The sequence below is a fragment of the Salvelinus fontinalis genome, chromosome 26 (assembly GCF_029448725.1).
Source record: "Salvelinus fontinalis isolate EN_2023a chromosome 26, ASM2944872v1, whole genome shotgun sequence".
Classification (NCBI taxonomy): domain Eukaryota; kingdom Metazoa; phylum Chordata; class Actinopteri; order Salmoniformes; family Salmonidae; genus Salvelinus; species Salvelinus fontinalis.
In genome coordinates, this window is record NC_074690.1 from 17,922,420 (window position 1) to 17,994,508 (window position 72,089).

At 42.1% G+C, this 72,089-nt stretch overlaps 2 protein-coding genes and 1 long non-coding RNA gene across 8 annotated transcripts in view; 1 reads left to right on the forward strand and 2 right to left on the reverse strand.

The window, feature by feature from the left end:
• Positions 1–9,365: 9,365 nt before the first annotated feature.
• LOC129823789 (polyamine-transporting ATPase 13A3-like) lies at positions 9,366–46,164 on the reverse strand. Of its 3 annotated transcripts, XM_055882760.1 has the most exons (33): positions 45,831–46,164; positions 35,973–36,049; positions 35,381–35,557; positions 33,615–33,794; positions 33,290–33,360; positions 33,040–33,123; positions 32,494–32,563; positions 31,834–31,968; positions 30,968–31,040; positions 30,338–30,469; positions 29,923–30,090; positions 29,127–29,284; positions 28,545–28,733; positions 28,244–28,305; positions 27,351–27,501; positions 24,584–24,706; positions 24,459–24,476; positions 24,163–24,316; positions 23,870–23,990; positions 23,541–23,665; positions 23,008–23,174; positions 22,611–22,751; positions 22,180–22,259; positions 21,914–21,956; positions 21,238–21,347; positions 20,776–20,872; positions 20,548–20,620; positions 20,161–20,338; positions 19,368–19,549; positions 18,920–19,008; positions 18,706–18,786; positions 18,298–18,399; positions 9,366–14,219 (listed from the first exon to the last, which is right to left on the reverse strand). In XM_055882760.1, the coding sequence occupies exons 2-33, from the start codon at positions 36,021–36,023 to the stop codon at positions 14,040–14,042; spliced, it is 3,765 nt and encodes a 1,254-aa protein (XP_055738735.1). In that variant the 5' UTR covers positions 36,024–36,049; positions 45,831–46,164; the 3' UTR covers positions 9,366–14,039. The 3 variants fall into 3 exon arrangements, with proteins under 3 accessions (XP_055738735.1, XP_055738736.1, XP_055738737.1); XM_055882761.1 differs by lacking the exon at positions 18,298–18,399; XM_055882762.1 differs by lacking the exons at positions 18,298–18,399; positions 18,706–18,786.
• A 6,294-nt stretch (positions 46,165–52,458) lies between these two features.
• Positions 52,459–56,604, reverse strand: LOC129823790 (nucleolin-like). Its single transcript, XM_055882763.1, has 13 exons — positions 56,483–56,604; positions 56,060–56,120; positions 55,776–55,832; positions 55,573–55,656; positions 55,356–55,479; positions 55,114–55,250; positions 54,888–55,014; positions 54,643–54,785; positions 54,302–54,431; positions 53,991–54,127; positions 53,739–53,865; positions 53,442–53,653; positions 52,459–52,802 (listed from the first exon to the last, which is right to left on the reverse strand). Exons 1-13 carry the CDS (start codon positions 56,498–56,500, stop codon positions 52,762–52,764), a joined length of 1,398 nt encoding a protein of 465 aa, XP_055738738.1. The 5' UTR covers positions 56,501–56,604; the 3' UTR covers positions 52,459–52,761.
• A 6,766-nt stretch (positions 56,605–63,370) lies between these two features.
• LOC129823791 (uncharacterized) overlaps positions 63,371–72,089 on the forward strand; it is a 15,731-nt gene continuing 7,012 nt past the window's right edge. The window contains exons 1-4 of one of the 4 annotated variants that reach the window (XR_008754691.1): positions 63,471–65,164; positions 65,425–65,683; positions 65,921–66,022; positions 66,433–66,544. This is a non-coding gene — a long non-coding RNA (uncharacterized LOC129823791). The other 3 variants (XR_008754692.1, XR_008754690.1, XR_008754689.1) reach the window with 3 other exon arrangements.

The window sequence follows — 72,089 nt, forward strand, 5'->3', positions numbered from 1 at the left end:
ATGATTCAACGCTGATTCTCACAGGTGCCTTTCTCTGCGAGTATCTTCTAAAGACTACATGATGTGCAGAGAATATTTAGGTGTCCAGTGGTGATGCTATTTTTCAATGTACACAATTCTTCTTTCTTTCATAAACAAGGGCTATGGGTTCTGGGACAAGACAACGGGGAGAGTGGCGGTGCAGGATAGGAGGGGAAACGGCAACGTGTTTCCCCTTATCAGCTCCATACTCAGTAAGCCTGCTGGTCTGGCTGGAGACGTGCCTTTATTGTGCACTGTGATCTATAACTGTGCTTTATGGCACACTCCAGATCAGTATCAGTGTGGGAAACACAGAAGAGAGAGAGGCACAGAGGCCCAGGACGCCATGGGAGGGGGTTAGAAAGCTATCGCGGGCCAACAGTGTCTGATAACAACCCACAACAGAAGGGCGGTTGAGTTAGACTGGCACAGATTAGGATAACCTTCTGGATATATTTAAAGAAAATATATTGCTACTTTAACTTACGCATGCTCTTAACATTATGGCACTTTGTTCACATCAATGACTGTTGATGATGATTGACATGTTGTGTCCACAACATTATATTTAAACAAAGACAGCACCCTGTGTTGTTTGCTCTTGGCCACTTGCCAGTTGTTGTTTTTTTACACTAACCTTCACATTTACCCAGTTTGAGATGGACCGCCCCACATAGTTCCAAGACAAAATGGGCAGTGGAATGGCCATTTCAATCACCAAATCCCAGGAATCAACCGTTTTACCTGAGTGGCGCAGCGGTAAAAGGCACAGCATCTCAGTGCAAGAGGCGTCACTATAGTCCCTGGTTTGATTCCAGGCTGTGTCACATCCAGCAATGATTGGGAGTCCCATAGGGCAGCATACAATTGGCCCAGTGTCGTCCAGGTTTGACCGCCATTGTAAATAAGAATTTGTTCTTAACTGAGTTAAATAAAGGTTACTTTAAAAAAATGTACTGGGCTGTGTGACACTGAGAGCAAGGACAGCCAGATGGGTATAGAGGGATCACTTAAACATCTCAGCCAGGCCTCCGCTTGTTCTCCCCACCTCCTCCCTTTGAGACCTTCTTAAAGAGGGGGGCCTCTCATAGCAACTCCTGGCAGTGGCCCGCCTGCCTTTTGTCCCCCTCCCCAACAGAAGTTTCTGCTCCAGAAGCCTTAGACAAGGCCCCCATTAATTGTGGGCCTGTGTGGAATACACACGGGACAATGAGCCCAACAGAGTGTTCGGCCCTCAGACAAGGCTGGAAACAAATGGTACAGGAATCCGGCAGAATAGAATCATCCTGGCTGATGTCACTGAATACATTTACCTACCTCAGAGCCCATTCAGCACCACGCTTTGTTTTACTTGGACAAAAAAAGGGGGAGGTATCGATAGTGGGAAGGTAGGGGGAGAGGCTCGGTGACGGGAAATCACTGATCTCCATGGTCACCATCCGTCCCAAAAATATGGTAGAATTTATTGGAGGTGGGGATGAAAAGGAGAGGCCATAAGAGTAAAGATTAAAGCTCTCTTTCCCGCCCTCTATGATAATCAGATACCAAGAGAGCAATCCTAATGCACAGGGGTGCTTTTATTTAGCCAGACACGCTCAAATGTTGAGTAACCTTTCCTGAGACCTGAAGACTTGTGTTAGATCTTAGAGCTATGCATAGGCTTTAGCTCAAAGGGCTAACAGTCCTGTGGCATGATGCAGAAGAACTGTGTTCGAACCCAGTCGGTCACACCAACCAAATAAAAAGATCGGAGATCCAACCTCGCGTTCGTCAACAACCTGGAGCATTTTCAAGTCTGCTCATCCCAGGTCAATAAACAGGAGGGATGCTTGGCTTTGGAAAATGAGTTGAAGAAGAAAAAGGGGACCATAGCAACAGGCATTTTGCAATTGGTCAGACCACAACAAGCCGCCATCTGTCATCTTCCTTAAGCTTTAAGTCTTAAAAAGCCAGCATTTAGAGAGCTTCAACTTGGAGCAAAGGCAATGAGACTGAAGTCTTATTGAACTCTAGGTCCTTCCTTTCAAATGGAATTGAGGTCCTCCTTCTCCCTCATCAAATTGAAAACGCTTCTTCGAGGATTCCGCGAGCAGCCTGCATTTAATTTTTTTAAACCCTGGCATGAAAGTGTTTCTCGACTACATTCAACTGTGGCGACTCCTTTAAAGGGCTAGTTAACATGTAGATTATATGCATTTTGGTGCATTGTCAACATTTCTAAGTGTATTTACATGTTAATATATTCAGAAATACCAGTCCTGAAAAGTGTGAGGGTAGGTTCTAGTTAACTATGATGTCTTTCTCGCTATGGAACATAGGAATTTTATTTGTTTGTGCCGTCGTCGTTCAAACGCATTCCTGCAACGCCATAGTTATCATGTAAACCGTTCCACTAACTTTTGACTGTTTAAAACTGCTTATTTGGTTTTGGACTATATGGCTGTCCTAAAAATAGTAAAAAACCCTTTCCTTGCTCAAATAGCTGACCAATCAGCCTGTTACCAACCCTTAGTAAAGTTTTGGATAAAAAGGTGATTGACCAGATACAATGCTATTTTACAAATTGATAGACGTTCAGCACACTTATGGGGAAGGACATTCAACAAGCACAGCACTTACACAAATGACTGATGATTGTCTGAGAGAAATTGATGATAAAAAGATTGTGGGAGCTGTTTTGTTAGACTTCAGTGCGGCTTTTGACATTATCGATCATAGTCTGCTACTGGAAAAACATGTGTTATAGCATTACACTCTGCTATACTGTGGATAAAGAGTTACCTGTCTAACAGAACACAGAGGGTGCTCTTTAATGGAATCCTCTCCAACACAATCCAGGTAGAATCAGGAAATCCCCAGGGCAGCTGTCTAGGCCCCTTACTTTGTATGAGGATGACTCAACACCGTACACGTCAGCTACTACAGCGACTGAAATGACTGTAACAGTTAAAAAAGAGCTGCAGTTAGTTTCAGAATGGGTGGCAAGTAATAAGTTAGTCCTAAATATTTCAACCTCAACTAAATCCTGTAATAAATAATGTGGAAATTGAGCAAGTTGAGGTGACTAAACTGCTTGGATTGTAAACTGTCAATGGTCAAAACATATTGATACAACAGTAGCTAAGATGGGGAGAAGTCTGTCCATAATAAAGCGCTGCTCTAACTTCTTAACACCACTATCAACATGCCAGGTCCTAAAGGCTCTAGTTCTGTCGCACCTGGACTAGTGTTGAGTCGTGTGGTCAGGTGCCACAAAGAGGGACTCAGGAAAATTGGAATTGGCTCAGGACAGGGCACCACGGCTGGCCCTTGAATGTACACAGAGAGAAAACATTAATAATATGCATGCAAATTACTCTTGGCTCAAAGTAGAGAAGAGATTGACTGCATCACCACTTGTCATTATGTGTTATTGTTTTTACCATCAAGGACCACTTTGGAAACAAGCGTTTTAATTAATACTTTCAAGTGATATCCTCTGGGTCCACATTGTACATTTTGTTGTATACAGTGGAAGTCGGAAGTTTACATACATTTAGGTTGGAGTCATTAAAACTCGTTTTTCAACCTCTCCACAAATTTCTTGTTAACAATCTATAGTTTTGGCAAGTCAGTCAGGACATCTACTTTGTGCATGACACAAGTAATTTTTCCAACAATTGTTTACAGACAGATTATTTTACTTATGTTACTGTATCACAATTGCAGTGGGTAAGAAGTTTAAATTCACTAAGTTGACTGTGCCTTTAAACAGCTTGGAAAATTCCAGAAAATTATGTCATGGCTTTAGAAGCTTCTGATAGGCTAATTGACATAATTTGAGTCAATTGGAGGTGTACCTGTGGATTGATTTCAAGGCCTACCTTCAAACTCAGTGCATCTTTCCTTGACATCATGGGAAAATCTAAATAAATCAGCCAAGACCTCCAAAAGTCTGGTTCATCCTTGGGAGCAATTTCCAAACCCCTGAATGTACCACGTTTATCTGTACAAACAATAGTACGCAAGTATAAACACCATGGGACCACACAGCCGTCATACCGCTCAGGAAGGAGATGCGTTCTGTCTCCTAGAGATGAATGTACTTTGGTGCGAAAAGTGCAAATCAATCACAGAACAACAGCAAAGGACCTTGTGAAGATGCTGGAGGAAACACGTACAAAAGTATCTTTATCCACAGTAAAACGAGTCCTATATGTAAATAACCTGAAAGGCTGCTCAGCAAGGAAGAAGCCACTGCTCGAAAACCGCCATAAAAAAGCCAGACTATGGTTTGCAACTGCACATGGGGACAAAGATCGTCCTTTTTGGTGAAATGTCCTCTGTTCTGATGAAACAAAAATAAAACTGTTTTGCTATAATGACCATCGTTATGTTTGGAGGAAAAAGGGGGAGGCTTGCAAGCCGAAGAACACTATCCCAACCGTGAAGCACGGGGGAGGCAGCATCATGTTGTGGGGGTGCTTTGCTGCAGGAGGGACTGGTGCACTTCACAAAATAGATGGCATCATGAGGGAGGAAAATTATGTGGATATATTAAAGCAACATCTCAAGACATCAGTCAGGAAGTTAAAGCTTGGTCGCAAATGGGTCTTCCAAATGGACAAAGTTTTGGCAAAATGGCTTAAGGACAACAAAGTCAAGGTATTTGGAGTGGCCATCACAAAGCCCTGACCTCAATCCCTTAGAAAAATTGTGGGCAGAACTGAAAAAGTGTGTGCGAGCAAGGAGGCCTACAAACCTCAGTTACACCAGCCCTGTCAGGAGGAATGGGCCAAAATTCCCCCAACTTATTGTGGGAAGCCTGTGGAAGGCTATCCGAAACGTCTGACCCAAGTTAAACAATTTAAAGGCAATGCTACCAAATACTAATTGAGTGTATGTAAACTTCTGACCCACTGGGAATGTGATGAAAGAAATAAAATCTGAAATAAATAATTCTCTCTACTATTATTCTGACATTTCACATACTTAAAATAAAGTGGTGATCCTAACTGACCTGAGTCAGGGATTGTTTACTATGATTAAATGTCAGGAATTGTGAAAAACTGAGTTTAAATGTATTTGGCTAAGGTGTACGTAAACCTCAGACTTCAACTGTATGCCTGTTACCCAAAATAAATTCATATCAATTAAATTTATGAGAGGTATTGACATGTTGAAAGCATAGAGTTGTCTGTTTAAACGACTAGCACACAGCTCAGACACCCCATGCATACCCCACAAGACATGCCACTAGAGGTTTCTTCACAGTCCCCAAGTCCAGAACAGACTTTGGGAGGCACACAGTACTACATAGAGCCATGACTACATTGAACTTTATTCCACATCAGGTAACTGATGCAAGCAGTAAAATGCAAGCAGTAAAATCAAATTAAAAAACATAAAAATGCACCTTATGGAAAAGTGGGGACTGTGAAGCAACACAAACATAGGCACAGACACATGCATACACACACACACATGATGACATACGCACTATACACACACGTACACATGGATTTTGGGTTGTAGATATGTGGTAGTGGAGTATGGGCCTGAGGGCACACACTTTGTTGGGAATTATGTAATGAGTGTATTATGTTTTTCAAATAGTTTAACTCCCTTAATTTTTCCAGACCCCAGGAAGAGTAGCAGCTGCCTTGGCAGGAACTTATGGGAATCCATAATAAATACAAATACACAAAATGGCAGCTTCTGTTGATGTCAGTACCCAGCCAGTACCCAGTCAGTACCTAGCCAGTACCCAGTCAGTACCTAGCCAGTACCTAGCCAGTACCCAGTCAGTATCCAGCCAGTACCCAGTCAGTACCTAGCCAGTACCTAGCCAGTACCCAGTCAGTATCCAGCCAGTACCCAGTCAGTACCTAGCCAGTACCTAGCCAGTACCCAGCCAGTACCCAGTCAGTACCTAGCCAGTACCCAGTCAGTACCTAGCCAGTACCTAGCCAGTACCCAGTCAGTATCCAGCCAGTACCCAGTCAGTACCTAGCCAGTACCTAGCCAGTACCCAGTCAGTATCCAGCCAGTACCCAGTCAGTACCCAGCCAGTACCCAGTCAGTATCCAGCCAGTACCCAGTCAGTACCCAGTCAGTACCCAGCCAGTACCCAGTCAGTATCCAGCCAGTACCCAGTCAGTACCCAGTCAGTACCCAGCCAGTACCCAGTCAGTATCCAGCCAGTACCCAGTCAGTACCCAGTCAGTACCCAGTCAGTACCTAGCCAGTACCCAGTCAGTATCCAGCCAATACCCAGTCAGTACCTAGCCAGTACCTAGCCAGTACCCAGCCAGTACCCAGTCAGTACCTAGCCAGTACCCAGTCAGTACCTAGCCAGTACCTAGCCAGTACCCAGTCAGTATCCAGCCAGTACCCAGTCAGTACCTAGCCAGTACCTAGCCAGTACCCAGTCAGTATCCAGCCAGTACCCAGTCAGTACCCAGCCAGTACCCAGTCAGTATCCAGCCAGTACCCAGCCAGTACCCAGTCAGTACCCAGTCAGTACCCAGCCAGTACCCAGTCAGTATCCAGCCAGTACCCAGTCAGTACCCAGTCAGTACCCAGCCAGTACCCAGTAAGTACCCAGCCAGTACCCAGTCAGTACCCAGCCAGTACCCAGTCAGTACCCAGTCAGTACCCAGTAAGTACCTAGCTACTCCAAGTCCATATCCATGAGTGTGTCTGCTGAGGGATTTATGATTGTGAAGGTCATTCTTACCAGTGAAGATGACTCACAAGACCCCTATTTTGGCCACTTACGCTATGAAAGAGACTTCTGGGACTGCCCTTTCAGCACTCGAGGACCTCTAGCTGAGCCCCCTTCACACGGGAGATCAGCCTCACTGGGGAAAAGTCTCTGCTCTTTTGGGGGAGCTGTCCTGAAGGATGCCCTTGTCCCCGGGCCTCCCTCCCTTCTTCACCTGCCGGCTTAGTGTCTCATCACTTAGCTATGCACATAATCCCTGGTTAGTGCATGTGAGCCACTAGGCCTGGGCTCTGGCCCCCGGCCTCCCGTTCTCACATGCTTGCTGGGTGGCTCCATGGTGGCCATGGCAACTCTCATCTTCTCATGACACTTGGGCCTCAGTCATGGGTCTGAATTTTCTCTGGTCCCTGAGTGTTGTTTTCTGTCAGCTTTCTGTCTCTTTCTGTCAACCTCCCCCCCAACCCCCATCTATTTGTCCGTTTCTATCTCTCACTCTTTCTGTAACTATTCACCCCCGCAGTTTACAGCTGTTCGCTGCTATGCTCAAAGCCTGCGAGAATGGTCAGGGTTGGTGAAGTTAGAAGTGATAGTTCACTCCAAAATGTCAGTTTGTCAGTGGTTTACATACCTCAAAATAGGTCTAATGTTGAGATGAGTCCATGCCGTGTGTGTATACGTCGTGATGCAATGCTAGTTGCAGCATTCGGAACATGCATTTGGTAATCCATGCTGTGATTGGGAGTCTCATAGGACGGCGCACAATTGGCCCAGCGTTGTCCAGGTTTGGCTGGGGTAGGCCGTCATTGTAAATAAGAATTTGTTTTTAACTGTCATGCCTAGTTAAATAAATCAAATAAAAATGTGCCATCCCATCCATTTAAAATGTACCGTTTTTTTGCCCACACTGAACTTTTTTTTAGCATGAGGACAATGTTGGCCACAGTACAACATCAACTACTGGTTTACTTTAATGCAACTGGTCGTCAAATGAAAACCTGATCATTTTTAAATTTTTTGAGTCAGAGGTGTAAAATGAGAGTGTAAAACATACTGCAATCATTCATTGTGGCCCCTAAGTGCAGATCAGTTTACCCAACGGCTAGCCTTAACTATTAGGAGGGGGGGGGGGGGGGACTAAAAACCATCAGCCCTTGAGCAGGGTAACCTACAGCTCTGTGTGGCCCCACACTAACAAGTGTCAGTGATACCAGTCTGTCCTCCCCCTATGTGAATGCCATGTGAGAGGCGGCCCCATCCCTGCCCTGCTGCCTGAACACAAGGCCCTCCATTGACTTCTAACCTGTCGAGGGACCTGAGGAGACAAAAGGGGCCCGTCCCTCCAACAAGGCGGTGAACAAACGCTAACACGGCTGCAACTGTCCACCCCCTGAATCACTGAATTCATTAACCAACCGCAGAACCCATTCAGGCCCATATCCCCCTGATAGCAGAAGCGGACAGAGATGGCCATAAAGGATGGTGGCAGGAGCCTTGCTAAGGGGACAAGAGGGAGGAGAAGAGGCTTTGTGTCCGTCTGCTGTCCTACAGATCATTGCAGGCCCACTACCAGACATGGGCGTCTTTGTGTCATAGGTACAATGGGGCTAACCATAAGTGAGCAGCGGGCTAGCCTTGTGGCCCGACTATCAATCACTGTGATGGCCTTATGAGCGGGCCCATAGTTCCAAGTGAGGGTATCTTACTGTGACTTTTGATACTCTTATCTTTGGAATAATGGGACCAATGTCGTCCAATACGTTGTCTCAAGTTTGCCAAAAAGCAACTTGAAGAACCTGGATGATCATCAAGACTCTTGGAAGAATGTTCTATAGACAGATGATTCAAAAGTATAACTTTTTGAACAACATGGGTCCCATTACGACTGGTGAAAACCAAACACTGCATTCCACAGTAAGAACTTCACACCAACGATCAGCATGGTGATTGTAGTGTGATGGTTTGGGATGCTTTGCTGCCTCAGAACCTGGACAACTTTCCTAAATAGAAGGAAGCATGAATTCTGGCATCGGTCAGTCATGTAACTATAGGCAGGACAATCCACAAGGCGGCCCAAGCCCACAACTTTGTGAGAACAGTGAGAAATAAAGCCTGTGTTTGTGTGTGTTCTTTTGGTCTTTCTATCCATCTTCATCTGTTACTGTCTGGAAACAAAGGAATACAGGAAAGACTTACACCAAACGTCTAATTCCTCACAAGTGAGGCAACACTAGCCAGAAAACACACTGCTCTAAAGCAAGAGATCCTCATTCCAAAACGCCACTGTTGACCAAAAAGATGATCTACAAGTGGACACATCAATTCATGACTCCTCCTCATCCCCATCATCATGAATATTCCTCAATGGCCTCTTCTTGCCCTGATCTCTGGGAGATTCCATTCCTTTCACTGGCACTGAGCAGCCAGGCACCCCTCTCTTCTCTTTCAGGGTCCCCCTCTAAACTCTAAATCCACCCATTCACAGCTATGGGCCCTGATCTCCACATGAAATGATACCCTCTTACACTCTGGGCTTTAAAGCGCCCATATGCCAGGCAGCGAGGCGGCTGGGAAAGCTCATAATTGATCAGTAAGTGTAAAACTTGTGACCGTGGTCAGCCCCCCATGAAGCCCACAGGAGTGTTTTAATATACAGATTTATTGGCAAATGGAATGGTTGAGTTAAGTCATCAGAATGGAAGAAGGCTTTTATGCAATCCTCTCTACAGAACAAACACAAGGGAAAATATCAATATTATTGTAGACATTTTCAGTAAATCACACATTCTTTGTGAGTTGTATCACAATAGAAAGAAAGGAATTAAAAGTAAACAATCGTTACAACTAATTTTATTTCTTTTTTTTTGTGGTTCTGACTAGCGGTAAGGCATTTAAAGGATAGTTTAGTGAAATTACATACTTAGATTTGTTTCCTTACCTTGAAAGTTGTGTATGGACAAGGAGAGACTGCAATCCACACTTTGGTTTTGTTAAACTAGCCACTGCCAACAAAGGCTAATATTAGCATATTCAGACCAAAAATCAATGAACATCACTCTCCCCCGTATATTGATGCCCAAATCATCTTAAAATAATTTCAAAGCAAGTCATTGAACAATACAATCTATTTAACAAATAATTTGGGCATGAAATTTTATAATGTAAGGAAACAAATATCGAACTATTTAATTTCACTGAACTATCCCTTTAATACTTCTGGTGAGACCTTTACAGAGAGATCTATTCAAAGTAATGTTTAGGTCAATATCAACAAGCTTGGATGTTCACTACCGTTCAAAAGTTTGGGGTCACTTAGAAATGTCCTTGTTTTTGAAAGAAAATCTAATTTTTGTCCATTAAAATAATATCAAATTTATCAGAAATACAGTGTAGACATTGTTAATGCTCTGTCCAGTGTCTGTGTTCTTTTGCCCATTTTAATCTTTTATTTTTACTGGCCAGTCTGAGATATGGCTTTTTCTTTGCAATTCCGCCTAGAACGCCAGCATCCCGGAGTCGCTTCTTCTCTGTTGACATTGAGACTGGTGTTTTGCGGGTACTATTTAATGAAGCTGCCAGTTGAGGACTTGTGAGGCGTCTGTTTCTCAAACTAGACACTCTAATGTACTTGTCCTCTTGCTCAGTTGTGCACCGGAGCCTTCCACTCCTCTTTCTATTCTGGTTAGAGACAGTTTGTGCTGTTCTGTGAAGGGAGTAGTACACAGCGTTGTATGAGATCTTCAGTTTCTTGGCAATTTCTCACATGGAACAGCCTTCATTTTTCAGAACAAGAATAGACTAACGAGTTTCAGGTTAAAGTTATTTGTTTCTGGCCATTTTGATCCTGTAATCGAACCCACAAATGCTGATGCTCCGAATACTCAACTAGTCTAAAGAAGGCAATTTTTATTGCTTCTTTAAATCAGAACAACAGTTTTCAGCTGTGCCATCATAATTGCAAAAGGGTTTTCTAATGATCAATTAGCCCTTTAAAATAATAAACTTGGATTAGCTAACACAATGTGCCATTGGAACACAGGAGTGATGGTTGCTGATAATGGGCCTTTGTACGCCTATGTAGATATTCTATAAATTAAAAAAAGAAGAAGCTTTTCCCAGCTACAATAGTCATTTACAACATTAACAATGTCTACACTGTATTTCGCATCAATTTTATGTTATTTTAGTGGACTTTTTTTTGTTGCTTTTCTTTCAAAAACAAGGAAAGTTCTAAGTGACCCCAAACCTTTGAACGGTAGTGTATACTAGACAATACAGGCGATACATCAGTTGTAAAACATGTACTGTACAAATTCAAAAAACAGATATTAGAATTAGCTGTTAATCTCAGAGAATATAAAATACAATCAAAATGTGATATCTTTTCAAAACAATTCCCTTTGATAAAAGCAGCATTTAGGTCAGGTGCAATGGTTTATAAATGTTACAAAAGGTATGGCATGACCTCATTCCCACCCATCACCTCACTTGGATACTCTAGGTCCGCTATTCTACAGAGATCAAAAGTTTCATATGAGGAGACGGTACAGAATGTCACCTTTTATTTGAGGGTATTCTCATACATATCCGTTTTATCGTTTAGAGATTAAAGCACTTCATGGTATTAGTTCATCTATATGAACGTTTCAAGTATTTGACACCTTTAAAATGGGAGGACTAGATACATAAAGTGCTTCATTTCTAAATGGTAAAACAGGTATATATGAAAATACCCTAAAATAAAAGATTCTGTACTGTCGCCTCATATGAAACATTTGATCTCAAATCCAAAATGCTAGAGTATAGAGCTGAATTAAAACGTTTTAGCTTCAGCGTCCAAATAAATACGTACAGGAGTGTACGTGCACACACCCAGCAGGTTTTTTTCTGGATCCAAATTGGGGATAGGTGGTGGCTGTGATGGGGGCGTGGTGAATAGTGCGGTTGCCGACTGAACATTTTAGAGGCCCTCTTGGCCGCGAAAAAAAAATGTCCTGCAATTCTACACATTTGTCATGATGTGAGAGAAACATCATTTTAAATTCAAATTTTCAGCAAATCTACACATTTTGCCATGGCTTATGCGTTGTTATGCTATCGGAGTGACTCAAACATAACAAAATCAATGGGGGCCCCATGCCATGACAAATATACTGAATGCATAATTTTCCGAATTTTTTATTCTCCCTAACGGGCTAGATTTTATTTGGGCGATTGTTAGTTCTCAAAGATCATCATATTTTTTGAATATATATCTGGTTTAAGTCATTTAAGTTTACACTGAAAATGTTTTCCCATCCCAATAATTTTGTATTAAGTCCTGCCCAAGACTTTTCTATGCAGAAAAAACCCTGCATACACATGCACAAACACACAGGTGAACTCAAGTGTTCAGTTTTTACAAGGGTCACGGGCACTCACATACTTCCACAGGAAGAATTACATTCATAAAGCGTAGCAAATTCTCAGAGAAACACAGCAATATATTATTGGTGCATTGGAATGTTATTCAATCTTGGCAAATACAGTAGTACCACTCACGCTTAAAACACACACACAGTGCTTTCAAAATGCATAATCTGGGTGTGTTGATATATATATATATTTTAAAATCCCTCCATTTCCCTCAGTACGGTCCTGTTCACACATGTTCTCTTTAACTCTTGACATTTCGTTGGAGCAGCAATCAAGGCAAGTGAGAAAGTGTTAGTGGACGATTCCATAGTTCTTAGTCTTTGTGAAGCTGAAAAATCAACCAGTGGTGAGTGCAAGGCAAGCCCTGTATTGGAAAGACATCATCTCTGGGCCTCTACACCAAGGCTCAACTAATAGCAAAAAGAGGGTTATAAGTACCCGGTATGGAGCAGCCTGTCAGTAGTCACATTGCTGGGGTTCTATGTGTGCTTTGGGGGTTTTGGGTAAGGACGGAGCAGTTATGGTCTAGTTATGGTCAAGAAGTTGACAGGATCACAGTCTGATTGCAAGCTCATGATGTGATTTCACATTATTCTTTTTGTTTATTCCTGGATATGGGGCTAGTTGTCCAGGCAATGGAAGGTTCTAGACTCAATATTGGTTATAAACCAGGTCAGTTGTCCAGGCAATGGAAGGTTCTAGACTCGATATTGGTAATAAACCAGGTCAGTTGTCCAGGCAATGGAAGGTTCTAGACTCGATATTGGTTATAAACTAGGTCAGTTGTCCAGGCAATGGAAGGTTCTAGACTCGATATTGGTTATAAACCAGGTCAGTTGTCCAGGCAATGGAAGGTTCTAGACTTGATATTGTTTATAAACTAGGGCCGGGACGATATCAGTATTGCGATACTTGTTATTATCTTGTAAAGGAAAAACGAAGCAGATTTAACTTCTTTAGGAAAACAGCCCTTATGTTGGAGTCACAATTATTTATTTTTCTAGCTATAGATCGGTTAGCTGACAATGTCATGAAAATGATGTGCACTCTTCAAATGGGGCACTTGTTGTGATTCTGGATGGCCAGATAGATACTAACAATGACAAGAAACTGCCATGTGGGGAATCGCAAGTGACTGATTTCAGCTAGTTTCATCTTCTTGATACCATGTCTTGTTTTGAGGTGTTTTGACTGATTTCATGTCAATGCTAATATGGCTCAAATTCGCTAGCTAGCTAACAACTGTTACGATGTATTTGAGAGACAAGTGCTCATTGTGCAAATGGATTTTGGTTTTCAATAAACATTGGAGAATAAATATAGTTGACATGTTGTCAACAATCTAAGCCAACCTGTCTGTTTTCCCCCATAGTTACGCACGCGTCCGTTTTGTTACTCAACAACAAACCTGCCTATTGCACACAATATTTTACTTACAGCAGGTTTTTAAAATACCTAAGAGTTTGTTCTGCTTCATGTTTTCATTTTTGCCATGGAAAAATATTGTGATACTGGTATCATCACAGCCCTACTTGTCCAGGAAAAGGAATGTTCTATACTTGATACTGGTTATAAACCTGTCAATGGTTCAGAGAATGGAAGGTTCTAGACTTGAAACTGGTTATAAACCAGTCAGTGGTCCAGGGAATGGAAGGTTCTAGACTGGATACTGTATGCCTCCCATGTGGAACAGCAGTCTAAGACACTGCATCTCAGTGCTAGTGGCATCACTAGAGACCCTGGTTCGATCCCGGGCTGTATCACAACTGGCCATGATCAAGAGTACCATATGGCGGCTTTGGCTGGTGTAGGCCATCATTGTAAATACAAATTTGCTATTAACTGACTTGCCTAGTTATATAAAAAAAAAATTGCAGCTATATGTGGGTGTGGCCATGTGTCACATGCTGACAGTGTGGAGGGGGGTGCTGGTGGTGTAGGTGACAGTAGCAGGTTTGGGGGGCCAGTCGGGGTCCTCCTGCAGCTCCTGGGCGACTTGCATGTAGCGCACTCTGGGGGTCTTCCCCTTCCGATAGAACAGCCAGGAGAGGAACGCCGTGCACCAATGCTCATTAGCAGACTAGAAATAGTACATACACAAATCAAACAAGAAAGCAGCATAGACCACAGTAGGGTGATTCCTCACCAAACTAGAAAAAAAGACTTGGTTTGGGGGATTTTCACGAAATTGACTACATAGAAAGGTCCTATGGAGGAAGGATTTGACACAGTGGGGTGTGAAATTATTGACACCCTTGATAAAGATGAGCAATAATGACTGTATGAAATACATTATTCAAATACTGAGCTATATTGTATGTTCCAAAAAAATTGGGAAATTATACAATTGCTCAGAGAAATATTATTTTTTCTCCCTAAAAGGTAGGGGGTCAAAATTATTAACACCCCTAAAGATTCTAATAAATAAAGTAGTCAAAAGTTAAGTATTTGGTCCCATATTCCTAGCATGCAATGACTATATCAAGCTTGTGACTCTACAAATGTGTAGGATGCATTTGCAGTTTGTTTCGGTAGTGTTGCAGATTATTTTGTGCTCAATAGAAATGAATGGTAAATAATGTATTGTGTCATTTTGGAGTCAAAATGACAATACAAGAATATGTTTCTAAACACTTCTACATTCATGTGGATGCATCTGAATCAATTGGGAATAATGATCAGTGAGAAAGTTAGAGGGTCAAAGATCATACCCCCAAGACACGCTAACCTCCCGTTATTGGGATTTGTGAGAGGTTTGAATGACTTATTTTATAGTCATTATTGTTCATCTTTATCAAGAGTGTCAATATTTTCAAACCCCACTGTCTATTTGACATTTGTATCTTAAAGCATGATTGAGAAATAATTAATTGAAGTTGGAATAATTATGACATTTCAGCATTACCCTGGCCTCCTTTAAGACTCCATAATGTTTCATCTGTAGGGGCTTTAAGGCAAATAATGGGTGTCATATGAAGCTTTACCACTTGCTATGTAATATGAGTAGTATTTTGTTTTTAATAACAATTCATTACATACATTCATGAATGTAAAAAAATATCAACTTTAATATTTAAAAAATATATACTGGGTGGTTCGAGCTACTTTTAGTGTTAAGATCCAATCTGTTAGCGTTGCCAACAGAGTGAATGTGAAAATGGATTCTAAATGGTCGCCCTCTGCTGGTGATTTGCAGGATGTGCAATGATGCAAGTAAAAGGAGGGCTGTGATTGGTTAGATCGCCTACTATGCCAATTTCTCTGTATAAAATGGGCCATAACTTAGAGCAGTGGTACTCCTTAGTTTTATTGAATATATATATATTGTTCCCTGGACGGCAGATAGATGGCAGTATGGCGCAGCTGTTGAACAAAAAGGCCAAAATAGAACGTAACTGCTCAGCTACAGCTCAATTACGCTTTAAGATACAAATGTCAAATATATGTCAACAATCCTTCCTCCAAAACGACCCTTCTATGGATTACATGTAGTAAAAATCCCCCAAATCATGGTCTTTTCCCCCTAGTTTCGTGAGGAATCACCCAGTATCAGCATAGACCAAAGTTGCCTTTAGTGGCGTACAATTCTACCCATGTTGCTAATCTCATGTTATTTTACACATTTTGCAATAAGGCTAAGAGAAAATGTTGCTGCTTCAAGGCTAATTTCCAGCAATTCTACACATATTGGCATGGGGCAGAGACAAAAAAATGCGCAGTTTTATAGTTAATAGCATGCTATTCTACACATTTTGCAATGAAGCTGAGAGAATTTTGCATTTTTACAGCAAATGTCCTGTAATTCTCAAAATTTTTGCTTTGGCTTATGACCTGTTCATATGCTTTCTGGGGAGGGGGATTGGAGACCCCCAGGGTTCTGGGGGGGGGGGGGGGGGTAACCTTGCGGTGGTGTGTGGTACGCCACTGGTTGCTTTTCAAATGCTACAGAAAGTATTTTTATTCCTAGTAATAATGCATGATACAGAGCATTTTGCAAGTATTCAGACCCTGACTTTTTCCACATTTTGTTACGTTACAGCCTTATTCTAAAATTGATTAAATGCCCCCCCCCCTCATCAATCTACACACAATACCCCATAATGACAAAGCAAAAACAGATTTTTAGAAGATTTATTTTAAAAAAATAAAAAAATGAAATATCACATTTACTTAAGTAGTCAGACCCTTTACTCAGTACTTTGTTGAAGCACCTTTGGCAGCGATTACAGCCTTGAGTGTTTTTGGGTATGACGCTATAAGCTTGTCACACTTGTATTTGGGGCGTTTCTCCCATTCTTCTCTGCAGATCCTCTCAAGCTGGGGTGGCAGGTAGTCTAGTGGTTAGAGCGTTTGGCCAGTAACCGAAAGGTTGCTCTGATCCCCGAGCTGAACAAGGCAGTTAAACCCACTGTTCCTAGGCCGTCATTGTAAATAAGAATTTGTTCTTAACTGACTAAATAAATAAAAAGCTCTGTCAGGTTGGATGGGGAGTGTTGCTGCACAGCTATTTTCAGGTCTCTCCAGAGATGTTCAATCAGGTTCAAATCCGGGCTCTGGCTGGGCCACTCAAGGACATTCAGAGACTTGTCACAAAGCCACTTCTGCGTTGCCTTGGCTGTGTGCTTAGGATTGTTGTCTTGTTGGAAGGTGAACCTTTGCCCCAGTCTGAGGTCCTGAGCGCTCTGGAGCAGGTTTTCATCAGGGATCTCTCTGTACTTTGCTTCGGTCATCTTTCACTTGATCCTGACAGTCCATGCCGCTGAATAACATTCCCAAAGCATGATGCTGCCACCACCACGCTTCACCGTAGGGATGGTGCCAGGTTTCTTCCAGACGTGACGCTTGGCATTCAGGCCAAAGAGTTCAATCTTGGTTTCATCAGACCAGAGAATCTTGTTTCTCGTGGTCTGAGAGTCTTTAGGTGCCTTTTGGCAAACTCCAAGTGGGCTGTTATGTGACTTTTACTGAGGAGTGGCTTCCGTCTGGCCACTCTACAATAAAGGCCTAATTGGTGGAGTGCGACAGAGATGGTTGACTTTCTGGAAGGTTCTCCAATCTTCACGGAGGAACTCTGGAGCTCTGTCAGAGAGACCATCGGGTTCTTGGTTATCTCCCTGACCAATGCCCTTCTCCCCCGATTGCTCAGTTTGGCTGAGCCGCCAGCTCTAGGAAGGGTCTTGGTGGTTCAAAACTTCTTCCATTTAAGAATGATGGAGGCCACCGTGTTCTTGGGGACCTTTAATGCTGCAGAAATGTTTTGCTACCTTTCTCCAGATCAGTGCCTTGAAACAATCCTGTCTCGGAGCTATACGGACAATTCCTTCGACCTCGTTGCTTGTTTTTTGCTCTGACAACTGTTGGACCTTATATAGACAGGTGTGTTCAAAATCATGTCCAATCAATTGAATTTACCACAGGTAAACATCTCAAGGATGATCAATGGAAACAGGAGGCACCGGAGCTCAACTTCAAGTCTCACAGCAAAGGGTCTGAATAATTATGTAAATAAGGTATTGCCGTTTTTTTTTTTTTTTTTTTTTTATAAATTAGCAAACATTTCTAAAAGCCTGTTTTCGCTTTGTCATTATGGGATATTGTGTGTAAATTGATGAGGAAAATGTTTTATTTAATCCATTTTAGAATAAAGCTGTAACGTAACAAAATGTGGAAAGAGTCAAGAGTCAATATCTTTCATACCTGATATTAAGATTATATTTTATTTCCAAAATTATCTGCCACTTAAACTCAAGGCGTGCTTGAAGATTTGCAGATATTTCTGCAAAGCAGTTTTTAAAATATTGGTCATGTCTATCACAGTCCATAAAATAATGGTTCTAGAACTGAATATTTCCATATCGGTGAATCTATCATTCTTAGTCATTTAAATCTCACTTATTTCTCAGCTTATTCAATCAGAAAAGACAAAACAAATGAATTGAATATCAAGCCCCTCAGAAGCCAGAGCAAGGATCAATGTATCAACGTTGTGCATGCATGGGGGGGTAGTGAAGGACAACTACTATGGGTCATAGGGGGGGGGGGGGGTAAAGGGAGAGACAACTACTATGGGTCATAGTGGGGGGGAAGGGAGGAACAACTACTAGATCTACAAAGTGAAAGAGAACTAAATAAATACGCAAAGCCTAAACATTCCCAACCTGAGGTGTGAGAGTAGCGGAGGTGACGGCCATGCCATCGCTGCCCCCCTGCTTGTCTCGACTGAACACCAGCTTCCATAAGATGATGTCAAGGACCAAAGTCTAAGGAAGATTTCATTGGGCAGGAGTGAAAACAAAATGGCTGCTGATCGTCCATAATTAGGGGGTGATGATCAGGTTACGAGCAAAGACAAGGATGTCACTCAGAACAACAGTCAAAAATAAAAACACACATTATATAGATTCAATGTGGTTGTTATATTTGATTATTGAGGGATTGTATCAATTGATTGGATTGGTGTCATTTAATAATCACAGATGTCTACATGCAAGATTCTCAACAAGCTGAATCCTGTAGAGACAGTTTGTAGGGTGAATACACATGAAGTTCCCTATAGCATACTGTACCTCCAATAGGAAAGACACAGCAGCGTTCACTAGGACAATGATGACCACTGTTATGCGCCATTCATGGGGAACACACACAATCTACGGGGAAAGAGCGCAATGGGATGGGGTTAGCTAGTCTCAAGACAAAAGCGTCACAAGGCAAAGCATACACTACACCACATCATGCCAGGCAACGGCAGCCATTTTGGGTCGGATATTTTGTCTCACTCACCTCCAGGAAATTGTCGATGGCAGGAACAGGATACAGCATGATCATGAAGAGGAATATGTACAGAGCCATACAGGATAGCATGAACGGCCCTATGACATTGGTTCAAACAAAATTAGGTCACCAGAAACTAGGCCATTTTGCTGCTCATATGGACAATTTAATTTAATCAGAGTTGGGGTCAATTCCATTTAAATTCCAGTCAATTCTGGAAGTACACTGAAATTCAAATTCCAATTCTCTTCAATGCTTTTCAATGAGGAACATTTGGAAATGAAAATTGAATTTGGTTTACTTTCTGAAATGACTGGAATTAAAGCCCAGATTGACAAATCAATACAGTAAGCCATAGCTTCATAGCAAATGTTAGCTCTATGTCAAACAATAACATTAGCATCTTAAATCTGCTGTTGCTGTTGATTCAAACACAGTTGACACAAGTGGAGCTTACAGTTTTTATAGCTTGGCTGTCTGAAAGGTTTTCCCTTGGAGAAGATGATGGCCACTGCCAGGTACTGGAAGGAGGAGACGTAGAAGAGTGTAGTGTTCTCATAGTTCTTGATGTTCTTGTGGTCGACATGTAACGTTATGTTGGGACCATGGGTGAGATTGGCACTGAAAACATTACAGGCACTGTTGAAGAGAAACTTGAGTTAGCATGAAGATAACTTTCTTGGACATAATTACATGGGCCAGCTATTGTACCTCAGATTGTTTCCAAGATATGCCAAGATCGCAACTGTCGTCCAGAGTAAAAGTCTAAGGGTCTATTGACCTTTGGATGGACTTCCTAGGTGGACTGGTGGAGTACCCCTTATCAATCCCTTAGACCCCCAAATAACTTTCTTGGACTTCTGGATTGGGTTGTTGGACCATCTGAGGTCGTGTCCAACCAGTCTTTTTTGGACCTTCCATATACAGTAAGTGTCTCAGATCACTTTTTGGACAATCAGATAAATATTTTGGATAATCAATAGGGGTATCCCTGATCATTTTGTTGGACCATCAGATAATATTTTGGATCATATATATGGTCCAGATTACCTTTTGGACCATCAGATAACTTTTGGGGTCATAAATAGCCAAATATGTGTCCCAGATTCCTTCCCCCACAGCCCAGGCAGGCAGTCCTTCCCCCACAGCCCAGGCAGGCAGTCCTTCCCCCACAGCCCAGGCAGGCAGTCCTTCCCCCACAGCCCAGGCATGCAGTCCTTCCCCCACAGCCCAGGCAGTGCAGTACTCACTCTGAGAGGGGCGTCCATTTCTCGTACCAGCTCTGGCCCCGGACCCAGACGAAGGCCAGGACCTGGAAGGCCAGACAGGTGAGGATCTGGGTCAGCACGGAGAACAGCAGAGGGCCTGAGATTAGACTGGACGGGGGGCGCCGCGCCACCAGAACCTTCCACGCCGGGTTCAGACTCACTTACAATAAATAATGAACAATAGGAAATCAATAAATGGCAGAACATTTTTTAAATCAATTTTAGTCATTAATTTCAGTGATACAGCACTGATACTGCAATTAGGATGTGAATATTTGAGGCCCCGTAAAGAAACTATCAATGTCTGTTTGGATACTCAACTCAAGTAATGCCGGATAAACATTCTGGAGACAGGTTTCTATTACTCACTTGTGAAGGCAATGATCAGAATGATAGCAACGTCAATGAAGAGGAACTGGAAGTCTCCCAGGTTGCTGAGGATCTAAAACATGGAGACACAACCCCTTAAAACTGATCTCAAACCAGTCATTACCATATTCGTCAGTTGATCATAGCAGCTACACTTATCTCAAACCAGCCGTTATCATGTTTGTCATTAGAGCTTAGTAGCTAAACTGATCTGGGACCAGTACTCACAGAGTAGAGGAGCGTGACACTGAGGTATTGGATGATGCTGTACAGGGCCATGAACTTGAACACACAGAAGGAGGTGATGAGAGCAGCTCGCCCCTCTCTGTGGAGAAACAACAGGCCATCATTCAGCCTGGCAACTCTGAGACTACTTTCATACAGCACTTCAAATACTTCAACAGATACATTTTATTCCACAGACAGATATTTGACTGGTACTTGTGCCAAGTAATTTATAACAACTGTATAATAAAGAGACATTTGACATTGTTGATGAAAAGGGATGCTAGTTCCTCTATAGGTTTATTCCAAGATTCCTGCCTTCGAGGGAGTTGTCCCTGGCCACTGTGCTTTTGCCTTTGCATTGCTTGCTCTTTGGGGTTTTAGGCAAGGGTATCTGTAAAGCACTGTGACAACTGATGAAGTAAAAAGGGCTTTATAAAAAACATCTGATTGATGCTACAGTACCTAATGAGGTTGGGCACACAGGAGATGTTGGCGGTGGAGGAGGTGAAGGGGGAGGCGACTGAGGCCTCCAACTCTGACAGAGAGATCCCACTGTGAGCTCTCTTTAGGGCCTGGAGATAGCAGAGGGAGGAGATCACTCAATGTGCTCCAAATAATTGCTTGGAACATTGGTTGTGGGTTTAATTCCCATGGAGGCTAGGTGAAAGGTAATAGCCTGTCTGGTAAAATACATTTTATAGCAGAGTTATAAGAGGGCGGCATTACAGGAAAGATACGTCTGTTCCTAATAGTGACGTCATGAGAATACTGTCCCCTTATGGAATCTACTGACCAATGTCATACTGCTTAAGCTGTGTACAGTTTGAACACAGCTGATCCTATGGTCTGATAGCAACACTAATCTGCCCCATTCAAGCATTCTTTACAGAAATATATGCCATTTAGCAGCTGCTCCTATCCAAAACAACTTACAGTCATGTGTGCATACATTTTACGTAAGGATGGTCCCGGGAATCGAACCCACTATCCTGGTGTTGCAAGCGCCATGCTCTATCAAATGAGCTACAAAGGACCACATTAATTGCAGTAAAGCATGCTTTTATATTATGAGATGAAAAACACTCTGTACATCTCTCCAGAACAGTATTACACATAAAAATGACAACCCCATACTTACGCCACAGTCATTGGCACCATCACCACACATCCCTACAGTATAGCTGCAAAGAAAGCAAAAAAAGAGGCGGAAATTAAAGCCAAGTGGTCAACATATTACTTCGCTGGATGACAGAAATTTAGCATAATGTAGTTTCCCAATAAGCACAAGACGTTGAAAATATGTATTTTCAACGTGATTCCAAAAGGACGTATTTTCATCCCCCCCAAAAAAATATTTTTGAACGTCTTGTGCTCGTAGGGGTTAGTGCTGAAGAGGAGACTCACTCTACACTCTGTAGGACCTCTACCAGCTGAGTCTTCTGGTCAGGAGCCATGCGGGCGAATATTGTGGCACGCAGTGCCAGCTACAGCACCACCCAGTGGACAGACAGAGCATAACACTAGCATCAAATAACGCTGTATTAGTGTGACTAAAGCTGCGTTTACACATGTAGCCCAATTCTGATCTTTTGCCCATTTATTGGCAAAAGAGCAGATCTGATTGGTCAAAAGACCAATGAGTGGAAATATCTCTGAATTCGGCTGCCTGTGTAAACACAGCCATGATGTCCGTAAGGGTTTACCATCTAGGTATTACAAACCCAGCTCAGTTAAGGGAGGCACTGAACACTGGAATGTAGCAATTTAGTACACATGTCATCCTACAGTCATTTCATTTCTATTGTCTGAACAGAGTGATGGAGTTTGGCACTGACCTTTTGGACTAGGTCAGGGAAGTGTTCGGTGATGACAGCAAAGGACCTGCCACTCATGGCAAAGTGGTAGCCCTGCTCCTGCTGCTTGTGCTGCTCACCATAAGCCACATGGCCCACATCCTCAAGGCTGATTTCCACTGACTGGGGAACAATAGAGAAAAGGGGGACATGAACGGCCATGATGGCTCATCAGTTGCAACAACATCAATGAGGAAAAGAGAAACTGTGTCCTTAGGCTACAATATACTGAATACATACTGCGTTAATTCATCCAGGGAGTACTTTTTAAATATAAAGATCTTGTTTCCAAGTGAGACTTGCTTAATAAACTCATATCCTGTCATAATAGAATAGTTTAATATTAATCCATATCTTTTAATTACGTTTTTCCCCTCACCTCAACACGGTTGTCTTTGCTGGTGGCGTGGTTCTCTGTGTAGTGCCAATTGATCGTAGCAGGCTGGATGTCTTTGGGAGGTGTGGCGTCTGCTACGATGACCCTCTCATGAGGGGTTATCATCCCACAGTCTCTGGCTACTGATATAGCGGTTAGCATATTATCGCCTACAGTCAGACAGAGAGAGATGACAACAAGATGCAAAACAAGTTAAATGACTAACATGTAAAATGTAAAATGCAAAATGTAAGATTTAAAATGTAAGACACTCTACATTTTCATTGATATCAGTGTAGGTGTGGCAGCTAGTCGTAGTTAGCTTAGTCATTCCAAATGACAGAATAGCAATTTATATGGCTTTGCAGTACTGATGGTTACTTCAGTGTAAAGTGCTGGTGGGACTATGGTATTGAATATTGGTAAGATTGGTTCATGCTACAGTAAAAAAGGCACTAGCAAACCTAAACAATCTCCCAGAATTCTGACAACATTTTGTATTGTAGATGAAGACTGTATACGATTGGCTTATTCACCTGTAACCATCACAGTGCGAATGTTTGCACGTCGCAGGTCTTTTAAAACCCCAGCAGTCTCTTCCTTTAGCTTGTTTTGCATGATTATGAGCCCAAGGAACTCCATATTGGTCTCTATGAGATCTCTGACAGGTATGGAAAACAGATTCATTTATTAAAGAATAGGAATTTAGCCCACATAATCCAGCAAATAAAAAAGTTTGACTATTTGTGAAAGGGGAAGTTCACAAATTCACACATTCAAATGTCTTGAATCTTCTAACAAGAAATAACTCAGTTCTCACTCCTGTGATTCTACTCGGCACATTGTATTAAGCACATTGTACTACCTGTTGAGGTTCTGGACCTTGTGCCAGGAGAGTTTGGCCTCCAGCTGGCGATGGGCCAAGGCTATGACTCTGAACCCTTGCCTGGTGTAAGACGCCAGGGTCTCTGTGAAGCTCTCTGGTACTAGAGTAAGAGAAAATAATAATGAATTGTGTTATAGTCTATTAACCTGCAAGCATGTTCATGTTAATGCGTAAGCCTGTCTTGACAGTGCACATACAGGTGGGGTACTGGAATAGAAGCACATGTTCTGGCAAGCTGCTGCCTGGTAAGACTGAATAAAGGTCTAACTAACTTGTGTCCTCTGCGCAGAGGCTGGCCACAACCTCTGGCGCCCCCTTGAGGTAGGCGTCCATGCGCTTCTCCCCCAGCTTCCGGACCACCACACTCATCCTCTGTAGAGCTGACGAGAATGGAAACTGGCGGACGATCCCAATCTCATAGGACAACTGAGAGACCGACAGCACAAGGTCAAACAAAATCCATTCAACCGTTCAACTTTTCACATTCATAAACAAACCCATTCACATACAAATCAATATTCAAGGAAGGAAAGAAAGATACATTTGAAAAAGCCCTCACACTACTTACCGTCAGCTCAGACAGCTCCTAAAAACACAAAAGGAGAAAAGAAGGGTTAAAGAACATAGTTAAGGTATATCTACCAGATATTGAGATGTAGCGAGGTAGGAGAGAGCATACTATGGATACTGTACCATGTTCTGTGCTAGATTGACTTCCTGGTTGACCTCTGGGAGCACCTGTTTGGGTGGCCGCACCACGGTGGGCATTATGGGATTGTGTAGGGCTGTTTCTTCCTCTGTTGGCTCCTCTAGAATCTGAACATTGCAAACATTGATGTTAAACAACATTAGTGACCCATTTGAAACCTGGCAGCCCCTTCTGACAGGCTAAACATGATTTAGACGGGTAACCCGGGGGCCAGTCTGCCATCTTGCCAAGGCAACGATGTAACATTGCTGAATGTAGAAACAGTCTGGCACCAGTCATAGGGATTTTGTGTTTATATTAGCATGTCGGGGTGGCAGATAGCCTAGTGGTTAGAGCGTTGGGACTAGTAACTGAAAGGTTGCAAGATCGAATCCCTGAGCTGAGAAGGTCAAAATCTGTCGTTCTGCCCCTGAACAAGGCAGTTAACCCACTGTTCCTAGGCCATCATTGAAAATAACAATTTGTTCTTAACTGACTTGCCTAGTTAAATAAAGGTAAAATATATATATTTTTTAAATGTAGCATCTTCCAGCTATTCTGTTACCATAGCTCTAACAGAAAGAATCCCACTGCTGCCACTATCTGTCAATGTGTTTTGTGTTGTAGTCATGACATACAAAGATATGAAGAATGTGTCAGAGCATGTTTCAGTCAGCAACAGTACATATACAAGTTTGAACATTTCCATGTCCTGTGTAATACCAGTATGTGTAACACATTGCTACAGTATTATTACAGAAATGCAGTTAGCGTGTAGCATTGTTAACATAACTAAACTGAACAAGTGTAGGAGAGATTATCATTCCAATATTGTCTTGGAGCCTCTACAACTCTTTCTCCACAACTCTTAATTGGAATCCCATTGACTTGGCTATCTACAAACTACACTGAATAACAATATAAAACACAACATGCAACAATTTCAACGATTTTACTGAGTTACAGTTCATATAAAGAAATCGGTCAATTGAAATAAATACATTAGGGCCTAATCTATGGATTTCACATGACTGGGAATTCAGATATGCATCTTGTTGGTCACAGATACTTTAAAAAAGGTAGGGGTGTGGATCAGAAAACCAGTCAGTATCTGGTGTGACCACCATTTATTTTCCTCATGCAGCTCGACACATCTCCTTCACATAGAGTTGATCAGGCTGTTGATTGTGGCCTGTGGAATGTTGTCCCACTCCTCTTCAATGGCTGTGCGAAGTTGCTGGATATTGGTGGGAACTGGATCACGCTGTCGTACACGTCGATCCAGAGAATCCCCAAACATACTCAATGGGTGACATGTCTGGTGAGTATGCAGGCCATGGATGAACTGGGACATTTTCACTTCCAGGAATTGTGTACAGATCCTTGCGACATGGGGCTGTGCATTATCAAGCTGAAATATGAGGTGATGGTGGCGGATGAAAGGCACAACAATGGGCCTCAGGATCTCAAATTGACATCGATAAAATGCAATTGTGTTCATTGTCTGTAGCTTATGCCTGCCCATACCATAACCCCACCGCCACCATGGGGCGCTCTGTTCACAACGTTGACATCAGAAAACCGCTCGCCCACACGATGCCATACACGCTGTCTGCCATCTACCCAGTACAGTTGAAACCGGGATTCATCCGTGAAAAGCACACTTCTCCAGAGTGTCAGTGGCCACTGAAGGTGAGCATTTGCCCACTGAAGTCGTTTACGACGCAGTCAGGTCAAGACCCTGTTGAAGACGACGAGCACACAGATAAGCTTCCCCGACACAGTTTCTGACAGTTTGTGCAGAAATCCTTCGATTGTGCAAACCCACAGTCTCATCACCTGTCCGGGTGGCTGGTCTCAGACTATGTTACAGGTAAAGAAGCCAGATGTGGAGGTCCTGGGCTGGCGTGGCTAAACGTGGTCTGGGGTTGAGAGGCCGGTTGGACGTACTGCCAAATTCTCTAAAACGACGTTGGAGGCGGCTTATGGTAGAGAAATTAACATTCAATTATCTGGCAAGAGGTCTGGTGGATATTCCTGCAGTCAGCATGCCAATTGCACGCTCCCTAAAAACTTGAGACATTAGTGGCGTTGTATTGTGTGACAAAACTGCACATTTTAGAGTGGCCTTTTATTGCCTCCAACACGAGGTGCACCTGTGTAATGATCATGCTGTTTAATCAGCTTCTTGAAATTTTACGTATACTCCCGTTCCCCCTCTCTGGCGCTCGTTGTCACCAGTTTACTTATTATCACGCACACCTGCCACCATCGTTACGCGCCCCTGGACTCCACTCACCTGGACTCCATCACTTCTATGATAACCTCCCCTATATCTGTCACTCCCTTTGGTTCATTCCCCAGGCAGTATTAGTTATGTTTCTCATGTTCAGACGCTACTCTTGTTTTGTATTGTTCCATGTTTTTTGTATTATTCAATTCACCCCCTGTAATTGCTTCCTGACTCCCAGTGTCTGCATTACACCACATCTGTCAGGTGGATGGATTGTCTTGGCAAAGGAGAAATGCTCACGAACAGGGATGTAAACTAATTTGTGCACAACATTTGAGAGTAATAAGCTTTTTGTGCATATGGAACATTTCTGGGATCTTTTATTTCAGCTCATGAAACCAACACTTAACATGTTGTGTTTATACTTTTCTCCAGTATATAACAGAAACTACTGTAGGTTACAATATCCACACAGGAACAGAGACAGCGTGGGATAAAAACATTGCGACCACATCAAGACAGCATTGCGACCGACTGACCCAGCCTGTAGCGTTGAACATCTTGAGGTCCAGTGGGTCTCCGGAGAGTTCTCCCTCTAGCTTGGTCAGAGAGTGGCAAGTGGCCATGCAAGACACAAACGAGGACCTGACTAGGGTCTCATTGGCTGGGTCATCCTCTGGGGGAGAGAAACTGAGAGAAAGAAGTAGATTGAAAGCTGATCTAAGACCAATTTTGTGTTTTCACCCATAGGGGGCTGCAGCTAAGTAAACACGTGTAAATTGTGGGTTTCTGATTGAATAGCTTTAAAAAGGTAACTACAACATTATGTAAATGTGTAACTATCCCTTTAAAAGGACAATCTGCAGTTTGCTACATCCATTTTTGGCCCTACAAATTAATATGTACCCATTGAGTGTTGAGGAATTTAACTTATAAATACCTCATGAGCTTATTAGTTCAACTGCCGTACCCCATCAGAACCCAAAATATAAGCTTGTTTAACTCCAATGTTTATAAAACAAAGTAAATGTAAATAAACACTGTATAGCCTCAAAACATGGTTAGAACTATAATTTTTGATATCATGGATGGTCAGCCCTTGCATCCATATCTCTGTTTATGAATTTGAAATTGATTACATTTCTCCAGTCCCACCTCTCAGTTTTTTACCAAAACAGGGGTGGCCTTTGTTATCGTTTCAACTGCTGATTGCCTCTTTAACGTAGTGGGGGTTTCAAGGGGGGACTAATGGGGTCACAGAGAAAGGACTGGGGGAAACAAAGGAGCTGTGGTATTCATCCACTGACTTCCCCATAACAATGGAGGGGTCAGAGACAGTAGATAACTGATACATGGTAGAAGAGAACATCTCTCCTTAGCCATGGTGGCCACGATGAGAAACATGGACACCTCATATCCCTCTCATTCTCACCTGCCATTTTCAACTCTCTGGATCCCCCAAAGGTCCAAACCATCTTCAGTGAGAGTACCAGTCTGTGTGAGGAGTAGGACAGTTACACAGAAATATACTGTAGCTTCATTATACAACTGTCAGCATTTGGTACCTGTGTGCTAGCTAAAGATTTCTGAATACTTTAATTTAAAATCACAGAATCATAGTTTTACAAAAACATACTACTAGATAGAGCAAAATGTTTCGCTAGTGATTATAACAGCCTGATACTTGGCATGAAGTAGCAGACGCAGACGAGCAGACGAGGTATAGTGGGTACCTTGTCGAAGCAGACGAGGTTGAGTTGGCCACAGATGTTGATCCTCTGGGGGCTGATGCAGAAGATACCCACACGTTTCAGCCGGCGCTGGGCATACACGATGCCAGCTGTCATGGCTGCAGGCAGCGCCGGGGGCACCGTGATGGTGATAATGTCCAGAGATTCAACCACTATGGTTTTGGCTGGAACCTGTTCGAAGAGAAGAACCTTCTAATAAGTTTGGCTGGAACCTGGACATGGAAAATACTCAATGAAATTGACAAACTGCAGACATAGGGACACAACACTATTGCTGGACTTAACTGTCTCCATACTGATATTTTCTATTTTACTACTAGACGGTCATATTCTTCCAAAAAAAAAAATCTAATTGGTTGGGAATGGGTCATGCATGTTTAAATAATGGTAAATTCATACATTGCCAGAGGACTATTTTCAATCATTTAATACTAAGCCAAAAACACAGGATGGATACTACACATTGATTGTGGAGTGGGTAGGTGTAATGCTCTTTGAGTACTAGCGAAAAAAAGCACTACACAAATGCAATCCGTTTTCAATGCAAAGTGCAAAGTGCAGTACCTGGTGTATGATGCTGAGAACGATGGTGTAGATGAAGCCAATACCGGCCACTCCCACCAGACAGAGCAGGAAGAGATAGGCATCCCTGTACAGCTTGAAGTCAGTGGGCTTGGGGTACAGGATGGAGCGCACCAGCTGGCCCTTCTCGGTGCTGAAACCTGACAGACAACAAATATTGGAAATAACCTAAATAGCATTTGAATTGATGAGCTACAGAGGGCCCTATTAACCCTTTAATTGAGTACATTTATCTCACATCCCGATGGAAGCTGGGAGCCCATCCTCACCATGTCTCTCTCCACTGTTGTATTCTGGGAAGGTTGGTTTAAAACTGAATGCACACAAACACTTTGAGCTAGACCTATAACAACTTTATAGCCCTGTATAGGTCAGTTAACCTAGAGTCTGAGGCCCATGCACTAATACACATATGCTATATTTAAGCAATAATGTATGGGGGGTGTGTGGTATATGACCAATATACCACAACTAAGGGCTGTTCATAAGCATGACGCAACGTGGAGTGCCTGGATACAGCCCTTAGCCCTGGTGTATTGGCCACATACCCCAGAGGTGCCTTATTGCTATTATAAACTGGTTACCAACGTAATTGGAGCAGCAAAAAATGTTTTGTCATACCTGTGATATACGGTCTGATATACCACGGCTGTCAGCAAATCAGTATTCAGGGCTCGAACCACTCAGTTTATAATAGGTAATAAATGTGTATTAGGTGTATTAAGGTCATTGAAAAACAGCTCCATAACAGAAGACTGGAAACAATAAGTGGTCTCACCAGTCCTGACCACCACGGCCTTGACCAGTTCCCCGGTGTAGAAGCGGGTCTGAATGACGTGAGTGCCACAGAACAGCGTGTGTCTCTTGTGTTCCTCTATGCTATAGAGGCCAGCCCCATCTTCTCCTGAGCCGGGTAGGCTGGTCTTGGTGACAGGCACACTCTCACCTGGAGAGGACCAATAGAACGACTCTTTAAATATTATAGATACACATAACCTGACTACACTACAATGGAACCATAGCAGCTTTTATTATAGCATATGGGGCTGTTTTCCGGACCCAGATTAAAGCTAGTCCTGAACCGAAAAAGCACTTTCAAATTAGTTTTCCCATTGAGCATGTTTTCTAGTCCAGGACAAGGCTTAATCCTGGCCCATAGTGTTCAAATTAAAGGAAGAACATTTTATAGTCACCTGTCAGCATACTCTCGTTGACGATGCAGTTTCCATGAACCAACACGGCGTCACAGGGCATGATCATTCCATTGGCCGGGATGACGATGACATCACCAGGGACGAGCTCTGTGGACATGGCCTCCTCGACATCTGTGTTCAACACAACACCACAGGGGTATACTACAAAGCAGCAGCCAGCTAACTGTGATAAACAACCAGAAATAACTATGGATTTTCTGTTTCATTAAGAAAGCTAAACTAAATAAATAAAAAAGTTATTTAAATATATTTAGGCAAGTTAGCTGGCTAACTCCTTGGTCTGGTTTGTAGTATACCCCTGTGGTCAGATGACGAACCCATAACAAGCAGCATAGTCCATAAGGAGGACTTGTTTTTCCTTCACAATCAACAATTTAAAATAAATAAATAAATACAAATATGTAATAAAAGATGTAGGATGAAATTATACCATTATCAAGTACACATTGTCAACCATTATCAAATACACATAATCAATGTAATACTTCAAAAGTGTAACCGAAACAATGGAAAGGAGGAAGCTACTAATAAAATGCAATTGTAGATGAATAATAATGAATACACTACATTCATCTCTATAGAGCCAGTCTTATCAGGCCTGTTACATACCGAGCGTCCCTCTGCACACTGAGACACGTACAATACTGTGGGTCGCCACCATGTCATGCAGCATGATGTATTGCTGTAAGCAGAGAAAAAGAGAATCCATTAAAATAAACATAAGCTAAACAACACAGAAGTAATCTATTAAAAACAAAAAAATATGTTTTAAGTGAGAATTGGTTTGAACCCGAAAAAATGAAATTCACGAGCACCACAATGCCTATTCCACCCATGCTCTACCAAGGTTTTCCAGCACCACAATGCCTATTCCACCCATGCTCTACCAAGGTTTTCCAGCACCACAATGCCTATTCCACCCATGCTCTACCAAGGTTTTCCAGCACCACAATGCCTATTCCACCCATGCTCTACCAAGGTTTTCCAGCACCACAATGCCTATTGGACCCATGCTCTACCAAGGCTTTCCAGCACACAGCTTTGACCTACTACAGTAGCTATGTTGGTATTGTACTTCAAACTATGTGTAGGCAGGTTGCTTAGGATTCAACCCTTCTCCTATATGATGGTAGGGAGATTTGAAGTTAACGCTAGCCCCCCCCCCCCACCACCACCACAATAATAACTATTCTGTCAATGCCAAGGAACGAGTAACATTTAACTTCGACAACTCAGATTGAAAGGCAACATGGCTGCCACTTCCGCTACCCCCCTCGCCCCCCCTACCTGATTCCGTTCTTGTAAAGAGTGTGTGAAAAATTATGATTTGCACTGTTTGAATTGTTTTGGTATGCATTTTTTACACTTCAGACTGGATAATGTTGACTCTTGACAGTCACCCACTGAGTAGTTATTGTTTGCATTGACTGTTGCAGATTTGTTTCTTTAGTGCTTAGTCTAGGACGATCACCCACCTTCTTGACGGTGTACAGCGAGGTAGCTATGGATATGACAGACATGAAGACTATGGCAGCGGCGTAGTAGTAATACTGTTCAATGCTCCACAGAATCACGCTGAAGAGCTGGAATATGTAGAACGGATTCAGGACCTGAGGATGAAAGAATTAATATGGGAAAAAAGTGGGAAATTATTGAGCTAGTTTCATCCTATGCAGCTTTATTGTCAAATTTATGATTGTTTTATTGTTATTTAATGGATTGTTATTATCAGATGAGTCATTGGAAAATAAGCAGCGTTTACTCTAAGGCAGTGGTTCCCAACACCGGTCCTTGGGTATCCCCAACAGTACATATTTTTTATTGTAGCCCCGGACAAGCACACCTGATTCAACTTGTCAACAAATCTTCAGGCCCTCAATGAGTTGAATCAGGTACGTTTGTCCGGGGGCTACAACACAAATATGTGTGCTGTTGGGTGTACTCGAGGACTGGAGTTGGGAACCACTGCTCTAAGGTACAGTAGTTATTCCTAGCCATGTGACCTGACCCGTAAAAACTATGGGGCCTAGTTGAAGACTATAAATAGGCTCCAGGGTTTTTCCAGATCAGCTGATCAAGAAAAACTCCAGGTCATTCTTGTTGTTGTGTGAGAGAAGATGTATCCAGTAACCTACCTCTTTTATGAGTAGCTTGAACACAGATGGCACTCTAACTGCTATCTCATTCAATTCAAAGAACAGTCTCCTGTTGAAACCGGATTAGAAACCATTAGCATTTTTGCCAGATTTCTCACACGCCAAAGGGCCAAAGTGTTCAAATACCGGTATGCACTGTATGCTTGTGCCGACTAGCCAGTCTTAGCTGTACATTCAGAGATAAATTCCAACATTCAAAAGAGGCGTTGGCCCCAATGAGATTCAAGAACAGGTGGTGTGTGTAATAGTGCCTGTAGGAACAGGGATGATTATGCCTATGTGTAAGGTAGAGGTGCAGCAGAGGAGGCTGGTGGGAGGAGCTATAGGAGGAAGGGGCTCATTGTAATGGCTGGAATGGAATAAATGGAAAGGTATTAAACACAAACATATGGAAACCACGTTTGACTCCATTCCTTTCATGCCATTTTGGCCATTACAATGAGCATGTCCTCCTATAGCTCCTCCCACTGGTCTCTTCTTATGTACTGTGTATGGAAGTAGAGAGTTGTGGGTAATGTAGGCTACCTGTAGTCCTGAAGTAGTTTGCTGAGACCAGAGCTGTGGTCAGTGTGGATGCTGGAACAAGTCACCCTGACATCCTCCAAACCTCTAGAAGAGCAGCACACACAGTCACCTCCATGGTAATACTGTATACTTACCACCTTTCATATAAGGATGATAGAGAATGTCCATGTTTTAAAAGTAGCTGGACAATTACACATGTATGGGGGTTACTGAAGTCTTACGTAATGTGATTTTGCAATAGGGCTCTTACTTAAACACTTCAAAATTCTGAAGCAGATCATTCCAGTAGTATTTTGTGCTGTGGTGGGTGAAGTAGCAAACCTGATAGAAAGAGAGATGTAGTCAGAAAACCAAGCAATGTTCAGAAATCAACAGAGGCCTTTGGATCTGTATCCATCACTTCATGCGTCTCAATAATCTTGGATACCTTCCTTCCCTTGTGTCCTTTCCTCCAGGACCAATGATCTGTAAATTTCACCCATCAGTTGTCTTGAAGCAAAGGACATGAAGGGAGAGAGCCATTCAAGACAACTGGGACAGTGTTTGTTAATGAATATCAGAGGCCATTGCCTTACCTGAACTGGCTGGATATGGATGTATTTTCCCTGATGTTCATCTTGGAGGGCACTGAAGGAGTGTATACTGTCCCCATTAGGTATGTGCAGAGGGCTTAGGAGATCGACACCGTCAAAGGGTCTCTTTCCAGGGGCTAGCATCACATGTACCTTGGCCCGGAACCACCTCCTAAACTCGTCCTGTTAGAATTGAACCAATGTCAAGTCATCCAGTTAACATTGTCCCCAGGATAAATTGCGCACAGCACATGGACTTCGAGCTTGGGGAGGATGTGAAAACCATCCATTTGATGCTGTAAGACAGTGATATTAGTGATTAAGCAGACTGACTCCTCAGTAGAGAATTGGTTATTGTAAATTACAATTTGTAATGTAGTCTCAAGCCAATGTTATCTTTACTGTTACTTAGGGCAGAGTAGTTTTTTTTGTTTTTTTTTTGGGGGGGGGGGGGGGGGGGGGGGGGGGTAGATCAGCTTTAATATTGCGGATAGATTGTAGCTTCCATCAATGTAATTGTCTGCATAATTTCCAATCTCCCATATATTTATGGGGTATAGATATACCCCAGTATCTGGAGCATCAGCATTTGTGGGTTCGATTACAGGCTCAAAATGGCCAGAAACAAATAACTTTCTTCAAAAACTCAGTCTATTCTTGTTCATCTTCAGTTTCTTAGCCATTTCTCACATGGAATAGCCTTAATTTCTCAGAACAAGAATAGACTGACGACTTTAAGAAGAAAGGTCTTTGTTTCTGGCCATGTTGAGCCTATAATCGAACCCACAAATGCTGATGCTCCAGATACTCAACTACTCTAAAGAAGGCCAGTTTTATTGCTTCTTTAAATCAGGACAACTGTTTTCAGCTGTGCAAACATAACTGCAAACGGGTTTTTAATGATCAATTAGCCTTTTAAATTTATAAACTTGGATTAGCTAACACAACGTGCCATTGGAACACAGGAGTGATGGTTGCTGATAATGGGCCTCTGTACGCATATGTAGATATTCCATAAAACATCAGCCGTTTCCAGCTACAATACAAGTAATTTACAACATTAACAATGTCTACACTGTATTTCTGATCAATTTGATGTTATTTTAATGAAAAAAAAAAGTGTTTTTCTTTCAAAAACAAGGATATTTCTAAGTGACCCCAAACTTTTGAACAGTAGTGTACATACATACATACATACTCACATATGTATATATAAACATGCATACATACATATCTTTTAAAAATATATTTTATAATTTCCCACAAATCCTACCACCCCTCCCCTAATTTGAGTAAACAACAACACTTAGGCTTCTGCTTCCAGCTTTATACGTACTATATACATTTTACGGGCACAATCTATTTTACAGTAGTTATATTTTGTTTGTTTTTAGTTCTGGCTTTCCTCTATTTCTGATGTTCATCCAGTTGTATTTGCTATATTTTTTTAACTGTGCTATATTTGACAACATTTTTACAGACACAGTATATTTTACATGTGTTATCTTGTTATTAGTCCCACCCTTCAGCTCCATTCAATCCATCTCATCTAACACCATCCACATTGGATTTCTATTTGCTATATATTTTTCATCTGTGCTGTGATGTTTCACAAAAGTTATGAACCTTTCTGATCTCATAGTTTCTACAGATTGTAAATTAAAGATACCATTTTTTTTGCTAAAAGTTTTATTATATTATGGATCGACTGACTAGGACTTTCAAATCACCCAGTGAAAGGTTATCTTTGGTGAGTAAGATTAGTATACCGTGGATCTTAGCAGCAGTGTCTGGGCCTCCCTGATGAAGGGGGTCCGTGTGCAGGTCCCTCTCACTCCCCACTCAGGTAGCCAGTAGAGCACCAGAAGCAGCAGCCCCCCGGTGCACACCGCCCCAACGGCCACCAGAACCATCTTCCAGGGGCACGGCCGGTAACCCCACACCTCCTATAGATACACAATGAGATTGTGGCACATGTTGGGTCAGAGAGCAACATTTGTCTATAACACCTCTTGGATGGAAGCTCAGCTACTCTAGCCCCTACCCCAGGCACTTCTTAAAGGACCCGCCCCTTTTCAATTTTCACCTAAAATGACATACCCAAATCTAAGGAAGTATTAGATCAATATTAGCTAGCTATATCACGCCACCTGCTAGGCTATGCTAGCGCAGCGGTAATCAGTATGGTATATACACAAGGCTAAGCCTAGATGGTCTTTCACTATATATGCTTACACGTAGTATCCAATCATCTCTGATCTACATAAAGACCCTAGCTGGGCCCTAGGGGTAGGATCTTGGCTCTTGACGGAGTTATGCATACATAGGCATGCATGATATGGTGTTTGTTCAGTCACTCACCATCTCGTCCTCCAGACCCTGGTTGATGATCTTCACGTCTTTCTTTTCCATCCTGTCAGAAGTGTTTAAAGGTCTCACTGAAACAACAGGGAACATCTTACTCAGCGTCTTGGAATTGTTTGGCATTGTAAATATTCCTGTTTGGGTAGCATGTTGGATTTTGTCTCGTTATGTTTGAATTGAAGCTGCGGTATTTGACTTGAAACCAAAGGATCCGAAAACCTGTTCTCCCTTGGCACTATCACCTTTGCCTGCGGCAGTTTAGGCCCGGGATGCTGTCAAGCCCTTTTTGACAAATGCGCGGGTTTAATGTGCTATACATTGCAAGATGGCGCCGAGAGAGATGGCAGCTTCACTTCAAGTCCTTAGGAAACTGTGGAGTATTCTTTTTAAATGTATTATTTTTTACATTGTTGACCCAGAAAACCTTAAGTGTTATTACATACAGCCAGGAAGAACTATTGGATATCAGACAGACGTCAACTTACCAGCACAACCAGCACTACAACCAGGAATACGACTTTCCCAAAGCAGATCCCAGGATATTTGAACTGATTCCAGAGGCCGACCCAAAACAACACCGTCAGAGGAGAGGGTGCAGGAGCGGTCTTCTAGTGAGGCTTTGGATGCGCGCAAACCACCCACCGCTTCCGAGTATATTACTAGCTAATGTCCAGTCCCTAGTTAACAAACTAGACGAAATTATGGCAAGAGTTGCTTTCCAAAGAGATATCCGGGATTGTAACATACTCTGTTTCACGGGTGACATGGCTAGCTGGGGACATACTGTCGGAGTCCGTACAGCCAACGGGATTTTCAGTGCATTACCCCGCCCTTCTGGTAAGAAGAAGGGCGTGGGTGTATGTTTCATAATTAACGACTCATGGTGTAATTGTAACAACATACAAGAACTCAAGTCCTTTTGTTCACCTGACATAGAATTCCTTACAAATCAAATGCCGACCGTATTATCTCCCAAGAGAACTCTCCTCGGTTATCGTCACAGCCGTGTATATCCCCCCGCAAGCGGATACCAAGACGGCCGTCAAGGAACTTCACTGGACTTCATGCAAACTGGAAACCATATATCCTAAGGCTGCATTTATTGTAGCTGGGGATTTTAACAAAGCTAATCTGAGAACAATACCTAAATTCTATCAGCATATCAATTGCAGTACACGAGCGAGTAACACACTCGACCACTGCTTCTCTAACTTCCGCGATGCATACAAGGCCCTCCCCCGCCCTACTTTTGGCAAATCCCCTCCCCTCCTATAGGCAGAAACTAAAGCAGGAAGCATCCGTGCTTAGGTCTATCCAACGCTGGTCTGACCAATCGGATCCCATGCTTCAAGATTGCTTCGATCAGGTGGACTGGGATATGTTCCGGGTAGCCTCAGACAATAATATTGACGTATACGCTGACTCAGTGAGCGAGTTTATAAGGAAGTGTATTGGAGATGTTGTACCCACTGTGACTATTAAAACCTTCCCTAACCAGAAACCGTGGATTGATGGCAGCATTCGTGCAAAACTGAAAGCACGTACCACCACATTTAATCATGGCAACGCGACTGGAAACATGACCGAATACATACAGTGTAGTTATTACCTCCTTAAGGCAATCAAACAAGCAAAGCATCAGTATAGAGACAAAGTGGAGTCGCAATTCAACAGCTCAAATATGAGACATATGTGGCAGGGTCTACAGACAATCACGGATTACAAAAAGAAAACCAGCCCAGTCGCGGACGTCGACGTCTGGCTCCCAGAAAGATTAAACAAATTCTTTGTGCGCTTTGAGGACAATACAGTGCCACCGACACAGCCCGATAACAAAGACCGTGGGCTCTCCTTCTCCGTGGCTGACGTGAATAAAACATTTAAACGTGTTAACCCTCGCAAGGCTGCCGGCCCAGACGTCATCCCTAGTCACATCCTCAGAGCATGCGCAGACCAGCTGGCTGGTGTGTTTACGGACATATTCAATCAATCCCTATCCCAGTCTGCTGTCCCTACCATTGTTCCTGCTCCCAAGAAAGCTAAATGACTAGGGTTGCAAAGGGTCCGTAACTTCCTGAATTTTTCCGGAAATCTTCTACGGGGAGTAACTTCTCTAGGGTAGGGGGCAGCGTTCGGAATTTTGGATGAAATGCATGCCCAAATTAAACTGCCTGTTTCTCGGGCCCTGAAGATATGATATGCATATAACTGATAGATTTGGATAGAAAACACTCTAAAGTTTCCAAAACTGTTACAATAGTGTCAATAGTGTGAGTATAACAGAACTGATTTGGCAGGCGAAAACCTGAGAAAAATCCAATCAGGAAGTTGTTTTGTTTTTTGTTTTTGTAGTTTTCTATTCAATGCCATTACAGTATCCATTGACTTAGGACTCAACTTGCAGTTTCTATGCCTTCCACTAGATGTCAACAGTCTTTAGAAAGTGTTTCAGTCTTGTATTCTGAAAAATGAGGAAGTAAGAGCAGACTGAATGAGTGGACCCTAAAGTTTCACGGAGCTTTTTCCTGCGCACAACCGAGAGAGTGCGTTTCTTGTTTACATTTTATATTGACGACGTTATTGTCCGGTTTAAATATTATTGATTATTTAGGCTAAAAACAACCTGAGGTTTGAATATAAACATCATTTGACATGTTTCTATGAACTTTACGAATACAATTTGGATTTTTTTGTCTTCCTGTTTTGACTGCGTTTGAGCCTGTGGATTACTGAAGAAAACACGCGAACAAAACTGAGGTTTTTGGGTATAAAGAGACTGTATCTAACAAAAGGAATATTTATTGAGTAAACGAATGTCTGCTGAGTGCAACCATATGAAGATCATCAAAGGTAAGGGATTAATTTTATCTCTATTTCTAAATTGTGTAACTGTTCTATCTGTCTGGCTACTGTTTGTAATGATTTGTCTAGTGGGCTATGTTCTCAAATAATCGTAAGGTATGCTTTCGCCGTAAAGCATTTTTTAAATCTGACACCGTGGTTGGATTTACAAGCAGTTAATCTTTAAACCTATGTAAAATATGTTTTGTTTTCTGAATTTTTATAATGAGTATTTCTGTATTTGAATTAGGCACCCAGCAGTTTCACTGGCTGTTGAAGAGGTGGGACGCTACCATCTCACGTGCCCAAGAGAGGTTAAGCCCTGGAATTTGGGGAAATTTGCTTAAATTAATCGAATAAGATTGCTTATAACAGTGAACCTTTTTTGTGGGATACACAAGGCAATTCAAGGTCTTGTGGCATATCTTGGTTAAACTATCCCCAATGCAATGGGGTCGCAACCATCTGCATGCAGTGCATTATTCCATCACATGTGCAGTGTACTCCTCCATCACATGTACAGCTGATTCGCAAGATCTTGCACACTAATGAGATGCTATTGAGCCCACACTACTACACTGTCTGAGCCAAGGACTACATGCTTTCTGGTAAGTTTTAATTACAATACTGGGTGGGGTGAATATATCTTATATGACATACATTATTTTTTGTTAACGAGTAAATAGTAGCCTACAGCAAAGTGTGTTTAAATAATTTCTAACTTGTGGGTTTTAGCTTGCTTGAGCCTGCTAACTGAGGAGTGTTAATTCACCTGTTTCCATACATGTTTCATTTTAAAACATTTATCTTACAAAGGAGTTGTTTTAATCTAATTGCTTAACTATTTATCTGTACATGGAATTGTATTTGTTGTTTTTTTACTCATTTTTTTCTAATCTTTACAGGAAAATGCTGTAACGGAATTCTTCGTCCTCCTCTGACGAGGCGTAAGAAATGTCGGACCAAGATGCAGCGTAGTGAGTATCCATTTTAATCGGAATACTTGAAACAAACAAACAAAATAACGAATAAACGAACGAAGACGAAACAGTCCCGTAAAGTGACAATACAAACACAGGAACACAGTAACATTCACCCACAACTCACAATACAAAACAGGCTACCTAAATATGGTTACCAATCAGAGACAACAACTAACACCTGCCTCTGATTGAGAACCATATCAGGCCAAACACATAGAAATAGACAAACTAGACATACAACATAGAATGCCCACTCAGATCACACCCTGACCAAACAAAACATAGAATCATACAAAGCAAACTATGGTCAGGGCGTGACAAATGCCACGGGCACTATCTGATGTGTGGAGACATTTCACTGCAGCTAATGTAGAAGGAAAAGTTGTGTACATTTGCAAATACTGTTCCAAATCATATGTGAAAAATGCAACAAAGATGCAGAATCATCTGGCCAAGTGTATAAAGTGCTCACATCACACCCATTGTCTGTGCTGCTCATGAATTGAATCTGCTCCTCAAGGACATCATGGCACTGAAAACAATGGATACACTCTACAAGAGAGCCAAGGAAATGGTTAGGTATGTGAAGGGTCATCAAGTTATAGCAGCAATCTACCTCACCAAGCAAAGTGAGAAGAATAAGATCACCACATTGAAGCTGCACAGCAACACCCGTTGGGGTGGTGTTGTCATCCTCATGTTTGACAGTCTCCTGGAGGGGAAGGAGTCTCTCCAAGAAATGGCCATATCACAGTCTGCCGATATGGACAGGCCCATCAAGAGGATCCTCCTGGATGATGTATTTTGGGAGAGAGTGGTACCTATAGCAGTAGCCATTGCATGGATTGAGGGAGACAATGCCATCCTGTCTGATGTTCAGACTCTGCTTGCAGATGTAAGAGAATAAATCTGTACTGCCCTGCCCACTTCACTGTTGCTCCAAGCAGAGGAAACTTCAGTTCTGAAATACATCAAAAGGCGTGAAGACTACTACTGCCTGAAGCTCATACATGCCGCAGCGTACATGTTGGACCCCAAGTATGCTGGCAAGAGCATCCTGTCTGGTGCAGAGACCAACAAAGCCTATGGTGTCATCACTACCGTGTCTCACCACCTTGGCCTGGATGAGGGCAAGGTTCTTGGCAGTCTGGCGAAGTACACTTCCAAGCAAGGTCTTAGGGATGGAGATGCAATATGGCAGTCGTGCCAACATATCGCATCAGCCACCTGGTGGAAGGGACTTTGTGGATCTGAGGCTCTTTCCCTTGTTGCCTCCATCATCCTCCAAATCCCACCAACATCAGCCGCGTCAGAGCGCAACTGGTCCTTGTTTGGGAACACACGCCAAAGCATGCAACAGGCTGACCAATACAAGGGTCGAAAAATTGGTCGCCATCCGGGCAAATTTGAGGCTTTTTGAGCCTGACAACGAGCCATCCTCAACAAGGTTGGAAAGTGACAGTGAAGATGAGGCCTCAGAGTCTGATGTTGAAGAGGTGGACATTGAGGAGGTCCAGGGAGAAGACATGGAAGCCTGAGAGAAAGGCAACCATTTTTTTAATATTTTCTTTTACAGATGTACAGATGTATGATGAAAACGTTTTTGGGAGATGCGATGGATCATTGGGGATCATTCAATATTCTCTTTCTTTTGTTGGTCAGTGAAATCATCCCATGTGAAGAATCATCATGAAGTGCTTTGAGAGATCTAGAAGCATAAGCATTTCGCTACACTCACAATAACATCTGCTAACCATGTGCATGTGACCAATAAAATTTTATTTGAATAACTAACATTATTGACTGACTGAAACTAATCTCAGACCTCCATTAAGAAAGGCTGTCAGCTCTTCAACCCTGTCTGTGTCAATAAAGATGAATGGGTTCAGGACACCTACGCCTCGCTCTCAGAAAGCTCAACACCTTTTTTGCCCGTTTAGAGGAAAACAGAGCTGCCAACGTGGGCCACGCCGCTCACGAGGACTGTGTGTACTCTGGATCTTTTGACACAACTGTCTTGTGAAGAGGGCACGACAAGTCCTCAACTGGCAGCTTCATTAAATAATACCCACAGAACACCAATCTCAAAGTCAACAGTGAAGAGGTGACTCCGGGACGCTGGCCTTCAGGCAGAGTTGCAAAGAAAAAGCCATATCTCAGACTGGCCAATAAAAATAAAAGATTAAGATGGGCAAAAGAACACAGACATCAGACAGAGGAACTCTGCCTAGAAGGCCAGGATCCCAGCGTCGCCTCTTCGCTGTTGACGTTGAGACTGGTGTTTTGCGGGTACTATTTAATGAAGCTGCCAGTTGAAGACTTGTGAGGCGTCTGTTTCTCAAACTAGACACTAATGTACTTGTCCTCTTGCTCAGTTGTGCACCGGGGCCTCCCACTCCTCTTTCTATTCTGGTTAGAGCCAGTTAGCGCTGTTCTGTGAAGGAAGTAGTACACAGTGTTGTACGAGATCTTCAGTTTCTTGGCAATTTCTCGCATGGAATAGCCTTCATTTCTCAGAACAAGAATAGACTGACGAGTTTCAGAAGAAAGATCTTTGTTTTTGGCCATTTTGAACCTGTAATCGAACCCACAAATGCTGATGCTCCAGATACTCGTCTGAAGAAGGCCAGTTTTATTGCTTCTTTAAATCAGGACAACAGTTTTCAGCTGTGCTAACATAATTGCAAAAGGGTTTCCTAATGATCAGTTATTCTTAAAATTATAAACTTGGATTAGCTAACAACGTGATATTGGAACACAGGAGTGATGGTTGCTGATAATGGGCCTCTGTATGCCTATGTAGATATTACATAAAAATCTGCCGTTTTCAGCTACAATAGTAATTTACAACATTAACAATGTCTACACTGTATTTCTGATCAATTTGATGTTATTTTAAAATGGACCAAAAATTAGCTTTTCTTTCAAAAACAAGGAAATGTCTAAGTGACCCCAAACTTTTAAAAAGTAGTGTACATATATATTTATATTCCGGACTCTGACATCGCTCGTTCTGACATGTCTTAATTTCTTGTTCTTTCTTTCGTTTTTTTGTTTTTGGATTATGTGTGTATTGTTATTGTATTGCTAAATATTGCTGCATTGTTGGAGATAGAAACATAAGCATTTCCCTGCACCTGCGATAACATCTGCAAAACGCTGTATGCAACCAATAAACATAGATTTTCATAAAGATGTTGCAGCTTGTACATTTTGCATTCCATCAAGAAGAGGTTTTAAGTTGACGCCCTACTTCCTCATACCAGAGGGAACATGGTTCAAGTAGGCTGGAGAGAGGTAACACTGTCTTAACCAATCACGATAGTAACAACAAAATCATATAGTTGGTGTGAAGAGAACATGTAAAATGAGAGGACTTTTGGTGTAAACATTCTAACAGTGAAAAGGGTGTTTTTCCTAGCTTCTTTACATTTAGTTGATGATTAGTCAGCTCTTCTTTACAAACACCAACTACCAACAATAAAGGCAGGCTTTTGGCAGTGGAAGAAGCTTGAAAGAATGTAAAACACACTACTTAAGATATTGTCACCTTCTTCCTTACTAAAAGCTGGTGACCTTTGCCTAAAAGTGATATCCTCTTTTTTCTGTCTTGTTCAAGACCTGACTCTTCTGTTCGGTCATTTCATTTAGTCAACATTAAGCATTTCTTCTGAAATAGTGGACCATTCTGCATCAGAAGCATTTTTAACTATATTTTAAGGCTGGATGTGCTCAATCACAATACACTAACTATAGTAAGGAGAAAATGACTCCAAATGTCACTTAAATGGTGATCTGTGTGAATCCTGACTACATTTTTGTTTAATTTACGATTCACAGTCAAAACATTATCAAATACATTGTATAAAGCCCCTTTTACATCAGTCGTTGTCAGTCCAAGTGCTTTACAGATACCCAGCCTAAAACCCCATTGAGCAAGCAATACAGAAGCAGAAGCACTGTGGCCAGGAAAAACTCCCTAGTTGGCAGGAACATACAGTAGGAAGAAACCTAAAGAGGAACCAGGCACCGAGGGGTGGTCAGCCCTCTTCGGACTTTTCCAGGTAGACATTTAATTTAAAGAAATGTTAAACATTTTATTGAACCTTTATTTAACTAGGCAAGTCACTTAAGAACAAAATCTTATTTACAATGACGGCCTACCCTGGCCAAACCCGGACAACGCTGGGCCAATTGTGCGCCGCCCTATGGGACTCCCAATCACGGCCGGATGTGATACATCCTGGATATGAACCAGGGACTGTAGTGACGCCTCTTGCACTGAGATGCAGTGCCTTAGACCGCTGAGTACATGTGGCCATTAAGGCCAGATTGCTTTTCAAGATGTTCAAAAGTTCATAGATGACCAGCAGGGCCAGATAATAACCATAATGGCTATAGAGCGTGCAAACTTTTCACGACCATTAAGGTCGGGTTAGGGTTCTAAGTATATAGCCTACAAAAGAAGGGGACCTTTGGCTGGTGAGGTTTTGTGCATTTGCCTATAACTTATTATAAGTTACGTGAACATGCAACTAATAACTGATCAAAAACCATGTCTACTACCCTGATTTGATAAGAGATGGACTTCCAACTTTATTTCACCAGTAAAAGTAACAGTAGGGTAATTCCACCAATTTGGTGTAACTTGGTCAAAAAAAACATTTGTTTAACATTCTGTCATAAAGAACCCATGTTCAACTTTACACAATAAGGTTACATTTTTAAAAAATGACTAGAGTAAGTGCCAAATAAAGTAACAGGCTTGATGATGTCTTCTTAAATAAGCCATAAATCCCCTTGTGATAAGGGGAATGGAAGCTTGTTGTGTGCAACAGGGAGTGGCAATTGAATGCATAACTTCACAAAAAAATGAAACTGTTAAAACATTTCTAGCCTGTCAATCTATGGGTAACAGGGTTGATATTTTATGCTCGACCCACTCAGTTTTCCACCACAAAACACCAGTACATTGCCAAAAAGAGTAGAACCAGTGTTTACTCTATGATTTCACTATTAGATGTTTCTTTTGAAAAGAACATGTATATTTTTATTTTATTTATTTAACCTTTATTTTACTTGGTTAAGAACAAGTTCTTATTTACACGGCCTAGGAACAGGGGGGTTAACTGCCTTGTTCAGGGGAAGAGGAAGGAATAGCTTCACCATATTAAAATGATAGTTCAGTTCACCTAACAGGGTTGACCTTAAAATGAGGGACAGACATAAATGAACGACTAATCACATGAAATTAATAATAAATCTTCAGAAATGACTTTGTCAGAGCAATAAAATAGCATGGGCTTTACAATGATGGTGAACTTGGAGACAGATGGGGATTCAAATATTCCTAGAAGTGACACAGGGTTGGAGGGACAAGCCTTTATTCATATAAAAAATATACTTTCTTGAGTTATCCATGAGGTCTATAATAAAGGGCACTTCATTTAATATAACAGGCTTGGTGCACAATTTGTACTTAAAATATCAAAGAGACGCAAAAGTCACTCTTTTCGTGGAACGACCCAGCAGTAATGGTGGTCTACTACGTTACAGTAGGAGCTAATACCAACCACTTTAAATCTAGCAGTCACTTTCACTAGTTATTGTACACACCAGTCACTGTTAGGGGCAAAAGTGTTTATTTTTGTGTCTATTATTTAAAATTGTTTCAAGTAAAATAATAAACATTATCATCGTAATTTCTAGACAATTTGTAATCTATTTTAAAAACCCATTCAATAAAGTATTTGAAAGTCCACACATGGTAAATACTGAGTTTAGAGAAATATTTACAATTAGGTTACTTCACTACTGGTATATCCCACACAAGAAAAGTTAGAGCTTTCTGGATTCCTTGCACGACAGTTAGAGTGTAACGTTATCTGTTCAAACATTCCCCAATAGTACATGCTACAGTTGTAACGTTGTAACAGAGCTGTATGACGTAAGACAACATGTTTTTATCTCGCTGGGTCTTGTTATATGTTCGATATTATTTTTTTTATTTCTAAACATTTAAAATACTCACCAGAACCCTCTGGCCTCTTGCTGTCAGAAATCACTCATATTGCGGGAAAAATACGGATTCAGAATTTCACCGCGCACAAATGTCTTCTACAATTTATGTGGCCTGTAAAGTGTCCACAGAAAGGGCGCGTGTGCAATATTGACAATGTGCTGTGGTATATTCCATGCGCGTACAGACCGTCCGAAACTGGTTCATTCACGACCATTGAGGAGGAAGTGAAAAACAGGATGTGAGGACACATTTTGCGTACGCCTATATTCTCCCATTATCTTATTATTTCCTATCGCCGTCAAACCCCTCTGAGATAGTTAAAACCAGACGGAAGAGGAAGCGAGAAGTCCCTTACCATTTTTTCTGGTTCATTTACAGTCAGTTGTCGCGTTCAAGACAACTGGGAACTCGGGGAAAAAAGGTGGTCCGATTGACCCAAATCGTTTTGAACGGTCATCCAACTCGGAATTTCACGTCGAAAATTCGGGCGTTTCTAGAGCTCATACTTTCCGACCTGAAAATCACTGACATCATAGGATATTACCTCGTTTTTTCCGAGTTCCCAGTTGTCTTGAAAGCACCATATGACCACGTTTACATGCATACCAGTATTCTGTTTTTGAGTTGATGCATATATGTAATCCTATTTACAATAACCCGAATAAGCTCATATACCCCGGTTTTGAGAAACCTGAATAAAATGACTGGGATATGCTTCTCTTTGATAGGATACTGTGGCATGTAAACCGTTTACTGTTGTTTTTCGCGGTCTGCACGGGCTGTTTCGCATAGCAGGCTATCACCTTTGAAGTTCAGACGGAAACAGTAATAGTTGGAATAGTAACTGAAGTCTGGACACTGACTCTAGGCCTTACATGTAGCCTATAATAATATTAACTCCTGTAGAATGAAGTGTTTCTTGCCGTAAAATGTCAGCTTTGTCTCGTGAACAGGAGTGGAGAAATTGTATTTATTTCTTCCATCTTGAGAAAATGTGAACGTGTGCTTAGGGACCTTGTTATGTAGCCTAACCCTGATTTTATTTTCCAGCTACATAAAAGCTGAGAGTAGTTCACTTTAAACCAAAATATGCATCCAAGACAAACTGAAATACTATCATTTTCAAGGCGTTTCATTTCCTTAAAACCGGTCAGCGTCTCCACTCCACGAGAGAAGCAGAAATTAAAGAGAAAACTTGACCAATGTCAACTAGATTGTTGATTATGCATCCATTCTATTGATTTCTGACATCATTCTGGTGAGCGTGGCTTTATTTAATATTCTAGAGCACCAGGTAATGACAGAAGATATGCTGCATGTATCTAATTATAAACAAGTTGACTAACAAATAGCCCACCTAATGTCGGAAATTATAAGCAGAAAAATAGCTAAATGACTGCTATCCCTAGGCAAATTATGAATATTCTGTTTATTCATGGGTACCACAGGAATACTGGTGAGCGGGATATCAAAGGGGCATGTAAACATCTTATCCTGAATACGACCTTAAAGGTGCACTATGCAGAAATCACTTCGCCATTTCCTGTTTGCTAAAATTCTAATTTCAGTTTATGTGACAAACAAGCAAGTATAGTGTGGAGAATCATTGTACCATCTATACTGCTGTGAAGTATAATTTCCATAACCAAAAATATTGTATTTTCAGCTGTTTGAAACTGGTATACAAAACCTAAAGAACGGGAAGCATAGAAATTGCACACATAGAACAGATCTACCGCTTTTTAGACTTGCTTTCAATGAGAATGATAGATCTATAACTCACATATGTGAATTTGGTCAGATCACCCAAAAAGTTACATATTGCAGCTTTAACCGGGATATGAGCTATTATCCGGAATACTGTGTGCATGTAAACGTGGTCAATGAAGTAGGTAGACCAGACCCAGCTGCTATGCATTGGTGTCTATGTGAGAGTCACCCCTTAATAACTTTTTACTGTAGTCGGCTAAATCAGGGTAACACAGAGTGATTCTTGGTGGTCTTAAACAAATCTACTTTGAAACAAAAGTATACACCTCACACACATGGTTATGGGCTTTAAAAAAAGAAGAAACCTGTACCATGTCAGATATAGAGTTTAAATGTATTCCATTTTGAGATTGCATCCCAATATTCCACTTTATATACATCACAGAAGACTGAAATATAACAAAACTGTTTGACATAGACACACCAGATTTTCATCTGTTTTTTAAAAATAATCTTTATTTAATTATTAAAAATATTATTACCATTCCACCCATGAGGCCAAAGAGGGCTCTTTTGGTCATTGACTCCAGCAAAGGGATTATATATATATATATATATATATATATATATATATATGGAAACTTTTTTTTCCAATGGTAAACAACCTGAGTAAGACATCTTAATTTATCCACCATCTTTGGTTAAAACAGACCTCAAAGACTGGGCTTGCATCATCCATCTCAATGTGTTACATCTACTTGCATGCAAGATTTTTCTGTTGGGGGGAAATAAGAAAATGTTCCAATTCATTCTGAAATCTTTCTTCCATCGGTTTACACTACCCTATCATGCCTATCCAAGAGATGGCAGTGTTCTACAACATTTAACCATGACCTAAAATCGACTGATATCAAATAACAATGTGTGTAATATTCCAATCATTACGGTCACATCACGTACATTTTACACCAGGTTGGACATTTTTGACTAAGAAAACATTAGCAAAATGGGCACCTACTGAAAACCTACAGTATATATATATACAGTATATACTGAACAAAAACATACATGCTACATGCAACAATTTCAACAATGTTACTGAGTTACAGTTCATATAAGGAAATCAGTCAATTGAAATAAATTATTTGGGCCCTAATCTATGGATTTCACATGACTGGGCAGGGATGCAGCCATGGCGCAGCCACCTACGTAGGAGCCAGGCCCACCCACTGGGGAGCCAGGCCCATCCACTGGGGAGCCAGGCCCACCCACTGGGGAGCCAGGCCCATCCACTGGGGAGCCAGGCCCATCCACTGGGGAGCCAGGCCCATCCACTGGGGAGCCAGGCCCAGCAAATAAGAATACGTTTTTCCCTACAAAAGGGCTTTATTACAGACTAACCGGTGCCCCCGCACATTGACTCTGTACCGGTACCACCTGTATATAGCCTCGCTACTGTTATTTTCACTGTCATTTTACTGTTTTTTAAAATGTCTTTACTTATCTATTGTTTACCTAATACCAATTTTTTATTTAAAAATTGCACTGTTGGTTAGGGCTTGTAAGTAAGCATTTCACTGTAAGGTGTTGTATTCGGCGCACATGACAAATACATTTTGATTTGATTTGATAAATACTCAGTTTCATCAGTTGTCCGGCTGGCTGGTCTCAGATGATCCCACAGGTGAAGAAGCCGGATGTGGAGGCCCTGGGATGGCATGGTTACATGTGGTCTGCTGCTATGAGCCCGGTTGGATGTACGGCCAAATTCTCTAAAACGACATTGGAGACGGCTTATGGTCAAGAAATTAACATTCAATTCTCTGGCAACAGCTCTGTTGGACATTCCTGCAGTCAGCATCCCAATTGCATGCTCCCTCAAAACTTGAGATATCTGTCGCATTGTGTTGTGTGACAAAACTGCACAAATTAGAGTTGCCTTTTATTGTCCCCCAGCACAAGGTGCACCTGTGTAATGATCATGCTGTTTAATCAGCTTATTGATATGACACACCTGTCAAGTGGATGGATTAACTTGGCAAAGGAGAAATGCTCACTAACAGGGTAGTAAAAATAAATAAGCTTTTTGTGCTATTGGAAATTTCAGGGATCTTTTATTTCAGCTTATGAAACACGGGATCGACACTTTACATGTTGCATTTATATTTTTGTTCAGTATGTATATAAATGTACAGTACCAGTCAAAAGTTTGGACACACCTACTCATTGAATGGTTTTTCTTTATTTTTTCTATTTTCTACATTGTAGAATAATAGTGAAGAAATCAAAACTATGAAATAACACATATGGAATCATGTAGTAACCAATTTTATTTTGAACAAATAAAAATATAATTTATATTTGAGATTCTTCAAAGTAGCCACCCTTTGCCTTGATGACAGCGTTGACACTTTTGGCATTATCTCAACCAGCTTCATAAGGAATGGTTTTCCAACAGTATTGAAGGAGTTCCCACATATGCTGAGCACTTGTTGGATGCTTTTCCTTTACTCTGCGTTCCAACTCATCTCAATTGGGTTGAGGTCGGGTGATTGTGGAGGCCAGGTCATCGGATGCAGCATCATCACTCTCCTTCTTGGTCAAATAGCCCTTACACAGTCTGGAGGTGTGTTTTGGGTCATTGTCCTGTTGAAAAATAAATTATAGTCTTACTAAGCGCAAACAAGATGGGATGGCGTATCACTGCAGAATGCTGTGAACCATGGTGGTTAAGTGTGCCTTGAATTCTAAATAAATCAGTGTCACCAACAAAGCACCACCACACCATCACACCTCCTCCTGCATGCTTCACGGTGGGAACCACACATGCAGAGATCATCCGTTAACCTACTCTGCGTCTCACAAAGACACGGCGGTTGGAACCAAAAATCTCAAATTTGGACTCATCTCACCAAAGGACAGATTTCCACCAGTCTAATGTTCATTGCTCGTGTTTCTTGGCCCAAGCAAGTCTCTTATTATTGGTGTCCTTTAATAGTGGTTTCTTAGCAGCAATTCAACCATGAAGGCCTGATTCACGCAATCTCCTCTGAACAGTTGATGTTGAGATGTGTCTGTTACTTGAACTCTGTGAAGCATTTATTTGGGCTGCAATTTCTGAGGCTGACAACTCTAATGAACTTATCCTCTGCAGCAGAAGTAACTCTGGGTCTTCCTTTCCTGTGGCGGTCCTCATGAAAGCCAGTTTCATCATAGCGCTGGATGGTTTTTGCAACTGCACTTGAAGAAACTATTAAAATTCATGAAATTTTCCGGATTGACTGACCTTCATGTCTTAAAGTAATGATGGACTGTCATTTCTCTTTGCTTATTTGAGCTGTTCTTGCCATTATATGGAATTGGTTCTTTTACCAAATAGGGCTATCTTCTGTTTACCACCCCTACCTTGTCGCAACACAACTGATTGGCTCAAATGCATTAAGGAAAGAAATACTACAAATGAACTTTTAACAAGGAACACCTATTAATTGAAATGCATTCCAGGTGACTACCTCATGAAGCTGGTTGAGAGAATGCCAAGAGTGTGCAAAGCTGTCAAGGCAAAGGTTGGCTACTTTGAATAATCTTAAATATAAAACATGATTTAACACTTTTTTGTTTACTACTTTATTCCATATGTGTTAATTTACTTGTGATCCCTTCACCACTATTCTACAATGTAGAAAATAGTAAAAATAAAAACCCTTGAATGAGCAGGTGTCCAAACGTTTGACTGGTACTGTATATATGGGTGATTTCGTGGAAAAGTTAACCTGAAGCAGTACAAAGAAAGTTGTCATTTCCAAATGAAACCATGTTCATAATTATCCTTAAAAGCCCAATTGGTTTCTCTCTTTTCATTGTCAGTATCCTTTTTCAAGGTTAGAATTACATTCAAATCATTTAGCAGACACTCTTATCCAGAGCGACTTACAATACCGTAACGGTTGTGGATTTGGACATTTCTGTATCATATCTTAGCTTCAAACGCTCGTTCATTCACCAAATGTTGTGTGCTTGTTCTGAGCTAGTCTTCAGACTTTCACTGAAGCAACAGCTGATATCTTGAAAATATGTTCTAGCTAAGCTTCTTGGAAAATATGCTAAAATGTGTCTCTCATACATGGCAGTACTGTTCTTTTGATAAAACACAACTTTCTATCAATTATCTGTAATTGGTCCAGCAGTGTCCTTTTAAAAAGAAAGCCCCTCAAAATATACTGACTTCATTCAGTGTCTAGAGAAGTGGACTGTCACTCAGTATAGGCAATCTAAATAGCATATTTCAGTTTTGAATACAAATTAAATTCTGGTCTACATTCATTCTGGTAAAGTAAACTTCTCATACACAGTAAGTGTACAAAACACCAGGAACACCCTAATATTGAGCACCCCCTTTTTGTCCTCAGAATAGCCTCAATATGTCAGGGCATGGACTCTACAAGGTGGCGAAAATTTTCCACAGGGATGCTGGCCCATGTTGACTCCAATGCTTCCCACAGATGTCAAGTTGGCTGGATGTCCATTGGGCGGTGGACCATTCTTGATCCACACAGGAAACTGCAGAGCGTGAAAAACCCAACAGTGTTGCAATTCTTGACAAAAAAAGTGCACCTGGCACCTACTACCATACCCCGTTTTGAGTCTGTTCTTGCCCATTCACCCTCTGAATGCCACACATACACAATCCATGTCTCAATGCTTAAAAATCCTTCTTTAACCTGTCTCCCCTTCATTTACACTGATTGAAGGATTTAACAAGTGATCATAGACTGACCAGGTGAAAGCTATGTCATGGAAAGAGCAGGTGTTCCTAAATGTTTTGTACACTGTACATTATTTTATTTTTTTAAGAATTTGTCTCAAACAAAACACAAGCTCCCCCAAAAAAGACAGACAAAATAATCATAGAAAAAAACTGAAAATCTGAAATTTGGGGACCTTTTAATTGCCCAGTCTTCAATAAAGTCTTTACATGAAATTAACAATTAAAAAGGTACACTAAAGTAAAACAGACAAAAACGTTACATGTACAGTACAATGTGTCAGACATTTCATCGTTATGTATGAACAACGTGGTAGAATCTTTTCACATAAATCTCTAAACAAATTGGTTTGTTTCTTATAATCGTTTGGTACCCATCACAAACTTGCCAGGAAATGTAGACGTTGAATTAGAGCTGTTGCAGCAGTCCATTGTTATTATAAAAATTTAAAAAAGCACCTTCCTTTACTTCTTTTCTGTCCTCTTTCCGCCGCCACTACCTCTGCCTAAAAAACAACAAACGAAAGCATCTTACAACGTTGGTAGAATTGTTGGTAGATACAAGTGGAGTAAAGAGAATACATCAAGTATGAAGTATCAATTGACATGTTCTCATCAGTTTTTGCAACTTCAATTCAACCTACATCAACCCTCCCCTAAAAATCTGAACTTATCACAAGGGGCCACAGTGGCGCTTGTATCTGCTTACCCACATCCATACCCACACAAGCAGTAAGAGTTGGCCCTAGCCTTTTGGGGGCCCCAAGAAAAATTCTGTTCATGGAAAATATATTTCACAGTGGTTTAAGATGTTAAGATGGTACAATCATTCTCTACGCTATACTTACTAGCTTTTGCATAATGCATCTTTAATTTCCTGACATTTTGCCATGGGGCGGCGAGAAATGTTCACAGTCCCCCCCCCATAAGTTTAGATAGCTGGCCGCTGGACAAAATTGACCATAAAAAAAAAAAAAGACATAATAGAAAAACATCCGACACAACCAAATTGCACCTTGTGTATTCTATCACTAACGCTCAACAGTAAATTGAGACCCCGGCTGAGGTCCTCCTGGTGGAAATTGATCTACGGGCCTACAAAAGGCGGGCCACCAGTTAACCATCCCTGACCTAGATGATCTCACCTCCTCGTCCACCCCTGCCTCCAGAGCCACCTCTAGCTCCGGGTTTCCCTCCGTAACGCCTGTTGGAGCCCGCTCCTTCTCCACGAGGTCCTCTTTCACCCGGGGGTTTGGCATAGACCAGGGTCACCTTGCTCCCATCAATCTGAAGGTCTGCCATGGTATCCTTGACAGCCTTACAGACCTCTGGGCTCTCAAAGTCCACAAAGCCAAACCTTAAGAAGTGGCCAACTGTGAGTATTCAAAGGACATCAACAACGTAAAAATGTGATTTGAAGGGGGACAATTTTCACCACATACCCTCTAGATATGCCAGTCTCCTTGTCTTTGGTGACTCGAGCTTCAATGGCACCTTCAAAGACACCTTTCAAAGTCTCCTCACTGGTCTCGTTGGCAAGATTCCTGACCATCAACGTCTTTGAAGGAACTACAAGAGAACACACACACATTACAGAAGTATGCATGATCACACAGCCAAACAACTTCAAATGATTCGCCAACCAATTCTCTGCGATGAGACGTTCATTAGGCAAGTCTAATAGTAATATTTACCAGAGTTCCCTTTGCCACCTTCTGGCCCCTTCTGGCTGAACTCTACTCTGATGGCTCTTCCACTAATCTCTTTGTTTAACGATGATTCCAGGGCTTCTTTGGCATCTTCCACACTTTCAAACTGAATCAAGGCATGACTTTTGAAAGAAAAAGGCCCAATTGTCACAATTTAATTATTTCCAGTCAGAACATGAAATTAATCACATGAATACTTAAATCATTTAATAAAAATAAATGCAATTTGATGGTGTTCAACATTTTCAATAGAGCTCAACAAAGCAGATGCAGTAACAACATACGCCTTCACTCACCCTCTTGGTTTACCATTGCTCTGTAGTATCTTGACACTGACTGCTTTGAGAAAGATTTCCTTTAGGGCCTCCTCTTTTGTAGAGTAAGCAAGTTTGGTCACCAGTAATTTGTTATTTGGTGTGGCCTCAGCTTTGGAACAGAACATATGAGAACATGTTAACTTCATTCACTTTTCAGAGAACTATGATAAACAAGATGTCAACTAATCACTGAATTACAACATACTTTAATCTTGAAGATGCTAACGAACAGCATGACTAGCCATATAGCTAGCTATTCAAGTACCTTGCACTTCTACAGTAATTGAATTCCCATTGACCTAATTTCTTTCCATCTTTACCTGGAGCTTTGATTATTTTTTGTTGTTGGCTCTTTTCTCCCAAAAAGTCAATAACAATTACACGGCCTTGGACATCAATCCCCTGCTTCTCCTCCAGCACTTTCTCAGCAGTGGCCTCCGTTTTGAACTCTATGTAGGCAATTCTGTCACAACGAAATGGATGCAATAGACGTGTTTAGAACAGAATCCTGGGATAGACATAACTAGCCATTTCACATAAATATCAAATGGACACTGCATCTCACCCTTTGCTTGGGGCGCCAATGCCTCCAGGAAACCTGATTTCGACAGCCGTGTCAAAGACTTTCTTCAAGTCCTCTTTTGTTGCTGCAAATGGGATATTCTTGACAAACAAGGTCCTGGCATCTTTAGCTGTGAGGAAAAAGACTGTCACTACATGGAAATCAATCAATTCTAGAAATGACAAATATAACAGTAGCAAGGATAACTCACTCAAGATGAGACTAGTACCTTTTTTGTCATGTACTGTGGGGTCTTTGACCTTGGCCTTGGCTAGCCTCATCTTTCGGTCCAGGATCTTCTCCCCATTCAGCTCAAGGGCTTTTGTTAAGTTTTCCTCGGTGTAAAAGTTGACATATGCAAATTTCCTATAGAATGCACAAAAACATGGGGAAGAAACTGTATCATGAAGAAATCTACAAACATTTGTAGAGGTTAAGTTTAAGCAGTGCATAAAATTGCCAAGTACTCACTTTGTAATGTCCACTTGAATATCCTGAAACAACAGACTATGTGTTGTGAAAAAGTTTGCCAAGGCATCATTAATTTCCTCCACTTTCTTGGATGTGTTCAAGCTTCCAACAAAAAGACAAAAACCTAAAAATAAAAAACAAGATGCATGTCAGCACACTGAAACCATCACATCGCTCAAACAGAGGGGGTGATATTTACGGCTGTTCACAATCGTACCATCATTAATGCACTTTGTTTTCTTCGCTGGAGAAGTCTCATCCTCTGCTTCCGCTTTTCTCTTTACTGGGGCTGCTGCAACAGCTGGAGAGAAATACAGACATGTATTAAAACACTATTCCATAGATGCCCTGATGAAAAATAACTAATGGGTGACATCTGGCAAATATTGGTTACAATTCCGTTCTGTTCTTTGACCTCACCCTGGACTTGAACCTTTTCCGCATCACCAGTTGTGTCCACCTGTTCCACTTCTGAAACTACACAAACAATATTCATTGACATTGGAAATACCTACTGAATTTAAAAACATTGTTTTGCATTTAAGGAATTTCATATGAACATTATCACCATTCCAATTAGGCTACATGTTGGGACTTGATGTCATACGCAGATATACCGTCTACGCTTCTTACCACCCCTCAAAGCATTTGTTACCTGGGGCAAATCATTTTATTTATTGCCAAAGTTACACTGGCCCACTTACCAGAGTTATTGTCTTCACTGATCTTTCCAGTTTTCTTTTTAGAGGTCTTTAATTGGGTTGACTATAAAACATTTTGGGGGAATGAACGTTTCAGTACATTGCAAGTCATGGTGTGGACTTTGGTGATTGGTTAATAATCGTCAATCAAACAGAACAGGCCAATACTGAGCATTCGAAATAGATACATTATAACTCATTACGTTGAACACGTTTCAAGTAAATTGTGATACAAAGTTGCTAATTAAACATTCCATGAACACACAGTTAGGCAGAGTAACATCGGAGTTCAGCAATAGCTACCTAACGTTAACTTAGCTAATTAGCTAGCGTTCAACAATGTCATTTCACGTGTGGCCGTGTGAGACTAACTGCAGTGAGCCAGTTCGCCATTAATAATAAGTATATTTTAGATGTCATTCTTACTTTGCCTGACTTCGCCATGTTTTCTGCTATCTTTTCTTTCTGCTAATGTTGCTGTACAGCGAACACGACTGTTAACATGTGCGGAGCAGCGATTAAATTCTTTCTTTCCCAGCATGCAAGTTGACCTAACGCCCGGATATGGTTTGAAATTTTGACGGGGATATTTGGTATACTTGGAACGTCCCTACGGCTATTAAGGTTAATAAGTAAGGATTGTGCCTTTGAATCAGATGTGTAGTGCTAGGGCAAAAAACAAAACGTGCAACCCTTGGGGCCCCCAGGATCGAGTTTCGGAAACACTGGATTAGGGTAGTGTAGGGGTTAAGGGTTTTTAGTTAAATAAAATAAAGGGTTTAGGGTATGGACGTCCCAAGGATTCCAGATTGCAATTACCAGTCATTTACACAGTGGTTATTTAAGGTCTCCACTAGATAGCACAGCCACAAAGCGATATCTTGACTCAAATAAGCTTTTTGGTCTTATTATAAGGTCAGGCATATGGTTACCTAACAAGCATCAGGTGACTATTTTTCGGAATAGTCAGGTACTTCAATTTATTAGTTTGTTCTTATATGACCAGAACACCTATTTTGTTTACAAACTTACGAAGAAGACTGAAAGCTGTATTTATTTTTTATGTATAACATTTTTTATTCAATTGTTTTATGATCAGTTTTCATATGCACTTAAAATAGTAGGTACCCTTTTATTTAAATTATTATTTTGTATTTTATTTCTCAGAATATTTTCACTTTAAATTTACTTAAATGGTGCAGATCTCGGTTCCTTATCGTTTACGTTCACTGCTCTTACGTCTTTGACTCATCCTACTACAGTTTATACTTTTATATAGTCTTTGTTGTTTTGTCTTTGTCTATACTTTATCTTAATGCTAGGGGGTTACGAAACAATGTGAAGCGCAAGGATGATATAGTTAAATTTTAGGTTAAATATCTGCTCTCACACTTTTGGGAAAGGGCTTGTGAAGAAAAATCTTATTGCAAGAACTGGGAGCTCTTTAAATTTGAGGTGTCCAAATACCTTAGAAATTATGGTAGTAATCTTGCTATAATTGAGTTACAAAATAAACTGGATAATATATATAGATTAAAAGCAGAAGGAGCCTTTATTAGATCTAGGAAAAAATGGATTGAGGAGGGAGAACAGAATTCATCCTATTTCTTTAGACTTGAGAAATTTCACTCTAAAAATAACACTATCCATAAGTTAAACATTGATGGTGTTATTACAGATGACCAAAAATGTATCTCTAAACACTGTGGACAATTTTTACAGAAAATTGTATAGCTCTATGGACTGTCAGGAATCCAAAGATATGTTTTTTAACTCACTGAATAATGTTAACTCTATCAGTGATATAGAATCTAAACAGTGTGATGAACCCATCAAAGTTGAAGAGATTATAGAGTCTATCAAACATCTAAAAACAATAAATCACCAGGTGTTGATGGAATTACATCAGCATTTTACAGATTACTTTCTGAACAAGTAGCTCCCTTCCTATTTGAAGTCTTTTTAGAGAGTATTAAAAACAATGTTCTCCCTCCTACAATGAGTCAGGGGTTAAAAACACTGATACCTAAGCCTAAAAAATAAGTGCTGCTCATCGATAACTGGCGTCCAATTTGACTTCTTAATAATGACTATAATATATTAGCCTTACTACTTGCAAAAGGAATTAAAGAAGTCCTGGATGCAATCATTGATGAAACACAGTCTGGCTGTGAGGAACAGACATATTTCTATCAATGTCAGACTAGTATTAGACATTCTAGACTACTCAGACCTAATAACCAAGGATAGCTTCATATTATTTTTAGATTTTTATAAAGCATTTGACACAGTAGAGCATAATTTCCTCTTCCACTCCCATGAGCGACTTGGCTTTGGGGACTTTTTCTGTAAGGCTATTAAGACTCTCTATGCAAATGGTAACAGCTCTATCAAATTGAAATATGGCACCTCACCTAGATTTGAGTTAAAGAGAGGAATTAGGCAAGGTTGTCCTATCTCTCCGTACCTGTTTTTATGAATCACCCAACTTCTTGCAAATTCTTTAAATAATAGTCATGTACAACGTATTTCCATAGCTGGTAAAGAAATTATTATAAGCTAGCTGGCTGACGATACTACACTTTTTCTGAAAGACGCTAACCAAATTCCCATATCGATCGATCAATGTGATACAATCATTTCCCAAAGCGTCTGGTCTATATCTTAACATTAATAAATGTGAACTCATGGCTGTCAAAGATTGTGTGACACCTTCATATTATGGTATTCCAGTAAAAGAAGAACTTACATATTTAGGCATAACCATTACAAAGGATCAGAAGTCTAGAGACTTACTAAATTTTTACCCTCTTATTAAAAAACCCCAGAAGAAGCTAAATCAATGGCTACAGAGGGACTTATCTTTAAAAGGTAGAGTCCTAATAACCAAGGCTGAAGGTATCTCTAGACTAACATATGGCGCTCTATCTTTATATCTTGACAGTAAAATAAGCAAGGAGATAGACCAGATGCTTTTCAACTTTCTGTGGAGAAACCGTACTCATTACATTAGGAAAACTGTTGTAATGAACACTTCTGAGAATGGTGGGCTGAATTTCCTGGACTTTACTACCTTAAATAATACTTTTAAGATCAATTGGATAAAACAATTCCTAAGAAGACCCACTTCTATCTGGAATTGTGTTCCTCATCATGGCTTCTCTACTTTTGGTGGCCTTAACTTCATGTTGTTTTGCTATTATAATATTGACAAAGTTCCAGTGAAACTTTCTGCTTTCATCGGCAGGTTTTCTTGTCATGGTCCTTAATTTATAAACACAATTTTTCTCCACACAGATATTATATATGGAATAATCGGGATATATTGTATAAAAATACTTCTTTGTTTTTAGAATACTGGTTCCAAAATAATATGCTATTGGTGAGCCAACTGGTAAATGCAGAGGGTCTTTTACTCAATTATAAGGAATTCTTATCACTTTACAAGGTCCCTGTAACACCTAAAGATTTTTCAATTGTTTTAGATCCCATTCCCTCAGATGTTGCTCTATTATTCAGGAACGTGTGTCAAGACCTGCGCCTCAGAGCCTACCTTCCGTTGACCCTGTTGACTCATCAGTAGGAAAGATTTGTTTCTCTTTTGGTCCATCAACAACAGAGCGATACGGACCTTGTTTCAGTAGGATGTTGTATCTATCTATACCTTATGTCATGAATTATTGGAATGGATTGATTGATAATATCAGCTGGAAAAAAGTTTGGATGTTGCCACACACATACCTACTGTCACGTTCTGACCATAGTTCTTGTGTGTTTTGCTTGTATTAGTGTTGGTCAGGACGTGAGCTGGGTGGGCATTCTATGTTGTGTGTCTAGTTTGTCTGTTTCTATGTTTGGCCTAATATGGTTCTCAATCAGAGGCAGATGTTTTGTGTTGTCTCTGATTGGGAATCATATATAGGTGGCTTGTTTTGTGTTGGGATTTTGTGGGTGGTTGTTTCCTGTCTCTGTGTTTTCTCTGTACCAGATAGGGCTGTTTCGGTTTGCCACGTTTGTTATTTTGTTATTTGTAAGTGTTCATAGTTTCGTCTTGTTTATTAAAAAACATGTTGAACACTACACCTCCTCTTCAGACGAAGAGGAGGAAGGCTGCCGTTACAGAACCACCCACCAATCTCGGACCAAGCAGCGTAGCAACGGGCAGCAGCGGCAGCAGCAGCAGCAGCAACCCATTACACAGGACTCCTGGACATGGGAGGAAATTCTGGAGGGTAAGGGACTCTGGGCTAAGGTTGGAGAATATCGCCGCTCTCGTGAAGAGCTGGAGGCAACTAAAGCCGAGGAGCGGTGGTATGAGGAGGCAGCACGGAAGCGTGGCTGGAAGCCCGAGAAGAACCCAAACATTTCTTGGGGGGGGATAAAGGGGAGTGGGGCGAAGTCAGGTAGTAGACCTGCGCCAACTTCCCGGGCTTACCGTGGAAAGGGAGAGTACGGGCAAACACCGTGTTGTGCGGAAGAGCGCACGGTGTCTCCTGTACGTATGCATAGCCCGGTGCAGTACATCCCAGCTCCACGTATCGGTCGGGCTAGAGTGGGCATCGAGCCAGGTGCCATGAAGCTGGCTCAACATATCTGGTCTCCAGTACGTCTCCTTGGGCCGGTGTACATGGCACCAGCCTTACGCATGGTGTCCCCGGTTCGCCAGCACAGCCCAGTGCAGGCTATTCTACCTCGCCGCACTGGCCTGGCTACAGGGAGCATTAAACCAGGTAAGGTTGGGCAGGCTCGGTGCTTAAGAGCTCCTGTACGCCTTCACGGTCTGGTATATCCAGCGCCACCTCCTCGCCCCAGCCCAGTAACACCAGTGCCTACACCACGCACCAGGCTTCCTGTGCGTCTCCAGAACTCTGTTCCTCCTCCACGCACTCTCCCTGTGGTGTGTGTCTCCAGCCCGGTACCACCAGTTCCGGCACCACGCACCAAGCTTACTGTGCGTATCCAGAGCCCTGTACGCACTGTTCCTTCTCCCCGCACTCGCCCTGAGGTGCGTGCCCTCAGCCCGGTACCACCAGTACCGGTACCACGCACCAGGTGTATAGTGCGCCTCGAGAGTCCAGTGTGCCCTGTTCCTGCTCCCCGCACTAGCCTTGAGGTGCGTGTCTACAAACCGGTACCACCAGTTCCGGCAACACGCACCAGGCCTACTGTGCGCCTCAGCAGGTCTGAGCTGACTGCCTGCCCAGCGCCGTCTGAGCTGCCTGCCTACCCAGCGCCGTCTGAGCTGCCTGCCTGCCCAGCGCCGTCTGAGCTGCCTGCCTGCCCAGCGCCGTCTGAGCTGCCTGCCTGCCCAGCGCCGTCTGAGCTGCCTGCCTGCCCAGCGCCGTCTGAGCTGCCTGCCTGCCCAGCTCCGTCTGAGCTGCCTGCCTGCCCAGCTCCGTCTGAGCCGCCTGCCTGCCCAGCTCCGTCTGAGCCGTCCGTCTGCCCAGCGCCGTCTGAGCCGTCCGTCTGCCCAGCGCCGTCTGAGCCGCCCGTCTGTCCCGAGCCGTCAGAGCCGCCCGTCTGTCCCGAGCCGTCAGAGCCGCCAGCCAGTCAGGAGCCGTCAGAGCCGCCAGCCAGTCAGGAGCCGTCAGAGCCGCCAGCCAGTCAGGAGCCGTCAGAGCCGCCAGCCAGTCAGGAGCCGTCAGAGCCGCCAGCCAGTCAGGAGCCGTCAGAGCCGCCAGCCAGTCATGAGCCGCCCGCCAGTCCGGAGCTACCTCTCTGTCCTGAGCTACCTCTCTGTACTAAGCTGTCTCCTCAGTCTGATGGGGCCCTTTGTGAGGGTTCCTAGGCCAAGGTCGGCGGTGAGGGTCGCCACTCAAAGGACGCTAAGGAGGGGGACAAAGACAATGGTGGAGTGGTGTCCTCGTCCAGCGCCGGAGCCGCCACCGCGGACAGATGCCCACCCAGACCCGCGCCTAGAGTTTTAGGGGGTGCGTTCGGAGTCCGCACCTCAGGAGGGGGGTACTGTCACGTTCTGACCATGGTTCTTGTGTGTTTTGCTTGTTTTAGTGTTGGTCAGGACGTGAGCTGGGTGGGCATTCTATGTTTGTCTGTTTCTATGTTTGGCCTAATATGGTTCTCAATCAGAGGCAGATGTTTTGTGTTGTCTCTGATTTGGAATCATATATAGGTGGCTTGTTTTGTGTTGGGATTTTGTGGGTGGTTGTTTCCTGTCTCTGTTTTCTCTGCACAAGATAGGGCTGTTTCGGTTTGCCACGTTTGTTATTTTGTTATTTGTAAATGTTCAGTTTCGTCTTGTTTATTAAAAAACATGTTGAACACGAGCTACGCCGCGTCTTGGTCCGATCCCTGCTACACCTCCTCTTCAGACGAAGAGGAGGAAGGCTGCCGTTACACCTACTTGTTAACAAAATTAAGGAAGTTTCCTTTAAAATGATTCATAAATATTATCCTGCAAACCACTATATGAAGAAGTTTAAGGAAAACATCAACTCAAATTGCTCCTTTTGTAATGACCACCCAGAAACAGTGTTGCATCTTTTTTGGCATTGTATTCATGTAAGAAAACTGTGGCAAGACATCAGTAGATTTATAATTGAACACTTTTATGAAGATCTTACACTATTGTGGAGAGATGTACTGCTTGGATTCTTTACCTATGATAGGAATAAGCTGAAACATTTTTATGTACTTCATTTCATTATTCTTTTGGCCAAATTTCATATTCACAAATGTAAATTTACAAACAAAAAAACAAATTTTCTTCCCCTACAAAAAGAAATTGAACTGTATTTTAAGACAATTAAAAACTCTACTAACAAAAAAGCTGTTAGAATTATAAGTGTATGTATGTCCCTTAAGGTCTTTGTGTAATGTGATATTGTACCCCCTAGCTCAATTGTCCAGTGTATATAATCTATATATAACGTTACTTGTGTTCCCTCATGTACTCTCTGTATTGATTTGTTGTTAATAAAAAATAAAATAAAAATATGGTTAGCAGTGTGGTTAAGGTTGGTTTTAAAATACATTTTTAATAAGATTAATTGTAGCAATATGACTGGTAACAACCGTTATTTAAGTAACTAGCTAGTTAAATGTATCAGTAGTTAGTCAATTTCACGAAACGAACATCAGAAGTACATGATTCAGGTAGCTAATGCTATCTGGTTTATAGCGTCTATAGCTAGCTAACATACTTTTTCGCTGATCAACAACTAACGTTAGATATCATTCACAGTTGACTTGTTATTCAAAGTCCAAGTTTGATTCAACTAATTGTATTTGTCAAATGCGCCGAATACAACAACAAGCCCTAAACCAACAATGTAGTTTTAAGAAAATAAGTGAAGTAAAAAATAATTAGGGCAGCAGTAAAATAACTGACGAGGCTGTAAACAGGGGCACCGGTAAAGAGTCAATATGCGGGAGGCACGGGTTATTTGAGGTAATATGTACATGTAGGTAGAGTTAAAGTGACTATGCATAGATAATAAACAGAGAGTAGCAGTAGCGGCGTAAAAAGGGGAGCAATGCAAATAGTCTGGGTAGCCATTTGATTAGCTGTTCAGGAGTCTTATGGCTTGGGGGTAGAAGCTGTTAAGCCTTTTGGACCTAGACTTGGTGCTCCGGTACCGCTTGCCGTGCGCTAGCAGAGAGAACAGTCTATGACTGGGGAGTCTTCGACGATTATTAAGGCCTTCTTCCGACACCGTCTGGTGTCAGAGAAAGGCGTTAGTTGCACTAAACAGATGCAACATTGCATTGGCGAGTTAGTTAGCTAGTCTTGCTAGCTGTATATTTAGCTCAGCCTCATGAGGAAAATCGAAACCTATAGCTGGTGAAGATTTTAAACGCGAGGTTGCTTGTATTGCTAGGTAATGTAGAGTTGGCTAGCCATGTTGTCTTTAGCTATGTAACTTGATGCCATGTAAATTAGTGTTTGCATCTGTGTCAACTTGGCCACAATATCTGACTTGGTGACCCTGATGATGTAGCGAGGTAACCACACATCAGTGGATGGAGGAGGCATGGAGCAAAATAACCTTGGTGGCGCTAGGCATCTAACCATCCGTCCAGTCTATGAGATTGGTCAAGGTGACAACTAGCTAGCTAGTCTGTCTGCATAACGTTCGCTACCTAAATCTGTACGTTTCTGTATGCTTTCTCTGATTAATTGTATAGCTAAATACAAAATCTGAGCACTGTCTTTAGCCATTTCATTGCTAAATGGTTCCTCCTCGTCAATTCAAGGAAGGCAATAGGTCTCGGAATGGCAAAAGTGGACCCAGCCAGTCCAGCACCCCTCATTAGAACGATGCCTATGCCAGACTCCTCGGCCAACATCACAGTAGGAAGTTCTGCCCAACAGCAGGGGGAACAGAGTGGGCCAAACGCACAGAGGCAGGGTTTAGCCCACATCAACAAACAAGACATACCGCAGAGAAAAAGGGACCATGCATTTATCGAGTGCTCTGACTCAAGTGACTTCTTGCCTTCACCTATGAAAGGTAAGGGAGGACAAGACGGCTCTCTGTCCTTGTACATGGACAAGAGGCGCGCTGCAGGAGCCGGAGAGGAAGCAGGGGGTTTCCGAAAAGCAGCCACAGGTGTGCTAGGGACACCAAAACCAGTCAGGACAGAGATGTGGAGTCCGGTGAGTAGTTGTGCTCTCTCAAACAGAGGGACTCCCAGCAGCAACACCAGATGACAAAACAAAGACTACAAAGACCATGCTTCCAAAGTGCCCACAGGTAACCAAAGAACATGAGTCATGGGATATCTCCCCCAAAAGCCGGTTTAACAGATATATTTTTTAAATTAACCTTTATTTAAAGTCAGTTAAAGTCAGCAAGTCAGCAAGTCAGCAAGTCAGTTAAGAACAAATTCTTCTTTACAATGATGGCCAAACCCGGACGACGCTGGGCCAATTGTGCGCCACCCTATGGGGACTCTCAATAAATGGCTGGATGTGATACAGCCTGGATTCAAACCAGGGTCTCTTGCACTGAGATGCAGTGCCTTAGACCGCTGCGCCACTCGGGAGCCCACTCAGGATGCCGAGGAGGACCAAAGAAGACAGTGTTTGAAGCGTACATGACCATGGAGGACGTTTCCGGCGGCCTAAAGAGAGGAGAGCACATTCAGGTGAAGACATCCCCAAAAATAAAGATTAGTATGATGAATACTTATATCAAACCAAGTAACTATGGTAATCATATGGCTACTTGTTTACCAAATAATACTGGCTTTCAGACACTGCTGACCAAAAGCTGTATCTGTCAAAGATGATCTAACGCGCTAGGCATCTAACCATCCTTCCAGTCTAAGATTTTGGTCAAGGTGACTACTAACAAGTTTAGCAAAGCTGTAGCATACTAATAGAAACATTTCCATCTTCTTTGCAGGGATCAAGAAGAATCAACCCCAAAAAGTATCATGAGGCTTTCATTGTGTGTGTGTGTGTGTGTGTGTGTGTGTGTGTGTACACAAACGGAGAGGTTTTTGTTTGGACTGTGTGTGTCTACACAAACATGTATGTCTACACAAACATGTATCTCTCTGTGTGTGTGTGTACACATTTATTTATTTTTTTATAAGCTTGGCGGTTCCAGCCCTGAATGCTGATTGGCTGACAGCCGTGGTATATCAGACCGTATGCCACGGGTATGACAAAACATTATTTTTTACTGCTCTAATTATGTTGGTAACCAGTTTATAATAGTTATAAGGTACCTAGGGGGTTTGTGGTATATGGCCAATGCAGTGTGTGTATACCTCAAGAAAGCAAGCGAACTGGATTCAAAGTGAGCTTAACGGCAACTAGAGATCTGGTTGTATATGTGTTGCCAGTATTTTTTGTCTAATTTCTTTATTTTCCTCTTTCTTTCATTCCTCCTCCAGGTTGGTGGAGGAGTTCATGTTGCTTGCCAACGTGCTGTTCGACAGACACTTCACCTCGCTGCAACGCTGATGTCATCATCCACAGGCTGGCAGACTCTCTGGGTGGGTGGCGAGAGGAGAGGACACTGGGCTGTGTGTGTGTTTACCCCATAGAGGACAATGGCTTTGTTGTAGAACGAGGGCAAGGAGGCAGTGTCTCTGCTGTCTTGTAGCACACAGAGAAGATTGGGTCTGTGGTGGAATAGTAATGTGTTATAAGACCAGAGAAGATTGGGTCTGTGGTGGAATAGTAATGTGTTGAAAGACAAAGCTTCCCTTAGGTTCCAAAACACCCTCAATCTCAGATGAGGCTTTGTTTCTCCTGGTGTTCTCTCTGAGAGATTGATTGCCTTTGATGGTGTTGTGCTGCCCTCTCTGTAAGAAAAAAGTAGTTCAAGTTGACGTGTGTGTGTGTGCCGGCGCGTCTTGTCTTTACAATACATTCTCTGCCTCTTTGTGACATTGGTGTGTAGGCTGTGGTCCTCTTCTGTAGCGGAGGTGCAGAAGCAGGCGTCCTGCTGTAACGATGACGTGACTGCCTCAGAGAGAGTCCAGGAGCTCAGCTCTGAGCTGTTCTTCATCAAGGTACAACCAAGACACTGCTTAATGTTCCGACTAGAGCATGGGTACTCAACTCTTACCCTACAAGGAGCCTGCTTATTCTGTTTTACCTGCCAAGGAATTTCATCCACCTGGTGTCCCAGTTCTAAATCACATTTTATTTGTCACATAGACGTCTTTAGCAGATGTTATTGTGGGTGTAGCGAAATGCTTGTGTTTCTAGCTCCAACAGTGCAGTAATATCTAACAATTTCACAACAATACACACCAATCTAAAGTAAAGGAATGGAATTAAGAATATGTAAATATTTGGGCAAGCAATGTCAGAGCGGCATAGACTAAGATACAGTATATACATATGAGGAGTAATGCAAAATATGTAAACGTTAAAGTGGCCTGTGATTTCAAGTCTATGTATATAGGGCAGCAGCCTCTAATGTGTTAGTGATGGCTGTTTAACAGTCTGATGGCCTTGAGATAGAAGCTGTTTTTCAGTCACTCGGTTCCAGCTTTGATGCACCTGTACTGACCTTGCCTTATGGATGATAACGGGGTGAACAGGCAATTGCTCGGGTGGTTGTTGGCCTTGATGAGCTTTTTGGCCTTCCTGTGACATTGGGTGCTGTAGGTGTCCTGGAGGGCAGGTAGTTTTCCCCTGGTGACGCGTTGGGCAGACCACACTACCCTCTGAAGAGCCCTGCGGTTGCAGGAGTTGCAGTTGCCGTACCAGGCGGTGATACAGCCTGACAGGATGCTCACAGTTGTGCATCTGTAAAAAAAAATATTCAGCCTCCTGAGGTTGAAGAGGCACGGTTGCGCCTTCACCACACTGTCTGTGTGGGTGGACCATTTCAGTTGTATGCTGAAGAACTTGGAAGATTTCCACCTTCTCCACTGTTGTCCCGTCGATGTGGATAGGGGGGTGCGCCCTCTGCTGTTTCCTGAAGTCCACAATTAGCTCTTTTGTTTTGTTGACGTTGGATGAGAGGATATTTTCCTGGCACCACACTCCCAGGGCCCTCACCTCCTCCCTGCAGACTGTCACATAATTTTTGGTAATTAAGCCTACTACTGTTGTCGTCAGCAAACTTGATGATTGAGTTGGAGGCGTGCGAGGCCACGCAGTCATGGGTGAACAGGGAGTACAGGAGGGGACTGAGAACGCATCCTTGTGGGGTCCCAGTGTTGAGTATCAGCGAGCAGAAGGAAAATAGCGGGGCTATATACAGGGGGATCCGGTACAGAATCGTAGTGTGGGGACACTGGTGTCGAGGTAATATGTACATGTAGGTAGAGTTATTAAAGTGACTGCATAGATGATAACAAAGAGTAGCTGCAGCGTAGAAGAGGGGGCAATGCATATAGTCTGGGTAGCCATTTGATGAGATGTTCAGGAGTCTTATGGCTTGGGGGTAGAAGCTTTTTAGAAGCCTCTTGGACCTAGACGTGGTGCTCCAGTACCGCTTGCCGTGCCTAAGCAGAGGGAACAGTCTATGACTAGGGTGGCTGGAGTCTTTGACAGTTTTTAGGGCCTTCCCCTGACACCGGCTGGTATAGAGGTCCTGGATGGCAGGAAGCTTCCCCCCGGTGATGTACTGGGCCATGCGCACTACCCTCTGTAGTGCCTTGCGGTCGGAGGCCAAGCAGTTGCCATACCAGGCAGTGATGCAACCCGTCAGGATGCTCTCGATGGTGCAGCTGTAAAACCTTTTGAGGATCTGAGGACCCAATGCCAAGTCTTTTCAGTCTCCTGATGGGAAATAGATTTTGCCCTCTTCACGACTGTCTTTGTGTGCTTGGACCATGTTAGTTTGTTGGTGACGTGGACGCCAAGGAACTTGTCGATGAGAATGGGGGCGTGCTCGGTCCTGCTTTTCCTGTAGTCCACAATCATCTCCTTTGTATTGATCACGATGAGGGAGAGGTTGTTGTCCTTGCACCACACGGTCAGGTCTCTGACCTCCCTGTAGGCTTGTCTCATCATTGTCGGTGATCAGGTGTTGTGTCATCGGGAAACTTAATGATGGTGTTGGAGTCGTGCCTGGCCATGCAATCATGGGTGAACAGGGAGTATAAGAGGGAACTGAGCACGCACCCCTGAGGGGCCCCCGTGTTGAGGATCAGCGTGGCGGGTATGTTATTACCTACCCTTACAACCTGGGGGCGTCCCGTCAGGAAATTCAGGATCCAGTTGCAGAGGGAGGTGTTTAGTCCCAGGGTCCTTCGCTTAGTGATGCGCTTTGTGGACACTATGGTGTTGAACGCTGAGCTGTAGTCAATTAATAGCATTCTCACATAGGCGTTCCTTTTGTCCAGGTAGGAAAGGGCAGTGTGGAGTGCAATAGAGATTGCATCATCTGTGGATCTGTTGGGACGGTATGCAAATTGGAGTGGGTCTTGGGTTTCTGGGATAATGGTGTTGATGTGAGCCATGACCAGCCTTTCAAAGCACTTCATGGCTAGAGTTGTGAGTGCTACGGGTCGGTAGTCATTTAGGCATGTTACCTTAGTGTTCATGGGCATGGGGACTATGGTGGTCAGCTTGAAACATGTAGGTCTTACAGACTCAGTCAGGGATAGGTTGAAAATGTCAGTGAGGACACTTGCCAGTTGGTCAGTGCATGCTCAGAGTACACGTCCTGGTAATCCGTCTGGCCCTGTGGTCTTGTGAACGTTGACCTGTTTAAAGATCTTACTCACATCGACTGAGGAGAACGTGATCACACAGTCGTCTGGAACAGCTGATGCGGTCATGCATGTTTCAGTGTTACTTACCTCAAAGCTAGCATAGAAGTTATTTAGCTCGTCTGGTAGGCTTGTGTCACTGGGCAGCTCTCGGCTGTGCTTCCCTTTGTAGACTGTAATAGTTTGCAAGCCCTGCTACATCCGACGTGCGTCGGAGCCTGTGTAGTACGATTTGATCTTAGTCCTGTAATGACGTTTTGCTTTTCTGATTGTTCGTCGGTGGGCATAGCGGGATTTCTTATAAGCTTCTGGGTTAGAGTCCCGCTCTTTGAAAGCGGCAGCTCTACCCTTTAGCTCATTTCGAATGTTGCCTGTAATCCATGACTTCTGGTTGTGGTATGTACTAGAGGTCGACCGATTATGATTTGTCAATGCTGATAACGATTATTGGAGGACCAAAAAAAGCCGATACCGCTCAATCAGACAATTTTTATATATATATTTGTAATGACAATTACAACAATACTGAATGAACAATGAACACTTTTATTTTAACTTAATATAATACAGAAATAAAATCTATTTAGTCTCAAATAAATAATGAAACATGCTCAATTTGGTTTAAATAATGCAAAAACAGTGTTGAAGAAAGTAAAAGTGCAATATGTGCCATGTAAAAAAGATAACGTTTAAGTTCCTTGCTCAGAACATATGAAAGCTGGTGATTCAATATTACCAGTTCTTCAATATTCCCAGTAAATAAATATTAGGTTGCAGATATTATAGGAATTATGACGTGTCGACTTTCTCTCTATACCATTTGTGTTTCATATACCTTTGACTATTGGATGTCCTAATAGGCAATTTAGTATTGCCAGCCTAATCTCAGGAGTTATAAACAGCACTGTGATCAAGCATTTCTAAGAGCTGCTGGAAAATGCAGTAAAGTTTGAATGAATGCTTACGAGCCTGCTGCTGCCTACCACTGCTCAGTCAGACTGCTCTATCAAATCATAGACTTAATTATAATATAGTGAACACAGAAATACGAGCCTTAGGTCATTAATATGGTAAAATCCGGAAACTATCATTTCGAATACAAAACATTTATTCTTTCAGTGAAATACGGACCGTTGAACGGGTGGCAACCCTAAATCTAAATATTGCTGTTACATTGCACAAACTTCAATGTTATGTCATAATTATGTACAATTCTGACAAATTAGTTTGCAACGAGCCAGGCGGCCCAAACTGTTGCATATACCCTGACTCAGTGTGCAATGAACGCAAGAGAAGTGACACAATTTCCCTAGTTAATATTGCCTTCTAACATGAATTGCTTTCAACTAAATATGCAGTTAAAAAAAATACTTCTGTGTATTGATTTTTAAAAAGGCAAAAGATGTTTATGGTTAGGTACATTTGTGCTTTTTTTGCAAATGCTCCTTTGTTAAATCATCACCCGTTTGGTGAAGAAGGCTGTGATTCGATGATAAATTATCAGGCACCGCACTGATTATATGCAACACAGGACAAGCTAGTTAACCTAGTAATATCATCAACTATGTGTAGTTAACTATTGATTGTTTTTTATAAGATAAGTTTAATGCTAACTAGCAACTTACCTTGGCTCCTTGCTACACTCGCGCATCAGGTGGTCAGCCGGCCACGCAGTTTCCTCCTGGAATGCAATATAATCGGCAATAATCGGCATCCAAAAATGCAGATTACTGATTGTTATGAAAACTTGAAATCGACCCTAATTAATCGGCCATGCCAGTCGACCTCTAGTATGTACGTACAGTCACTGTGGGGACGACGTCATCAATGCACTTATTGATGAAGCCAGTGACTGATGTGGTGTACTCCTCAATCCCATCGGAAGAATCCCGGAACATATTCCAGTCTGTGTTAGCAAAACAGTCCACTAGTTTAGCATCTGCTTCAAATGACCATCTGGTGCTTCCTGCTTTAATTTTTGCTTGTAAGCAGGAATCAGAAGGATAAAATCATGGTCAGATTTGCCTAATGGAGGGCGATGGAGAGCTTTGTACGTGTCTCTGTGTGTGGAGTAAAGGTGGTCTAGAGTTTTTTTTGTCCCCCCCCCCCCTCTGGTTGCACATTTAACATGCTGATAGAAATGAGGTAAAACGGATTTAAGTTTCCCTGCAATAAAGTCCCTGGCCACTAGGAGTGCCGCCTCTGGATGAGTGTTTTCCTGTTTGCTTATGGCGGAATACAGCTAATTGAGTGCGGTTTTAGTGCCAGCATCGGTCTGTGGTGGTATGTAGACAGTTAAGAAAAATACAGATAGGTAGATAGTGTGGTCTACAGTTTATCATGAGATACTCTACCTAAGGCGAGCAAAACCTTGAGACTTCCTTAGATATCGTGCACCAGCTGTTGTTTACAAATATACATAGACCGCCACCCCGTGTCTTACCAGAGGCTGCTGTTCTATCCTGCCGATAGTGTATAACCTGCTAGCTGTATGTTATTAATGTCGTCGTTCAGCCACAACTCTGTGAAACATAAGATATTACAGTTTTTAATGTCCCGTTGGTAGGATATACGTGCTTTCAGTTTGTCCCATTTATTTTCCAGCAATTGAATGTTGGCTAACAGTACGGATGGCAAAGGCAGATCAGCCACTTGTTGCCTGATCCTCATAAGGCACACCGATCTCTGTTTCTTTCTCCAGCGAATGACTGGTTTGAGGCCCTGTTCGGGTGTTTGGAGTATATCCTTCCCATCTGACTCATTAAAGAAAAATTATTCATCCAACTTGAGGTGTGTAATCGCTGTTCTGATGTCCAGAAGCTATTTTCGGTCATAAGAGACGGTAGCAGCAACATTATGTACAAAATAAGTTACAAACAAAATA

What these genes read in the sequence shown, in the direction of transcription:
- LOC129823790 (XM_055882763.1), bottom strand. An exon ending in AACAAAGTGCATTAATGATG is followed by an intron (nt 55,480 to 55,572) that starts GTACGATTGTGA and finishes TTTTATTTTTAG; the next exon opens with GTTTTTGTCTTTTTGTTGGA. An exon ending in AAAAATAATCAAAGCTCCAG is followed by an intron (nt 54,432 to 54,642) that starts GTAAAGATGGAA and finishes TCTGTTCCAAAG; the next exon opens with CTGAGGCCACACCAAATAAC.
- LOC129823789 (XM_055882760.1), bottom strand. Translation starts at nt 36,023, where the DNA reads ATGGAAAAGAAAGACGTGAAGATCATCAACCAGGGTCTGGAGGACGAG. An exon ending in GGCCGTGGTGGTCAGGACTG is followed by an intron (nt 29,285 to 29,922) that starts GTGAGACCACTT and finishes GTTGTCTGTCAG; the next exon opens with GTTTCAGCACCGAGAAGGGC. An exon ending in ACAGCCAAGCTATAAAAACT is followed by an intron (nt 19,009 to 19,367) that starts GTAAGCTCCACT and finishes CCAATGTCATAG; the next exon opens with GGCCGTTCATGCTATCCTGT.